The following is a 70,464-nucleotide window of genomic DNA, read 5'->3' on the forward strand; positions in this document are numbered from 1 at the left end:
GCCATTTTGGCACAGGAATTTTTTCCATTTTCCTGGTGCTCAAAAGCTGCCAGCTCCTGGGGGTCAGTGATTGCTGCCTCTGACAGGATCTGGCAGGATCAGTGCCAGGCTGGAGGGAACAGGTTCTTCAAGGAGCCTTGAGCTCCTGAGGTGTTCAGATCAAGTGGGGTGAGACAAAAACCCAATAAAGCAGCAGGTTCCTCCTGTCCCACAGCATTTCCAGCCAGAGCTTCCCACAACCACCACAGGCATCTCCCTCTGCCCAAATCAAATCTGAACTGTCAGGGGCTGGAGATGTGTCCCCAGCCCTCAGGTGTCCCCAGAGGTCCCCAGCACTCAGGAGTGCTCAGCTCTGCTGAGATCTGAGCCCAGCAGAGCCCAACCCTTCCTCCCTCTCTGCTGAGCTCCCCTCCCTGCAGGTGAGCCTGGTGAACGCCACAGCCCTTCCCAGCCCGGGGGAGTGCCATCCTTCCTCTCCAGCACAGACACCCGTGGGCATGGAGCAGCTCATCCATGGATAAGGGACCACAAGATGTGACCACATCCATGGAAAAGGGACACAAGATGTGACCACATCCATGGAAAAGGGACACAAGATGTGACCACATCCATGGATAAGGGACACAAGATGTGACCACATCCATGGAAAAGGGACACAAGATGTGACCACATCCATGGATAAGGGACACAAGATGTGACCACATCCATGGATAAGGGACACAAGATGTGACCACATCCACAGGTAAGGGACACAAGAGCCCCTCAGTGTCCTGTCCTGCCCTGTGCCAGTCACAGCAGTGCTGGGGGTGGGAAGCAGCTGCAGCATCACCAGAGACAAGGCAAGGACAGGTGCCATGGCCATGGCCCAGAGTGTCCCAGCCCTGAGCAGCTGGAAAAGAAGTTTGTTGGGAGGATGCTGAGCTTGGAACATGCAGTGGAGGAAGGGCAGTGGTGCCCTGTGCCACCATCCCCTGCTGCTCTCACACGTGCCTGTTTTAGCTCTGCAGCTGGGGACTGTCTTTAATACAGCCAAGCTTTCCTGCTCCGAGGATGAGAACTCCAGGGCTGCTCCCTGGAGAAGGCACTTCTCTGTTTCCCTGCTTGCCCTCTGCCCTCTTCGTTTTGTTCCAGAGTTATTTTTGGAAGTAAAAGCTTTTTTCCTTGCCCTTCCTCTGGCCCCCATCTCTCTGCCAGCCAAAGTGGCATTTTAAGCCTCCTGCCCACCCAACCAGAAAAATGGTGGCTGAGGCAGGGTAGAGTTAAACCTTTCCATCCTTCTCGAATCATTAGCTGCCCATCAACTCAGCTGCCCAGAGAGGAGCTCTCAAAAGCCTCTGTGGGGACAAGCTGCCCCACCAGGGGTTCATGAGGGCAAGGAGAACCACAACCCCCAAAGTGGGGTCTCACTCCACATCTTCTACCCTCCAGCACTACACAATCCACTTGATTAATTCAGCATTGAAGTACCTACAGCTGCAGTCCCCCATTGAATACAAAATCCCAGCTGGACTCCAAGTCCTGCTCCAAAAAGGTTCCACCCCAAAAAGTGACTCTAACCGGGGACTTTGTGCCACCAAACTCACACAGAGCAGGGGAGGGACCTGCTGGCAGCCAGGGAAGGGATGTCTGAGCCAAAAAGCAGGAGCCCAGTGACCTCCAGGTACCAACTCCCCCAGGCCTCTTTATTCCTTGATTGCTGCTGGAATCCTTTGCAGCTGGAGGGATGGACACAGCAGGAATTGCTGGTTGCTCCCTCAGCATCCCAGAGGAGGCAGGTCCCTGTCACTCACGGGGACCAGGACAGTGGCAGGAGGGTGCTGGGAGCCAGGAGCCAAACCACACTCCAGGGGAATAAAAAAATCCCAGTCCCAACCAGGGATGAGCCTTTTCCTGCACAGGACAAGCACCCCAAAGAGCCATAGACTTCCAAACCTCCCCATTTCCCAGGAAAGCAGGGTGCTGGTCCCTCCTCCCCGTGCTGGAGCACAGGGAAGGAACTGCCTGCAGTTTGAGGAATTTTCAAAGCTTTAATGTTTTATCTCAGCATATGGGAGTGAAAGTGGTCCCCAAAAGACACAAAGCCCATAAAAACCAGCAGGAAGAGGTGAACACCCAGAGAGCTCAGCATCCTCCTCCCACCAGCCAGCATCAGGCACTCAGGCAAGGAAGCAACACATGCACGGAGTTATTCCAGCCTCAGCTGCTGCTGGTCCAGGGACATCTCATCCCCAGTTATCTCCTGGTGTTTACATCCCCTGACAGACAGCCCACTGCCTCCTGAAGGTTTCCAGAGCCTGATGTTGTTGGCTTCCCTGGCATCCCACAGCAGTGAGTTCCCACCGGGTCCCAGAGCATCCGCCAGGTTTGAATCCAATATGTAGGCACAGGATGGGCCAAACTGAGCACCCCAGCAAGGCAGCACCCAGGAAAACCCATCCACAGCCCTGCTGCTCAGGGTGGCTGGAATCTTCAGCCCCGGCACAGATCCTGATTGGCACAAGGAGGGAAAAAAGGGCTTTAGCCTCCTGCAGGACACCGGGGCTTCCTGCCTTAGCCCGAGCTGTGCGGGCGCTTCGGGCAGGAAAGCTGCCCGGGGATGTCTCCCCATGGCAGCCGCCGGGAGCTGAGCGGAAGGGCCCAGCGGGCTCTGCTCTGGTGGCACAGCCCGGCGAGGAGCCGCCACCACAAGGTGTCACCCGCCCCCTTCGCCCCGAGAGCCCCGCGGGGCCGCCGCTCCGGAGGGGCTGGGGCAGCGCCCCGAGGGCTCCCCGGCCGCTTTGGGGGTCCCCGGCCACATCAGTGGGGACCAAATCGCATCCCAGGCTGGCTGTTGTCCCGTCTCCATGGCAACCCCCGGCTGCAGCATCCCGCAGTGACCGGCGCTGGATCGTGGGATGCTCGGCACAGCCCAGCCCTGAACTCCATAATGAACAGGAATTATCCCTCCTTAAATCAAGAGAACTGCAACTCAGACTTTTCAGATAAAACGTAACTTGTTTTCATATTCATAACTTTAAGCTTTCTACCTCAGTAGTGCAATAGAGTCATGGAATGGTTTGGGTTGGAAGGGACCTTAAATGTGTTGTTCCAACCCCTGCCATGGCAGGGACACCTTCCACTATCCCAGGTTTTCCAAGCCCTGTCCAACCTGGCCTTGGACACTGCCAGGGATGGGACAGTAGCAGGTACCTGTACAGGAAAATGTGCAGCTGAATTATCACAGAGGGATTGAGTGGAATTATCACAATTGGCACCAGAACATCCTGGGCTTGCAAGTAAAGAAATCAGAAATTTATTTAAAACACAGACTTGAGATATTTTGCTCCAAAGTAATTCTACTGCTTTAAACAAAAACCTCAAAATCAAAGATAAAAAACAATTCAATGACAAGGTTGCTCCAAAGCAGAGAAATGACAGGACACTTCTGCAAACACCAGAGGTGAACAGCTGGGATTCAAGCAGAAATTTACTCTTCTCCAGCAATATGCTACAGCCTGGAGCTCCCACAGCATACTCAGATTGTCAGATCTCTATTTTTTCCTACTAAAAACACTGATGAAAACTGCAACCCAGCCTCGGTGTTAGCCCACAGTCCTTGGGCATTGTCTAACAACTCCTTTCCCTCCCCCAGCCTTGGCAGGGAGAAAAGGAGCTGCCATCAGGTAAAAGCCTTCAAGTGAAACACTGAAAGCACTGGGGAAGGACAAGCAGACACAGGTCCTCTTCAGATGACACGAAGATGTTCAGCTCAAGTGACAGCAGCTGAGAACCAAGGGCAGCCCCTGCAGAGGAAGGACAGCAGAGGGCTCAGCCAGGCCAAATTTAATGTGAAAAGTAGTGGTTTGTTTGTTTTTCCTGCCCCCCACCAAGTCCATGTCAGTTTTGTCCCAGCCAGGTGATCTCCAAGCCCAGCAGGCTCAGCGGTGCTGGATTTCCACGCTGCTGCCTGAGAGGGGAAGGGCTGGAGCTGAGGGAAGAGTTCCAGTGCTCTGGGTGGCTGTTTCTTGAGAAAACACCAGCAAGCCCAGCAAGTGAGCAAGGCAGGGAGTGCCTGTGCCCTTGCACACAGGGAGGGCAGCTGGGGGTTGTAAAAACCAAGTGCTTAATCTCTTTTTCCTCCCTTTTCCTTGTACCTCCCCTCCCAGCACCAACAGCACCACAGAGAGAAAGTCCCTCACTTGATGTTGGGAGGCAACAGCCCTTCCTTCTCCTTCAGCCCAAAAGAGAAATAATAGATCCCCAAAATTCAGGCTGGCTTTGGCCGAGGCACCTTCCAGAAATGTTGGTGTTCTTGGCTGCCCAGAGCCAGCACGGCCCCACCGTGTCCAGGGAGAGCTGGGGACATTGCCCAGCACACACAGAACATCCTGAGTGCAAAGGGACTATCAAAAGTCATCAAATCCAACCCATGGCCGTGAACAGACACCCCAGCAATCCCACCCTCTTCCTGGGAGTGCTGCCCAAACACTCCTGGAGCCCTGGCAGCCTCGGGGCTGTGCCCATTCCCTGGGAGCCTGGGCAGTGCCCAGGGGGAAGAACCTTCTCCTGATATCCATCTTAAACCTCCCCTGACACACCTCCATCCTTTCTCTAGGTCCTGCCACATCTCCTGGACTGCACACCAAGACCTCAGGAAGAGAAACCTCAGCAAAGATCCCAAAGTCACACACACACACAAGGCTTGGCTCATTATCCGAACCAGCAGCACTTTGGCCAACTCCTACAGCAACAACCAAACCCCGAGGAAAAACCCCAAGCCCGGCCCTTCCCACACTTGACCTTCCCTTCAGCAATACATTAGCCTCCGTGCCCAGGCTGTTTGCTGCTGGAATTCTGCGAGGGATGCAGCTGAGTTTATTGCAGGAGCAGAGGGCTTGGCTCACAGCATCCCCGGGGCTCCATCCCCCGCCGCTCTTTAGCTCTGCTTGCCGTGTTTAATGGACTGGGCTACAAAAAGCTCAGCTGCTGGGAGCCCCCACTGTGGCTTGTAAAAGCCAGCCCCAACAATGAGCTGCAAACTGGGCCGTGTGGCTTCCCTGCTCTGCTTCCCAAACAGGTTATTGCTTGTAAAAGCTCTCGCTGGAAGCGGCAGCGCTCCTAGGGCGAGGCAATGAGGGCTTTGGAGATGTTCAATAAAAAGGCCCCCACACTTGATTCCTTTCCCAAGGAATATTTGATATTTGTTGCTCTGGGGTGCCTAGAAAGGAAGAAAATTACTGGCCCATTAACAACTGCCCCTTGGCCTGTTTTGCCAGATTTAAAACAATGCACTCAAAATTGGCAGTTGAGGCAGCCTTAAACATTTGTTTTGCCTCAGATTATTTGCAACACCCTGTAAACTCAGGGGCTTTTCACTCCCTGGCTGAAGGGATTTCTCCTATGTATTTTTCCACGTGTCTCCAACATATGGAACAATAAAAAAAAAAAGAAAAATCAAACTCATAGTGTCACAAAATATTTTGGGGGTGGGGAGGCCTTGGGGAGGTGGTGTGGGACTTGGATCAGTGTGACCTGGCAGAGACCTGGGCCTGAAGGAAGCTCATGTTTTTATGAGCCAGGAAATTGCAGGCTCAGCTTGGGCTGTGCCAGTTGTCCAGAAGCGTTCAAGTTTCACATCATAACTTGGGTCTCGGTGGAGGTGAGGAGGTGGAGGGAGATGTGGCAGCTGCATGGGAAGGTGGGCACCAAGAGATGCAGGGATGGCTACAAAACATCGAGGTGGTGCTTGGGGAAAACATCTAAGAGCCTGTGAAGGGAGAAAAAATTCATCCAGTTTCCACTCCCACCCACAACTGCCCAAAGGTGATGAGTTGGGAACAAGTTGCTGAGAGTCCCCGTTAGCCAGGGGCACAAAGGAGCCTGGAGCACCTTCCTGGGCCAGCTGGGAGCAGAAACACCCATCCCTTCTCCTCCCCATGCAGCTGCTCCACCCTGTCCAACAGGCACAGGGGGGATTGTTGGGGCTGTCCTGCACAGGGCCAGGAGTTGGACTTAAAGACCCTTGTGGATCCCTTTTAGTTTCTGATGTTCTTGATGAGTTTTGGTGGGTTTTTTTGGTTTTTTTGGTTTGTTTTTTTTTTTTTTTTTTTAAGGGGAGAGAGAGCTGGGAAAGAAGAAAGGGTGTGGGACCAAACTATGGAGAACCAGAGAACCAGGGAAGAGAGGAACATCAACCCACAGAGCAGAGACAGGAGATGCCTGAAGAGCACTGAAACCCCTTCCCTCTGTCCATCAGCAAGAGAAGAGTTCAGCTATGCCCGAGTTTCCAAAAAAAAACATTTTTTCTGCTTCTGTCTGAAGATGTTCCATGCTTAGGGGTTTTTGGAGGGGTCCCTGGCTGCCTTGAGGTGGCCAAAGCCCAGCTGGGCACTGCCCCTGAGCTGTGAAGAGCCAAACACACCGAGGAGTGCAAGACATGCTGGACTTTGGGCAAAGCTGGTGTTCCCCAGAGCACAGCAGTCACACGCTCAGCCACATCTTGTTCTCTAGGAAATCCTGCTGGGAAATTTGGAATAGTATGGAAAACTTTGGGGGGAGGCTCAGTAGCCACAGAAAAGAGTGAAGCACTGCTGAGTTCCAGGTGCTCCCTCTGCTCCTATCCACAGCCTATTCCCTCGGAATTCCAGGGCTGAGAGTTCACTTTTCCAGCAGTGGGTGGGCATCCCACAGTGCAGGCAAGTGGCCAGAAAATCCCAGCTGCTCCCAGCACCCCTGAGCCAGGGGCTGTGAGCAGCCCTTTCACACCAAACACAGCACAACCATCGCTGCAGCACCCCCAGGCATCTGTCAGAGAAACCCTCTGCAGGCCACCACGATCCGAGGGAGGGGGTGTATTTAACCTCCTATTTAAATAAAAGGCAGAAAATTCATCAAGCAACCCAAATTGTGGTGTTTCCCAGCTTTCTTCATTTGTCACTTCAGCGTGCTTTCAGTGCAGCTTTTAGTGGTGACTTGGACAGGCCAGCTGCAGCACCAGGGCTCTTGGCAGGCCCGGCAGGGCAGGGAGGGAATTCCCAGCTCTGGGGTCTCTCAGCTGTCTCCTCTCACCCAGGCTGCCCCAGCACAGTGCCCACAGCAGTTTCATGGAGCCAGGCAAGTCCTTGGGCCCCCAGAGCCAGGTCTCTCCAGGGCAAAACACATCCAGGGGCAGCTTTGGAGCTGGAGCCTCATCCAGAAACTTTCAGCTCAAACCTTCCTGTGTAAGGAAGACATGAGTGGGTTTTCTGCTTGGCTTCACTCCTTGCTCTGGGCACACAGAGGGTGGCAAAACCCCATTGTTCTTTTGGAAAAATCCCCATTTACCATCTCTTACTTCCTTCAGCTGCCCCATTTGTCCCACTGTGCTGCTGCTGGGATCCAGGCACCCATCCCATGGGGACAGCCCAGTTCCAAGGTCCAAACAGACCCTGGGCCATGGCTGTGGGCTCAGGGTGGGCACCACATCCAAACAACCCCACACAGCCAAGGGGAGCACAGCTCTCCCCCCGAGCTCTGGAGTTTGTAATGTCCAGCTGTCATCGCTGGCATTTGTCAAATGAAGTGACCACTCTCGGGACAGGTACTATTTCAAAAGTGGACATCACTTTTAAAAAGTGCTAATGTACAAGGCTGTCAGGTCCCGGCCTCAGGAGCAAATCAGGTCTCTGATGTTTGGGGGAGAGATAAGGCACTGCTCCCCACCCGGGCCTGGGCTCTTTCTGAGAGTCACTCAGCAGAGTGCTCACTGAGCTGGTCCTTCCCAGATGTTTGATCAGCAGCTCAAGGGAGCTCCAGCCTGCTCAGCTGGTCCCCAGCATCTCCAGAGCTTCACCTCCATCTGTGTGCTGGAGCCTGAAAATAGGGGCAGTAAAAGCTCAGTGAGATTCAGCACAGAAAAAACCTTCCAGAGTTAAAACATCCCAGGTTTTAAGGCTCTATCAAATAAATCCTCTAGCACAGATTTTTCCTAAGAAATCTGTGCTAGTGGATTTATTTGATCGAGCAGGCAGTGGCTTCCACTGCTGCTGCTGCCCGAGTGCCCTGCTCCATCCAAAGGGTTTGAGGGCTTTTCCCAGAACCTGTGCAGGTGGGGAGGGAAGGTATAAACCTTCACCGTGGTGTCTGTCACCTCTTGTCCCCAGCAGGGCTCAGGGACACACCAGACTCAGCTGAGCCTCTGGTGACTGAAGGCCACTGGGGCAGAGCCTCGCTCACCCTCTGGAACCTGCTTCTCCACCTTAATTTGGGAGAACAAGGAAACAAATACCCCAAAACTAGAGCTCAGCACATCCACGTTGCCTTCCTGCTTGCAGTTCTGGAGCCAGCCAAGCCCCAAGGCAGAGGCTCTCAGGATTTTTCAGGATTAGCTGCTGGAACAGGAACGTTGGAAAAGCACAAAGCAGCCTGTGCCTGAGGAGGGGACTCAGTGGAATCACTCAACAGGACAGGGAGCGACTTAACTCTGTCCCTTGGTCCAGCCCAGAGCATTTCCTGCAGCCACCCCTCTAAATGCTGCTCCCCAAACACCAGCAGCACCCAGGGCAGGAGATTTCTGCCCCAAAAAATAACACAAGCATGCAAACAACACCTTCCCCACCTTTCTCCATGTGGGAAAGAATTCCACCTACCCCAGGGAATGCTCACCTGGCCAGCACCCACTGCAGCATTCCAGCAGCTCCTGCAGTCCCAGGGCTTTATATAGGATTTAGCACCCCAGGGAGGGAGAGTCCTGCCCTTTCTCTGATTACTGGCAGCTAATTAATCCTCTCTCCTTCCCTCTTGGGTGTTTTACCAGCTGGGCTCATCAGGACATCCCATTCTTTGTTAAAATCAGAGTGGAGATCAACTCCCTTGTGCCTCTCCAGCGTGTGGAGTTCTACGGTTGGTCTGTGGTGCATGTCTGGGAATAAAATGACATTTAAAAAGTATTTTCCCCAAATGATGTCGTATTTACCATGGAAACATGAATAAGTGAAACCCAAAGAACCAAAATAATGCCACAGAAACACGGAGGGTACCTCCCTGATTGTTAATTTTTGGGTGGTTTTTTTCAAATGATCATTTTAGGGAAATCCAGTGGCAGGGGAAATCTATTTAAATCAAAACTTTTTTTTAATGTCAAAATTCCTATTCATGGGTAAGAAAATATACCTATTTATTCCAATTAGAATGACAATTCTTTATACCTTATTCATAAAAGGAGGTCATGATGAGAGGACAGAGTTTTGCATTGAGCTGTAGAAAAAAGTGAATTAATCAAACATCCAAGATAAGCAGCCCGGAAAAGCTCTCCAAGCCCTTGCTCAGGGTGTCAGGCCAGGAAGGTTCTGTGATTCTGCAAGGAAAAAGAAAAAAAAAAATAAAAGAAAATCAAAAGCTGAAGCCCTGCAAATTCCAAGCAAAGCCAAGGCACGCATGTTTAAGTGAGGGTGATTAACGCTGGCACAGCTCTCCATGGGAAGTGATGGATTTGCCAGCTCTGGATGTCTTCAAAGCACATCTGGATGATTCCAGGGCCTGAATGTGACCTTCCCTGGCACTGGAATTGCTACTGTTCACCTTGCAGCTCCACAAAAAATGCTTGGAGAGACCAAATTTCTCCTCCCAGCTCTGCTTCTAACCTGCTCTGGGCTCTTATTGGAGTTGTTTCTTCTCCTTGTGATTTTTGCTATCAGTTCTTCACCCTTGCTGGGAGTGGGATGCCCTGCATGGTGCTCAGCAGGATAAATCAGGCTGATTTTAGGGCTTTACAACATTGGTTACATAGGAATTTTCAAGGGTTAGGTAGTTTTTGGTGAGGATGAGAGGTCTGGGGGGATTTCACTGCCAGCAGGTTCCATGAGCACAGTGACTGTACAAAAATCCTTAAAATTCTTCATGCAAAAACTTTATAAAAACTTCTTTTTATAGGTAGTAAAAATAGGGAATTGAATAAAGAAAAGGATCAGAGGATTTTGCAAAAGAGAATAGATGAGTGAACTCTGTATCAATGTAAACACCTTAAAATACAAATCACCAAAGGTGGAGCATCAATTTCTAAGTTATCCTTTTCTGGAAAAAGGATGAGTTCGTTTAGGGACAAAGAGCCTAAAGGGAGAGATTTCCATTGCTGAGACATCTCCAGGGGATGGAAAATCAGGAATGATCAACCAGAACAGCACCACAGGCATGAAGAAATATAAAGGAGGGAAATATCTGACCAAGCTGGGCTTGAATCAGAAATGTCCTTTATTTCTCAGGGATTTTAAGGAAAATTGTTAATATTAAATGTGGTGTAGAAGCAGAAGTTTTAACCAATTGGGCTGGGAGGCAGGAGATGTCAAAGCAGAGTTGCCAGGCTTTTTTTTTAATGGACCTTTTGTCAACCCAGTGGTCAGGGCACTGCGTGAATTTTGGCTTTGAGTCATGGGAGACAGGGGATGCATCAACCCAGGTGTAATGGACAATCCTATAAGTTAAGGCCATTGAAAGTGTTACTGTTAAATGTGAAGTTTCAATAAGTTAAGTGTGTTAATTATGTTGTTGTTAAAATGTAAAACTTCTAATGTTACTGTTGATTTGAAGTTGTAATAAGCAAAGTTGTTGTTACAAGGTTGAACCTGTTAGTCCCTGCAGTTCACACCCACCCTTGTTACCTCCGTCAAGTGCTGCCTCCACTGCTCTCTAAAATGGCGCCGAGGAAACCTCCCTGGGAAATATGCAAATCAAGAGGAAGTCAAGAGAATCTAACTAAAGACCCTGAAACCAACAAACTAAACTAAAATTTAAGAAACTAAATGAATGGTTCTGCTTGCAAAAGGTACTCTTATTCAATTAGTGAGGTTTTAGAACTCACTGTAATTTCAACAGAACAGAGATGAAGTGAGGACCCTAGACTTCGAGCCAGACAGTTGTCTTCCTGGGCACGCTCGTGAGGACGGAAGCCCCAGTTCTGCTGTGCAGCAAAACTGCGTCACCTCCTCCTCTGCGTCGCTACCGGGAGCAGTGGCGGTGTGCGCGACCCCTCGGGCCCCCACCCAGAGCTGATTCTTTAATAAAGGCACTGAAAAGGAGAAAGATCTCCTGCCCATTTTTATATCAGTTGGGGGCTCGTCCGGGATAGCCACGCCTGAAGAGGACACCAGGAACGGGACGGCCGCCCGCCTGGACCTCCAGGACAGCTGGCTACTCGGACCCAAGAGATCAGCCTGGGACCAGCGACGTCAAGGAGCGCCGAAGGAGTAAGTAATCCCGGCGGCGGGCGTAGGAGGCGTGCGATTGGTGTGTGAGTGAGACGAGGGCCGGCAGCTCGGACCCTCGAAGCGAGTGAGGACCCCCTAGTACCGCGGTTCCGGACTCCCGCGAGGGGGCCGGCCGGGAACGGGGGAAGCGAGAGGTACTGTTGAGTGAGGCGTCTCCTGGGGATAGTGTGGGCCCCCTCCTGGGCGTGCAGGAGATAGCTAGGTGTGAGTGGCACGCATCAGGGCCTGGTCTCCCTTGGTAAGACCATTGCAGTCTAGGTAGGTCCGGGCGTGTGGAGTGCCTAGATATTGAGTGAGTCACACGCATCACAGGGTGCCCCCAGGCACTGCCAGTACCAGGTGCCCACGAGGGTCCTTGCTTCCCAGGACCGGGCCGGACGTACTGTAGGTGGTGTGCTGCCGCGATTTCAGGGAGGAAATCGTGAACCCACGGCCCAAGAGCACTGGGGTGGGGAGTCTTTAGATTAAGGCAAGGACAGGCACCACACATTCTTGCACACATCCCTTTCGCCTAGGCTATTCTGCTGGGGAGGGATAGCCAAGCCGGATGGTGGACGGCAAAGGGGTCGGGCCCCGCTTGGGTTGATCCCAGATTCTGGGAAGGGATACCCCCGGGTAACCCCACGGAGTCTCCTGGAACCTTCCTACCTCCATTCAAAAAGTGAGGAAGGCAGATACAGTATTAGAACAGGACAGTCTAGTCCGGGGTTAGGACTTGAGGTCCAGCTTGGCGGGTGGCTAGACAAGGGAAGGTCCTGGTGCCCAGGGAGGGGATTCTAATACTAGGGACCCTGGCTGCGTCGAAAAGGGTGCTCAAGAGTCTCTAGGGTAGAGGCAAGGCGCGGGGGTACATTTAGGTGGTGTGAATGTAGTTAGTTTACCCGGGTAAAAAGAGAGAGAGAGAGTGAGAGGGAGAGTGATTGAGAAAGGGTATAAGTTATAAAAAGGGGGGGAAGAAAGACTTAAGTTAAAGTTATTTATTCAGTTGAAAAAAGACGAAAAATACTTGATTTACTTGTAGATTTGTGTTGCCCGTCAGTAAATTTCCGTTTGGGTAGGGGCACATTTGGGATCTTAGTTTAGTTATTTAAGGATGGGTCAGTGTGTTAGTAAAACAGGGATCCCTTTCAAAGGAAAAAAGAAGATAAAGAGTATTCCATTAGATAGTCCACTTGGACAGTTATTAGACCATTGGGATTCTCAAGAAGCCACTAAAACCCTTGACCAAGTTAGAATGATTTATTATTGTACAGAGATTTGGCCAAAGCTGAAATTACAAGGAAGGTGGCCATGGTATGGAACTCATGATCCATGGATGTGTTCCCAACTGAACCAGTTTTTGCGAACTCAGGAGAATCCCGATATAGAACAACTAACATATGCCGCCTGTTGGCAAGGTGGGGTTGTGAGTGAAGGGAGCGTGAAGATCTGTAAATTAAGGAAAAAAGAAGAAGATAAGGAGGAAAGTGAAGGGGAACAAAGAGTCACTAAGACCTGGGATCCCCTAGATCACCTACCACCTCCTCCTCCAATTTACCCAGTCCTAAACCCCAATTCTATACCTGCTCCCCCAACAGTAATTCCACTGCCACCTCCTCCTAATGCCCCTATGCAGGACCCCCTACCTGCTCCCCCAACAGTAATTCCACTGCCACCTCCTCCTAATGCCCCTATGCAGGACCCCCTACCTGTTCCTCCAACAGTGATTCCACTGCCACTTCCTCCTAACGCTTCTGGGCCAGATCCCAATCCGGTACCTACTCTTCCAGCAGCAAATCTAGTCCCTCCTACACTCTATCCCTCATCTTCAACCGCTCCTTTAACTTCACCTCCTTCCAACATTCCTACCCCTAGACTTGAGCCCTCATCTTCCCCTATGGTTACTCTTTCATCCTCCCCCAGTCATGATACATGTATGCCACCCTCTGTACATCCTCCATTATTATCCCCAAATATAGCTCCTGACGTTAATACTATGAATTTACCTCCTTCCCCCTCACCCATATCTATTCCTTTACCACCCGCCAATTGGAAACTGAGTTCGTCCCCTTTGTCCAGTAACGAACAAGACTCCGTTTTCCAGGTGACCACCCAAACTGACCATAGTATTGAAGGCCCTTGGTGTAACACTAGGTCAAAGACATCGAAACCTGAAAAAATGATGCCTCTCAGGGAAGTCCCAATGGGTGGGATGATAGGAGGGGTAGGATTTGTAAATGCACCACTCACAGCTTCGGAAGTCCGAGGGTTCAAGAAGGAGTTAGGAAATTTAGTAGAAGACCCAGTGGGCATTTCAAACCAAGTGGACCAGTTCCTTGGACCCAATATTTACACCTGGGGAGAACTCAATTCTATACTCAATATCTTGTTTTGTCCTGAGGAGGTTAGGATGATCCGAGCAGCGGGAATAAGGATTTGGGAAAAGGAGAATAGAGTTGGACCCCCTGGAGACCTTAAGATGCCTTTGGTAGATCCAGGATGGGATCCAAATCGGGAGGAGGGCAGGAGGAATATGAGAGATTACAGGTCTCTGATAATTAAAGGTATAAAGGAGTCTGTCCCTCGTAGTAGTAACACTAAATTGGCATTTGAGGGTACCCAAGAGAAAGATGAGACTCCAGCGAGTTGGCTTACTAGACTGAGGAGGAATTTCCAGCTATACTCTAATATAGATCCCGATAGTCCAGAAGGACAAGTACTTTTAAAAGTGCAGTTCGTTACCAAATCTTGGCCCGACATTAGAAGAAAGTTGGAAAAAATTGAGGATTGGCAAGACAAATGTATAAATGACTTGCTAAAAGAGGCTCTGAAGGTTTACTTAAGAAGGGAAGAGGAGAAGGCCAGGGCAAAAGCTAAAATAATGGTAGCTGTGGCTCGGGAAAGCATCGGGGCGGATAGTAATTCACCGGTACGGTCCCCGGGAATAGACCAAAACAAGCCACCTCCATCGGTGGGACGATATTGGGAAAAGCCAGGATTTAGAAAGGATGGAGAAAGATCAAGGAAGATAGAAGGAGTACCCAGTGATAGGACCTGCTATTATTGCGGGGAGGTTGGACACTTTAGGAGATATTGCAAGAAATTGCGACTAGATGAAGCAATTGTGCAAGAACAGGAAGCATTAGAACGGGTTTTGAGGGGTGATGACTAGGGGTGTCAGGGGCTTTATCTATTAGGGGATCCAATAAGACACCAAGAAGAGCCCCTGGTAAATTTTAATGTGGGTCCCCAAGATGAAGACTTTGAATTCCTTGTGGATACAGGAGCTGATAGATCAAGTATTAATAGACTGCCAATGGGGATGACTCCTGGAAATAAGATCTGTGAAATATTAGGAGCAGAAGGGAAACCGTTTTTAGCACCAGTTGTTGAAAATGTAGAAATAAAAGGAAATTCGAGACAATGTACAGTAGATATTATCTATTTGCCAAAACTAGAAACCAATTTGTTGGGAAGAGATTTACAAGTCCTGTTGGGAGTAGGGATTGTACCAGATAACGGGAAGATGGTCGTTAGACTCATGAGGTTAACTCAAAAGGACTTAGAGGAGATTCACCCCGAGGTGTGGGCTGAAGAGGGAAAATATGGATATTTAAACATTCCACCGATAAAGGTAGAAATGCAAAAAGACATTCCTCCCATACGGGTAAAGCAATACCCCATATCATCAGATGGAAGGAAGGGACTGGCACCAGTGGTTGAACATCTATTAAAGGAAGGCATCCTCGAACCCTGCATGTCCCCCCATAATACCCCCATACTAGCCATTAAAAAGACCGAAGGAAAATACAGGTTAGTCCAAGATCTGAGAGAGGTAAATAAGAAGACTATTGCAAGATACCCCGTAGTGCCTAATCCTTACACGTTGCTAAGTCAAATCCCGAGAGAACATGCTTGGTTTACTATCATAGACCTGAAGGATGCTTTTTGGTCTTGTCCCTTGGCAGAGGATTGCCGGGATTGGTTTGCATTTGAGTGGGAACATCCAGATAGAAACCGGAAAATGCAGTTAAGGTGGACGCGCTTACCACAGGGATTTACTGAGTCCCCTAACCTGTTTGGGCAGGCACTAGAAGAGCTATTAAATCAATTCCATCCTAACGGAGAAATAAAATTGTTGCAATATGTAGATGATCTATTAATCTCTGGGGAACAGAAAAGCGAAGTCCGAACTGCCAGTATACAACTATTAAATTTTCTAGGGGAAAAGGGGCTGAAGGTATCGCGAGATAAGTTGCAATTTGTAGAATCGGAAGTCACCTATTTAGGACATGTGATTGGAAGGGGGTATAAGAAATTAAGTTCTGAAAGAATTACAGGAATTCTTTCCATCCCAGCTCCAAAAACTAAGAGAGATGTAAGAAAACTCCTGGGATTATTTGGGTACTGTAAATTGTGGATAGATAATTACACACAGAGAGTAAAATTCTTGTATAATAAATTGGTAGATCAAGAACCAATCAAATGGACAATAGATGATGACCGGCAATTACAAGACCTAAAGAATAAATTATCTTCAGCCCCTGTACTAAGTTTGCCCGATCTTAGTAAGGAATTTGATCTATTTGTAAGTGCAGAAGAAGGAATCGCCTATGGGGTACTTACCCAAGAATGGGGAGGATCACGAAAACCTGTAGCATTTCTGTCCAAATTACTAGATCCTGTAGCCCGGGGGTGGCCAACTTGCCTGCAAGCGATTGCAGCTGCAGCAGTCTTGATTGAAGAGGCCCAGAAATTAACATTACAAGGAAAAATTAAAGTGCATACACCGCATGATCTCAGAACTGTTCTTAGCCAAAGGGCCCAACAGTGGCTCACGGATTCTAGGATTTTAAAATATGAGATCATCCTGATAGATACTAAGAATCTGGACCTTGCTACCTCTAAGTGCCTTAATCCTGCCCAATTTCTTTTGGGAGAACCCGTGAACAACCTAGAGCATGATTGCCTAGAGTTAATACACATGCAAACAAAGGTGAGAGAAGATCTTGTGGATGTACCCTTACCTTATGGGAGAGTCTTGTTCACAGATGGATCCTCTAGAGTAGTCTCTGGGAAAAGAGCTTCTGGGTATGCGATAATAGATGGTAAAAATATGGAAGTTGTAGAAAAGGGGAAGCTGTCTTCGAATTGGTCAGCACAGTGCTGCGAAGTATTTGCATTAAAAAGGGGACTAGATCTGTTAGAAAAAGATAGCGGCACTATATATACTGACTCGCAATATGCATTTGGCATCGTACACACCTTTGGCAAAATCTGGGAAGAGCGTGGATATTTAAATTCTAAAGGGAAAAATCTAGTACATACAGAACTAATAAAGTTAGTATTAAAATCTTTACAAAAGCCAACAGAAATAGCAATAGTGCACATCAAAGGACACCAGAAAGGAGATAATTTTGAGATAAAAGGAAACAAACTTGCTGACCAAAAGGCTAAGGAGGCAGCCTTAGAAATAGGAGAACCAATTAAGATCTTCAAGCTAGAAAGGAAAGCCAGACAACAAGAAGACGAAGTAAGGCCAATTTTTAGTGAGAAGGAACGAAAAGCGATAGAGGAATTGAAATTACACCAAGGGGAACGTGGTGAATGGTTAACTCAAGATGGGAGGAGGTTTCTAAACCAGGCATTAGCACGGAAGATATTAACAGAAATCCACGAATTAACACATTGGGGAACCCAGGGACTATGCGACCACTTCTTGAGAGAAAACATATGCATTGGAGTGTATGAATTAGCTAGGACAATAACCAAAGGGTGTGTAATCTGTCAAAAAGTTAATCAAAAAGTAATGAGAAGAATAGAACCTGGTGGAAGAGAATTGGCTCTAAGACCATTCCAAAATATACAGATAGATTTCACTGAAATGCCCCTAGCACAGGGATATAAGCATCTATTGGTAATAGTAGATCACCTCACCCATTGGGTGGAAGCTTTCCCCACCAAAAAAGAAACTGCAGAGGTGGTCGCAAAGATAATCCTGGAAGAAATCATTCCCCGGTATGGTTTAGTAAACACGATTGATTCTGATAGAGGGCCTCACTTTGCTGCTCAGGCCTTACAACGAATAATTGAAGCCTTGGGGATGAAATGGAGACTACACACTCCATGGCATCCCCAGAGCTCGGGCAGAGTTGAAAGGATGAATAAAACACTTAAAAATGTGTTGACAAAGTTAATATCTGAGACCAAATTAAATTGGCTAAAGTGCTTGCCCTTAGCCTTATTACGTATTAGAACAAGACCTCGAGCAGACATAGGGGTTTCCCCCTATGAGATGATGTTTGGGCTTCCCTTCTTATTGTCCCCCTACAGTACTGGAAATTATCTAGATGGAGAAGAAGCTACACGGAAGTATTTAGGAGTAATTGGGAAAACGTTGGAGGACCTCAGAAAAAAGGGATATATACCTCAAACCTCTCCTCATGATACAAATGTTCATGATATTCATCCTGGGGATTGGGTACTAATTAAATCATGGAACAATACGCCTCTAATGCCTAAGTTTGAAGGTCCCTTTCAGGTGTTGCTGACCACTCACACGGCGGTATTGACTCAAGAAAAGGGTTGGACACATATTACTAGAGTTAAAGGGCCGGTAACACCTCCCAACGCAGGATCCAACTCCCTTGATCCATCTACCGGACCAGTAGAAGGAACCTCATCTACCAGTTCGCGGGAATGGACTGTAATCCAGAACCCGACAGATCTAAAGATAACTCTTAAGAGAAACCCGAGGACTGACAAAGACTGAAAGTGAAATCAGAGAGTTATGTCTATAAAAGTTCAGAAATTTGTTGTAATGTTGTTAGTGTTCTAAGAGTTAAGAAGTTAAAATTATTCCCTATGGAAAATTAATGAAAATTAAATTCTCCTACTGAGCTTTCCTAAAAAGGGGCAGTGAAAATTAGTAATTAGAGAGTGAAACAGCTAGTGTAAAAGGACTCTTATCAGACCTCTAAGAAGACCTTAGATCCAAGAGGCAAGACCGGAGGGAGCAAACAGGGGAGAAATGGCCCCTACCGGACTCTTGGGGAAACTGGTACTGGTGCTAGTGATGAGTGCTGCTCTTAGCAGAGACGATGACCCTTGCACCAAATGTTATCATCCTATCTATGATGGGGAAGACCTGAGGTCCTTCTTTAGAGTCCATACCAACATAAACCCGAGCTGTTTTAATCACTCTCAGTTAATTACCTGTCGAGAAGATGGGAAAGTATATTGGACTACCAGGAATACAGCCACTTATAGGCAACGCCTGCTTGGGGAGTGCCCAGTAGGAGAATCCTGGTTTTGTTTTGAACATGAAGGATTGAAAGACTTGGTAAAGGAAAAACAGCTGATAAGGGAGAGAGAAATCCCGGATGCTCCCTTAGAGAGAAATTTATTTATAGATCTAGTGGAGAAAATAAGCAAAGAGTTAAACTTAACTGAATGCTGGGTTTGCGGAAGTACTCAAATGACAGAAATTTGGCCATGGGAGGGAATTAGCCTAAGCCCACTAGAAATTCTAAGATGGAAACAAACAAAATTAGATTATGAATCTTTGACATCCCGTGGAAAAGAAAAATGGAATTTAAAATCAAGAGTAGTAGGTGAAGAATGTATACTGAGAATAGGAAAAAGATACAACACCCCTGTAGGAAAAATGGCATGTAAAAGGTATATAATGATAAGGGAACAAGATTCCAAATGGGTCCCAAAGGAACCCAATACATATTGGGCTGTTGGAAAAACTGAGACAGGATGTATATATCATGAAGGATATAAGCTCCATAAATGTACAGGAAAAAGAATAAATCCCTTCTGGGGGATTAGGGAACTATCAAAATTCTGGGAATTGCCAGGTGAAACTGAGGATGAGTTCTGGCAAGCCCCAGAATATTTGTTCTGGATCTGTGGAAACACCGCTTACACCAGGTTACCTGGAGATTGGATGGGGAGTTGCACCATAGGGGTCATTAAACCAGCCTTTTTCCTATTGCCTAAGAAATCAGGAGCACACTTAGGAGTCCCGGTATATGATGACTTACGGAAGGATAATAGAAAGAAAAGAGATGTAATTGACATGGGAGGTACACAAGTATGGAGAAGTAAAGTATGGACTCCAGAAGAAATTATTCAAACATATGGGCCAGCCACATGGGCTCAGGATGGATCCTGGGGCTACCGTACCCCTATCTATATGTTAAATAGGATAATCAGGCTCCAAGCAGTACTGGAAAAAGTTTCAAATCGAACAGCGCTAGCATTCGAACATATAAGTGACCAATTGTCCCAAACGAGAACAGTAATTTATCAAATTAGGTTGGCAGTAGACTACTTATTGGCAGATGAAGGAGGAATATGTGGAAAATTCAACTCGTCTGAGTGCTGCTTGGAGATTGATGATAAAAGTACAGTAATAAAAAATATCTCTAAGGAAATCCGCAAACTGGCCTATGTTGGAAATCAGGAATGGACACCTCTAATAAATAGTAACTGGTGGGATGAGTTCTGGTCCTTTAAAGGAACATGGTGGAAAAAGGCTGCGTTTATAACCATCTGTTCAATAACCGGTTTGGTGTTTTTACCTTGTCTGTTCCCTTGTCTAGTCAAAATACTAACTTCCACAGTACAGGCAAGTATTCGACGTCTTGAAGTAAATACTCAAAAACAGGCAAAAATAATGTTGATGGAAAGCCAGAGGCCAAACCACGAGACGGCAAAAGAGATATATAATAAATATCAAAAACTCAGGAAATTTTATTTCCAAGAGCAAGAAACAGCAAATTGATGCGGGCATCAGCCCGATCAAAGGAATAGAGGGGGGAGTTGTAATGGACAATCCTATAAGTTAAGGCCATTGAAAGTGTTACTGTTAAATGTGAAGTTTCAATAAGTTAAGTGTGTTAATTATGTTGTTGTTAAAATGTAAAACTTCTAATGTTACTGTTGATTTGAAGTTGTAATAAGCAAAGTTGTTGTTACAAGGTTGAACCTGTTAGTCCCTGCAGTTCACACCCACCCTTGTTACCTCCGTCAAGTGCTGCCTCCACTGCTCTCTAAAATGGCGCCGAGGAAACCTCCCTGGGAAATATGCAAATCAAGAGGAAGTCAAGAGAATCTAACTAAAGACCCTGAAACCAACAAACTAAACTAAAATTTAAGAAACTAAATGAATGGTTCTGCTTGCAAAAGGTACTCTTATTCAATTAGTGAGGTTTTAGAACTCACTGTAATTTCAACAGAACAGAGATGAAGTGAGGACCCTAGACTTCGAGCCAGACAGTTGTCTTCCTGGGCACGCTCGTGAGGACAGAAGCCCCAGTTCTGCTGTGCAGCAAAACTGCGTCACCTCCTCCTCTGCGTCGCTACCGGGAGCAGTGGCGGTGTGCGCGACCCCTCGGGCCCCCACCCAGAGCTGATTCTTTAATAAAGGCACTGAAAAGGAGAAAGATCTCCTGCCCATTTTTATATCACAGGGGTTTGTAGGGTGCCAGGGCCGGGGTGGGACAGTGGGAGGAGCAGCAGGGATGTGTCCAGGATCTCCTGAGAGCTCCTTCCAGCTTGAGCCACACAATTTTGTTGCCTTAGTAGCTGCAGAGGAAGGGTGGGGTTTGCAGCAGGCCCATGGAGTGGTTTGGATGGATTAGCAAACACAGAGAGACAAAAATTCAGGTTTTTAAAGGGCATCTTCACGTGGGTGCTGAGAGCTCCCTGAACCATTCCCTTTTGCTGCTTTTTTCCACAATTTGGGCCTTCCTAGGCCTGAATTTCTGAGCTGAGCTGAGCCTAAGGTGCAGGCAAACAATATTTTGGTGTTGCTCCTCTATCCTCTCCTCACAAGGATCATCCCAGTGGCTCGGTGAGCCCTGGGGAGGACGAATCCCAGCACATCCCATCCCTGCTCCCCATCCATCCCCTCAGCAGGCTCTCCCACCACCCCAAACCCCACCTTGATTCTTTTTCTGCTGGCAATGCTGCAGGGAAATATCAGAGGCACCCATGTGGCTCAGAAAGGAGGCACTGGCCGTGGAAGAAACACCCAATTATTTAGCAGCTGTCAAGGTTAAGCTGAATAACCCCGGCATGGGGAAGGCTGGGCTTTGGGACAGGCACAAAAGCATCTTCCCCAGGGGAAGCACAACCCCCGGAGCCAGAGCAGCGCCCGGGGCTCTCCAGGAATGAAAGGAAGCCGGGGATGTCCTGGCAGACGCCGGGGCAGGGCTGGGCAGACGAGCTCTGCCCATCCATCAGCGCCCATCAGGCTCCCCGAGCCGGCCGTGGGATAAATCAAACCGAGAGGGGAAGGGGGGAAAAAAGTGTCCGAGGGGGAGCTGGGGGGGCTGCGAGCAAGGGGGAGAAGAGGGAACGAAAAGGCAGTGCGAGGGAGAGGAAAAGCCAGATCAAAGGCAGAAATTCATCAGAGATAACGGAATTATTTATTTTTCCTGCTGCTAGTGGGGATTTTTTTTTTTTTCCCCCTTTGAGGCCCCCCAGGCCTTCTGGGCTGCTCCGTCTCCAGCCAGTCTGTTATTCTCAGGCGTCCCATCACCCCACCCCAGGCACAAAGCAACATGTTCACTTCATCACACGGCTCTGCTCGGCACAGCGAGACCTTTTGATCTCCGTCTCTGCTGTGTTTATATGTGACAGTGCAAGAAATGTATTTACAGTACACGGGGCTCTGTTAGACACTGCCTGCCTTCATTTGAACATTAATATTGGCAGCAGGGGAGGGCGGGGAGCAGCTCTCCTTTAATTCCCCCCTCATTTATTAAAATGTTTATTTGGAAATCCGCAGGCCCATTTATCTGGTTATTACTCAGAGCAGGATCAAATAATAACTCAGGTTCTCTGTGTCACACAAGACAAACCAAATATACGCCGGATGAGGGCTTTCAATGGCCCTTGGATCCATCCTCATCCTGGCACTGGGCCGGCTGCAGGGCCCTGGGTGGGCTCCCTGGACCTGTGGTGCAGCTTTTCATCCCTGGTTCCACTCAGGATCCAGCCTGAGCCAGTTGCTCCTGCTGGAGGTGCCCCCAAATTCCCCTGACAGCAGGGGGTGCCTCACTGGTCAAGGGGGATTTCAGCAGAGATTCTCCCCAGCTCTGCCTGACTCAGGCTCTGCTTTCCAAACCATCTCGTTCCATCTCCATCACCTTTTCCAGGAGGAGATGAGTAAAGGACCACGTCAGCACCAGCAGCTCACTTGCTGAAAGCAGTCAGAGAGCACAGAGTCACCACAAAGATCCTGTTCCCAGACCCAAACTCTGGGCTCTGGTTGTTCTGCTCTCCTTCCTCTCTGTCCACCCCACCATCTCCTTCCAACATTCACTCCCCATCTCATCTTCTACTTCACTTTGGGTTTGCCAACCATATTTTGAAAAATGCCAATTTCAAGTTCTCAGCAGGTCTAGGCAGCTTTCAGAGGGTGTAAGAACCCCTGGCACATTTCTGGTGAGCAGCTCTTGGTCTTCAGAGGCTCAGAAAACATTGAAGCCACTTCTAGGTAGAGCTTGGTGTGAATTTTTGAGCAGACAGCCTTTGGCATTGAAATGGCAAAGGAAAGGTGACTGTGGCTCATCTCAGGTGATCACAGAGAGCTGGCAGAGCTGGGCAGGAGCTCTCCCCACACAGGTCCAGAAGGGAGGCTGGTGGTGCCAACCTGCACAACACTTGGGAAAACATCAGTGCTTGAGGAAAGGAATCATTCCAGACACTGCCTGGTGCAAGGAATGGCAAATTCAGTAATGAGAGTGGACACGTGGGATCTTTGCATTTCACATCCCTCTCACTCTTGATTGCAGAAGCTGAGCAACCATCAAATCCCAGCTCTTCCCAGCTTCATGAAGGGCTTCCCATCAGCAGCTGCTTGCCAATTTGGGGTTACAAAGTCCTGATTTGTGCTCTGAGAGCTTCTGCATCCCACCCAGCTCCTGAGCCCCAGCTCCACCACAGCTCTGCTGTCTCACAGTCTTTCTGGGGTCTTCAGAGGTGTTAGAGGTGGTTTGTCCCACCCTTGCAAGTGTCCAAGGCCAGGCTGGATGGGGCTTGGAGCAGCCTGGGATAGTGGAAGGTGTTCCTGCCACGGCAGGGGTGGAACGAGATGGTTTTTAAAGTCCCTTTAAATCCAAACAATTCTGTGGTTCTGGGGTTTAACCATGAGGTGACTCTGCCTTCGTGGGTCCCAAGTGCTCCCAGTGCAGGGTGATCCCAGTGGGAGCTCCCAAACACACACACCCATGGCATTCACCCCAAAAGCCTGCAGGGAGCTGGGCTCACCCATCCTGGAGTGGGATATTCTGGAACAGGGCACTGCAAGCTGGCACTGCCCCCCACAGCCTGCCAACCCTGAGCCCTGGGGAATCATCCCTGCTGCTGGAATCCTCCTGCCCCACAGCCATCACTGGAGCTCCTCAGGCTTTACAAATGCTCATTTTTAGTGCCTCCTTTCCCCACACGTGGATTTAAGGTGCCCAGGATGAGGTGTCACAAAAACCTCTGAGAAGCCAGGAAATCCCAATCTGCTGCTCACCCTCTGTCCTGGCATCATTTGGAGACTTGGCTTGGGAAAATCCTGGGATTTTGGGACAGAAGTCACTGGTGGCAGGAGCACAGAGCCACTGTCACCTCCTGGGAGCCTTCAGAGCCCTGGGCTACCCCAGGCTGGGGTATCAGGCCCAGCAAACACAAACTGGTTCCCAGTCGAGCTGTGATCACGCTGATGAAAATGGCATTTTAGGTAAAATCATATGAACTGGGGGGAAAATTTGCTTTAAAAAAAAAAGCATATTCACATTTTCAGTGAATATGAAAATGTTCACTGAAATATCTGGGTTTCAGTTTTACACATCCTTTGCATCTGAGAGTGGATTTACTTTCATTATTTAGATTTATAGTTATATCTTTTTCCATTAGATATGGATTTATTTAGTTATCTATACAGTTATTGCAGGAAGGGAAAAGGCAGTTTCAGTTCCAAGCATTTGCTACATGAGTTTATCTACATTATTCTCAAATAAAATGTTTTGACTATATATTAAATTATTACCATGACTTCCCCTTTCCTGCCTTATCCTTCGTTAAAAAACTTTGAATTTTGGCCTTTCATTTACAATCATTTTATTTCTTCCAACCTCCCCTTTCCAAGGCCAGCCATTCATTTTGTAGCCCTTGCTACTGAAATCTTTTAGTGCTTTTAATCCTTCCTGAGCTCACACACCCAAAACTCCCTGACACAGAGGCTCAAAAATAAAACTCAGTAATTGACCACTTGGAAAACGTTTATTTTTAATTTTTTTATTACCTTTTTTTTTTTTCACTCCTAACTCTGCAAAGAAGGGGTGAGTCACAGCTTTGAAATCTGCACTGGATGCCAGCTGAAAACAGAGGCTTTACACGATCAAATTGACAGATGATTCCAAGGCAGCCCCGCTCCACACAGACCCATCCATATTCCCAGTTAAAAGAAATATTGCATTTTTAAGGGTAAAGAAACATATTTAAGAGATAAAGGAAAAGAAAAGTTTGCTGGTCATCAATTATCATAATAAAACAGAGCAGTGGTGGGGGGGATGAAATTCACTTTAAAGACATGTTAAAGCCCCCTAATCTTCAAAGAGATAAAGGCTGCCCCTGAGAGAGCCACTTTGCCAGGAGGCAGCCACGGGCCTGGCCTCAGGGGAGGCTGATCCAGCTCCAAAATAAACTTGGGACCAACTTGAACCGAGCGTGGCGGGGTCCAGGGGGTGATGGAGAAGGAGGGGAAGGGGCATGGGAGGACATGGAGAGGCCAGGGGGACAGCCTGTGGGGACAGCCTGTGCTTTGTGGCGGCAGCAGGGCACACCGAGGGATCCCTCATGGTGGTGTTGTTGTCCCTCCAAGCCCCGCTGGTGCTGGCAGACAGCCCCAAAGCAGCTGGAAATGGGACAGAAACAGAGAAACAGGTGAGGCCCAGGCGCGGCCGGGCCTGCAGCGCAGAGCTGCCCCTCAGCGCTGCCCCCTGATCCATCCCTCAGGGAATTCCTGCCTGGGGAGGACACGCCAGGCTGAGCCAGCTGAGCTGGGCTGGGACTTGTGCTTCTGGGCACAAAATGGGCGTGCAAAGGCCAGGGTTGTGTCAGAGAACTCTCCTGTCCTCGGGCCTTGCGATGGCTGCTGGCAAAGGCCAAGGCCGAGCCTGGACCCTTCCCCTGTGGTCACTCACAGGGCAGAAAATCCTTCCCCTCACGGTTTGGAAAGCCAGGTGTCTGCTAAGAAAGACAGGAACCTCCCCTGAAATGGAAAATGTAAACCCCCTCCCTATGAATTGTTATAAATTTGAAATTAAGGGGCTCTCAGGCAAAGATATGGGAGCAGGAATAACAGTTCTTTATTAGGGAAGAAAGAAAAAAAATAAGCAATGCAGTAAACCAAAACAACACTGCCAGAGTCAGAACACAACCTGACACCCTGTTCTTCAGGGTGTTGGTAGCATCCAATTGGAATTGTGGCTGCAGCCCTCCTGGAGTGTCAGGTGTGGTTCCAGAAAAACGGGAATTTGCTGCAGCATGCATGGATTAGGGATCATGCATTGGAACTGCATTATTGGATCATTCATGCTAACACAGAAATGCTCCCCATCCATCCATCCATCCATCCATCCATCCATCCATCCATCCATCCATCCATCCATCCATCCATCCATCCATCCATCCGAGCTGTGTCCCACTAACCAGCAGCTCCTCAGGTTTTTCCAGAGTTTCTTCCCCCAGCCAGAAGAAAACTGGCCCAGCTCCACCCAGGAGCCATCCAGAGCCACGCCAGAGCTTGGCAAGATCCCAGCCAGGTTCTCTCCAGCCCCTGCAGCTCTGGCAGAGTCAGAGCACAAAGCTCATTTTACACCCATGAGCTCAAGCAGGGATCTGAGAGCAAAGCTGGAAAGGAACCTGCCAAGGACATGTGAGGGGTGACCTGCCACAGGTGTGGAACAACCCCAAAGCATCCCAGAGAGTTTTGGTACTCAGAGCATGGAAATAGCTGGATTCCTATAGGTTGGGCCAACTCACTTTGCTCCTCCAGCATGGGTCAGCCCTGAGGAGAAGAGTGGCCAAAGCTTTGGAGAGCTTGGATCCTCCAGCAATGAGGGCTCATCATGCCCCAAAACACACCCAGGCCTCTTATCTCAGCCCTAATGGTCACTCAGCTCGTGCTGTGCCAACCTCTCACCCTCATGGGTCTTGGAGGCTTAAAAATGTTGTTTCCATCCTAAGATAGAGGAGAGTTTATGGTAAAGTTCAGTACCAGACTTTTTCTGCAGCTCATAAGCCAAAACTAACACAAACAGCAGGCTCCTCATTCATTATTCTAATTCCACCATAAAACATTCCCAAGCCAGCTCTGACTGAGGGTTTTAGCTGATTTATTGCCTTTTCAACAGGCAGTGTCTATGAACTGGGTGAGCTCGTGGGTCAGATTTACACAGGAGCAGCTGAAAGGAGCTCACCCTCAGAGCAGGCTCTCCACACGCCCAGGGCAGCAGGAACACTGATGGCCTGCTGAAAAATGCCCAAAATGTTCCTGTTTCCCACCACATGGAAGTGGATGCCTCCAAAACTTTTCTCAAAGAGGAAGGGAAAGGAGAGCATGGGGGTTGGAAGACTTATTGGCTTGGGCTCAAGGGTTTTCAAGGTGGGGATTAAGGAGTGTGGCTCATCCCCTGCCAGGAAACATCCAGCAACATCCGAGCCAGGCTGGATGGGGCTCTGAGGCTGAAGATGGCCCTGCCCAGGGCAGGGGACTGGATTTAATGGCTTTTAAAAGTCCCTTCCAACCTAAATCCTTTTATCCAAGCCACCATGCATGGAACAAGAGGCTCTGGCATGTGCCACTCACTGAGGACACCCACACTGTGGTGGGTCCTGGCACCACATCAGGGGGCTTGGGTGGCCAAGGAGGTGTCAGTGACAGCCATTCCTTGTGCTTCTGGCCACTGCAGAGAGCTGGAGCCAACACTCAGCCTGGATGCACTTCCACAAATCCATTGCCTCTCCTGGATCCCCTTTTTCCTCCCTTCTGATGGAGGGAAGCGTTCCCAGCTTCAGCTTTGACAGGTGTCACTCATTGCCCTGAGAAGTTTCACCTGACCAAGTGACTCCAAGATGTGCTTTATCAAAAAGATTCCCAGGCAGCTCTGCTTCCAGTGGCTCCAAAATCGCCTTGCAAGGTCTGTTCCAATGACTGGGGCAGCAGTGCCATGTGTGTCCCACAGCACAGCCTGCTCTGCCTCCAGCTGTCCCCACCAGAGCCCCCTGAGGAATGGTGCTGCCTCTGGATGCTTCTTAATCCAAATAAAATAGAAATCCTTTGCCATTCTCCCATTTTTCTGTATCAGGTGAAAAACCAGATTCCCAGGGAAGCTGGTGCATGGAAAGAGGAGCTCAGTTAAGCATTAACCCTTTGGAGTTTGGCATCCCACAGCAGGTATTCTGGAGTTCTTTCAGGAATCCTTTTTATCCTTGAGATGTTGCAATTTTAACCATGGCCAAGCTCCCAGGTAAAGCTCCTGAGCATCATTTTCGCAGCAACATCAGCAATGAATCCAGCAGCATTCCAAGGATGTGGAGATCTCTTGGGAGCAAACAGGGGGTCTCAGATCCAGCAGATCCCAGTTCAAGGCACAGTGCAGTGATGCCTCATTGCTCCCTCAGCCACAACCAGCTCCGACACCAGCCAGATGCTTTTCCTTCCTCGAGCTGATCCAGCTGAGTGAGCCACATCCCTGGGGACCTTGAGAATTGGATAAACCCCTGCTCAAGCTGCAGGGGATGAAGCCACTCAAGCCTTGCTGCTAACAGGGCAACGATGCAGCTCCCACCCAGAGCATCCCTCAAAGGCTTCCCAGCCACGCTGTGCACCCCAGCCTGCCCCCCTCCAGCTCCCCAGGCCCTGGCTGTGCTGGAGACAGCTAGCAGGGCTTGTGGCTGCCTGGGTGTCCCCTGGAGTGCTGCAGATGTGTGGAGGGGAGGCAACCTGGCTTTCACATCAGGGCTGCGTGATGAGGGAATTTTGGTGTTTCAGCTCGCTTTGGCACAGGGGAAAATGTATTTCCCCTCCTTCTGTGGGTTGGACTCTTTAACAGCACAGCCACTTCCATGTTTTGGACAGGATTTTTCTTATTCCTGCTGCATGGAACAAAACCAGTCTAACACTAAGAGCAGGAATTTGGGTCCTTCTTGACTCTCTGGAGTGCTGGAAGGTGCAACTTTCTCCAGTCATCTCCAGGCTGCTTGGGAGGAGGTGCAAAGAAGAGAAGGAAAACAAGGCTTTATCTAAGTGCCAACGTTGTTCAGGCTTGGCTAAAATCAGATATAAACCCAGCTCAAGGATTGGAGTGAGGAGCTCCTGTGGATTTACCTGTTGAAGTCAGCCACACTGTCAGCCTTGTTGCTGGGACCACGTGTCTGCATGGTGACTCTTCAGTTGCCCAAGCCATTTTCACATCAGCCAAGAGCAGGAAAAAAGCTTGGGAAGCCTTTTCTCCCATCCTACAGCCAGCCAGAAAACCACCATTGACTTGGAAATCAGCACTCCCAAATCCTCCTCTGGCATCAAGCAGCTTTAGGTACCTTGCCTTGCTTATCTCCCCAGATAGCCACAAACAATGGGGTGTGTTAGAGCAGGATTTGTATTTTTCTGTGGGTTAAGGGCAAGGACACACCTCTCTGCCAGGAAGGGACCGTTCTGCATGGCTTGTACACAGAAATCCAGCTCCCCCAGCGTGAGACAGGCCCTGGGTTTTCTCTGCCTTCTCCCTTATCAGAGGTGAGAGTTGCCAGCAGCTCAGCACGGTGCTCCCCCAGGAGCTCGGGGAGAGCTGCAAGCCCTGACTCCAGCCATGCCCCCAGCTCCACCAGCTCTGTGCTAGACCAGTCACAGCAGAGCAATCAGCTCCTCCAGCCTCTCCATCCCTGCCTGCTGCTGTCCCTGCAGGGGAAGGGGAGCACGGTTCTCGTTAACCAGGTGACATTCGAATCCAGCAGCCTCCCCCACCTCCCCCTAGGCACAGCCCCTGCAATTTAAATTACATCCAGGGGTAGGATTTAGAGGGCTGCTGGGAGCAGACTTGGCGCCCAGATTGCCATATCTGGAAGAGCTCTGTCCTTTGTGAATTGTGTTATGAGACAAAGGCGGAAGAAAACACCTGGAACACTGAGGCCGGGGCGGGGGCGAGAGATGTGGCTGCTTGCAAGATTTGGGCCAGATTTGTAGAGGTCCTTGGAGATCAGCAATCTCTGCCAGAGGGACCTGTGAAGCACAGCTCAGAGAGGTAACTGCACAGAGATGTGGGTCAGGGCTTGCTCTGGATGGCCAGAAATCCTGGCCCATCCTCCCTGAGCATACCCAGAGCAGCTCTGCTGCATCCCGGCGGCACCGACCTGCTCCAGATGTCAGGCAGAGCCAATCTCTGCCTGAGTGTGTGTTGGATTTGCTGCACACACTCAGGCAGGACCACCTCCTTCCCCATGTGCTGACAGGGCTGTACTCAAGCACCTAAAGATATAAAAATGTGCCTGGTGGGACGGAGCGCGAGGCCGAGCCGACTCCTCCTGAACTCACAGCTTGCACCTTCCAGAGCTGCTCCCTGCTCCTCTCAGCCCCTGCTTCATCCTCCCAAAAACCGTGGCACCCTTTTTTGGAACTCTAGCAATGAGCTCTAACAAACTTCAGCTCTTCTCTACATGAGGACACTGTCAAAGAGGTTTTACAGTGACTTCTGTGAGCCAGAGAGGAGTTTGAAGAGAGGATCCATGTTTGCCCCTGAAAGAATTTTCTACAAAATTCGTTGACATAGAAACCAAGAAAGAAAGGATAAAGAAGAGAAACCTGCAACTGCCTATTCCAATAAGCACTTTGCATGTCTTTAGTGACCAATGGGTGAAGTGTAAATTTAGGAGTTTTGTAAGAATGTATAAAAAACATGCATGCTATAATAAAACCAGATTTGAAGCCTTCTGAAAATGGAGAGTTGCTTTGTGTTGTGGCCTTCTCAACTAACGACAGGACACTGCACAAACCTTTTGCAGCCAAGAGAGGGATGTAACAGCCCAGGGCGGGGAGGAAAGGCAGATAAAGCCTCTCCCTCAGCTTTTCAGGGGAATCCTCCTCGCAGGTGCAAAGAGAGCCGTGAGAGCTTTGCAGGACGATGATAACGATCTCCACACCCTCCCTTCAGAGTCTGCAGCATCGCAGATGGTGAAGGAGAAAGCTGGAGGTGTGGAGACACCAAGAGCCACCGCAGTGTCCCCACTGTCCCCCTGCATCCCCGACAGTGTCACTGCCCCGCACCCCGGTTTGGGAGCTCCAGAGAACGAGCTGCAGAGCTCAGGCTTCGCTGTGCGAGACACAGCCCCTCCCTGCCTAGCGGGAGGAAGGGAAAGCCCCATAAATAAATGGCAATAGCAAAGAGATTGCAGGTCCTGCAGCAGCGCCTGGAAGCCGCCTCGCCTGGGGGGAGGAAGGGAGCCTGACTGACAGCCTGATTTAAGACCTGCCTGAAAAGCAAACAAAAGCAATTGAAAACTGCATCATCTAGGAAAACTTAGTAGGTTGTATTTTCACAAGTGAGGACTGATGGTAAGACCAGCTTAATCCCCCGGTGGACTTTCCACACCTCGGCAGGGGCCAGCTGGTTTGTCTTGCAGCTGATTGCTGAAATAAGAGCGGTGGGCTGGGGGCTGGAACAGGATGGGCTGCAGGGAGCAACGCACAGCAGAGGCCTGGGAAGAAGTGGGCTTGTTTTCCAAAGCCTCCTGCTCCCTGTCAGAGGCCGTGGCACCTCCTGGGCTTTGCAGCAGGGAGCGAGGATGCTCCAGCCTGGCAGAGTCTGCTTGCAGCAACTGGAGAAGAGTCCCTGGAGAATCTTCCTCCCCATTTCCAGTTAATTTGGGGGGAGCAGGGAGCATAGCCAAGAGGTAAAGACATAACTTAAGGCCTTATCTTTCCTTCCCAGGGACTGAGCTGGGGCCACACCGGGCTCACCGAGGGCAGATACGGTGCCTGACACAGACAAGTGTTAAAAGATGACATCATGTGCAGGCAGACAAAAAACCCCAACCCACAGCATTCTGAAGCCTTCTATAGATAATATTTCCATTTAGGTTTGGCTTGAACAAAACTGCAGTTTCCTTCTGCAGAATCCAAATGAAGTCCAGGAAAAGAGAGAAAAATGCCCCTTTGCCCAAGCCAGGTGATGTTCTGAGCCCTGACTCCCTTCTATTCCCTCCCTGGAATGATGAACCAGGATGACATTTCCTTTCCCAACATCAGCCTTGTTAACAGGGCAGAAAACCACAGGTTTAAGTGGCCCAACATAGCCCTGAACAGATCAGACATGCAGGCAGCAGATGTACGAGCCCCCCGTGCTGAGCGTGAGCCTTTTTGTCAGCTTGTGGTTTCCAGCACAGACCTGATGGCTGGAGAACAAAAGGCAAAGCAAACGCTCCTCAATCCTTTCCTTTCCAAGCCATCTATTTTCCCCTACAAGCTGGGAGACTGGATCTATCTGTAGGAGTGGAGATAGATAATTAAATGAAGATGGGAGGTGCCTCACCTGGGATATTGGAACATTTAGGGCTGACAGCCTAACAAGTTCCTGCAGGGGAATAAACCCAAGCCTGGCATCTGGGAGCTCAGGGCATGTCCAGATGATTAAAAGCAGCTGAGGTAGATTTGGTAGCTGGGTCTTTAATGACCGTGGTGTGAAGTTGTCTCCTTCAGCTTTTGGTCAGAGAAAGAATTTAAGTAACACTTCATGTTTGCAATGGGTTGTATCCACTCAGTGATGGGTGGTAACTCAGCAGGAGATGGAGCAGGATGCTCCAGAGGATGGAGCAGCTCTGGGGTCCCCAGGCATGTGCTGCTGTTGTCAGGAGGGCCCAGAGCTCTCCAGATCCAAGGGCTCTGCTGAGACTCAGCATCCCAGGAACTGCCACACATCTGGAATCCAGACCAGGCAGGGAATTTGCTCCTTTCCTTGCCTGAAGGAGAAGATGAATGAAGCTGCCTGGCTGACCTGGGGCTGCTCAAAGGGACAGGTGATACATCAAGGTCTCTCCCTCTGCCAGCACCTATGCAGGGATATGGACCTGGTCTCAAGGCCATCAGTCCCCTGCTCTGTCCCCTTTCCTGTCATCACTGTGGCATTTCCCCCCCTCATTATTTGGGCTGAATGACTGTGCTTGCTGACCCAAGTAGCCATTTAAGACCTGACATTTTGGTTCAGACAGTTTTTGCTTTGTGAAAACATGACATTACAGCCCAGACCACTGGACATTCTGATCTTTTCAAAGCAGAAAGCTTTTTGAAATCCCAGTTTCTTGGGATGTTTGATCTCTTAAATTCACCTCCATCTTTGCAAAGATGTAGTTTGGCCCTTCCTGATTAAGCCAGTGCCATCTCTTCCTCCCATGCTCAGGCCTCTGTGCAGCCAGCAGTGGAAAGGGTTGGGCAGTTTTGATTTTTTGGGGGATTAAGTGAGGAACAAGGCAAGCAAGGTCCCAAACCACCAAGGACAAGTGACAAAGAGGATCTAAAGATCAGAGGTTTGGTCTCAAAGCTGGGTCACCCTCAAATCCCAGATCCAGACTCCTGGCTAGGTCTGCTCCCAGATACAGCCAGCCCTGCTGAATCCATCAAGCCTGACCCATCAATTTTCTGCTCTCCTGGTACCAAACCCCTCGTGCTGCTCCCTCACTTTGGTGGTTTTCCCTGAGCAGAGCTGGATTTAACTCTCTTTTCAGCCTTTCCTCATCTCTGATGAAGCTCAGAAGCCAAACCCTCCTCTCCTTCACCCTGAGCCTGCAAACCTCCACACCCTGCTCTGGGAACTGCTGGTCAGGACCAGCTCCCAGGCTAAAGCACCTCCTTTGGGATGCAAACAGCTCGAATGTGTGACCCTGGAAACCTTCCCAGCTCCATCCCCAGCTTCCCTGTGGGTGGGGGACAGGGAGCAGGACAGGGAGCAGCACAAAGCCCCGGGGTCACAGGCTGTGCTGCACTTCAGCTGAAAGCAGAGGGACCAGCAAAGCAGCAATTGCTCCCACAGCCCTCACCTTAGACACCTGCCTGGAAAATGGAAAAGACGAGGGGAAGAGAGGAGGGAAAACAGGGGAAAAGCCAACCTGAAGGCCCCCTCCCATCAAATTGATTTCCTGCTGGAGATGGCTGCATTCTCACTGGCCTTTACTGAGCACTGCAGCGTTCCTGCTCCCGGGGGCTCCTGCCTGGCTGCCCCTCCCAGCCTGCAGGGAAGGGGATGGATGGCTCCAGCCACTTCCATTTGTACCCCCAGCCCTGCCGCCCATGGATGAGTGCGTTCTGCCTTTCCCTGCAGCTCCCACGTGGCCCTGCCCCGCACCAAACCAGGCAGATTTCCCCCTAAGAGTGCTGGCTTTCCCTGAGCTCTGGCACTGAGCCATTGGAAACTGAAAACCTCTCATCCAGAAGCATAAAAGTGCATTCATTTTCAAATTAATTATTAATTTTCAGCTTTCCAATTAAAGGAAAAAAGCAGATTTTTTTTTTGTGTGTGATGGACATCACAGAAAGGGATTTTTTTTCTCCTACCACAGCTGTAACTGCAACACATTTATCCAGGTTTTCCTGGTGTTGTTAGTACCCCAAAGCTGTTATTTTGTCCAGGTTTTCCCAGTGTTACGAGTGTCCTGAAGCTGTTATTTCATCCCGATTTTCCTGCTGTTGTGAGTGCCCCAAAGCTGTTATTTCATCCAGGTTTTCCTGGTGTTGTTAGTACCCCAAAGCTGTTACTTTGTCCAGGTTTTCCCAGTGTTGTGAGTGCCCCAAAGCTGTTACTTTGTCCAGGTTTTCCCAGTGTTGTGAGTGCCCCAAAGCTGTTATTTGCTGTTCCTTGTCCCCAGTGCTACCAAGGGGACAGCAAGAGCCACCAGGTCCCCAGGAGCAGCACCTCTGACCTGGCCTTTTGAGCAAGGAAATCTCCCCAGAGCCATTAACTCTCCCATTTTCTTCCAGCAAGCATCCTGCCTCCCAGATCCATGCTAGTAATTCCTAGACAAGGATTTATGCTAGAGCATGACTTTTAGGCTAGGATGCTCCTAGGGAGGACACCATTCCATGAAAAGGTGGGATTTGGGCTGAAGTTATCCTGTGTCAGCTCCTGAAGTCATCCAGCTACACCTGAAGCTCCATGGCAGAGCAGTGCAATGAGCACACTCTCTGTGATCCATGAAGGAGGAATTGTTTTTCCTCCCAATCCCTTTCCCAGGGCAGCTATAAACTGTTCCAGCACGCAAAAAACTCCAAGAAAATTCCCTGCAACCATTGCAATCAGCCTGCTCAATCCATTTTCACACCCTGGGGGCTGTTTTGTGTGTCTCGTCCTCACCTCCAGAGCACCAGCAATTCCCCTGGCATCCCAGGAAATGGATTTCCTGATCATGTCCCAGCGCTGGAATCTGGAATCCTGCCACGAGTAACCATCCCTGCAAATGGTTCCCTTTGTTTGGGCACCTCTCCCTTGGAGCAGACTGGGCAAGAGCCACTGCAGCACTTCAAAAGGAGAGTTCACGCATGGGTAAAGGTCATTTACAATGGGATTAAAAATGCACATTTTTGTCCCGCATTTTTTTTTGATGTTTCTAATCAAACCTATCCTGAGACAGAGAGGAGGGCAGGCTGAACTTGCTGTTTCTCAGTGATAAGGCACGGGGAGGTTTTGGTGGGTATTTCTAATCAGCTTTTTTTTTTTTTTATTTCTAAAAATAAAACCCCTCTGAAGCACTTATCTGAACTCCAAAAGTTGCCATTGAAAATGTAGAGTTTTCAATTAAAAAAAAATTAAAGCCAGATATATCCAGCATTTTCTCCACAACATTTCACTTGCTACATTTTCACCAGCCTGGCTACACCAACAATTTTCTGTTCCCACCAAATCCTAACCAAAACCAAGCCAGGTTTAACACTCCAAAATCCTATTTTAGATCTGGCCATGATGCCCAAAACCTCAAGGGGCTCCTCTGTGCCTTTGTGCCCTGTGGAAGTGGATCCTTGGGTTGCTCTGCCTGCTGAAATGTCATTTCCAGCGGGGCAAAGCCCTTCTTCCAGCCTGCCAGCCCAGGGGATTTGTGCTCAGCAGCAGGTAAATGGCCTTTGATCCCACGGGGCAGCAGGGCTGGTGGCTAAGACCCCAGGGAGACAGACTCCCCAGCCATCCCTGCTTCCCTAATTCCCTTCTGAAGTGCTGGAGCCACTGTCAGCTCTCATTAAAAGAAGGGAATGCCCTTGTTTTAATTCCCAACCAGAGCCAAGTGGATAATGATATTAACCCCGGCAGGGGGTGGCAGGAGAAGGCACCTCCTCGCTTCAAATGTTTGGACAAAAAATTTGCTCTCATTAGGGCACAAGCCCAGGAGATGTCCCTTTGTAGGGAGGGGGACAGGGCTTTGTTGGGTTTGAATTTCCCCTCTGGGAGAGCCCCAGGCTGTAATTGGGGCTGGGCCACGCTGGGGGAAGAGAAGGAGAGACAAAAAAGGGAAAGGAAAGCATCAGATCTCCTCTGCAATTCCATGTTCTGCTGCAAAATGTGCTCCTGGAACAGGGTCCCTGAAATCAGGAGCAAGGGTTTGACCATCGGGCCATGGATGGCCTTGGGAAAGGTCAGATCCTGCCCCGTGCAGGATGGTCCCACTGCTCTGGGAGAAGGGCTGAGAACGGCCAGTCCTGAGGGCAAAGAGATTAATTCAGCTTAAAATATCAGGGCTGGAAGGGGAAATCCATGGCAGGGACCCAGAGGGGTCCTTTCTACCAAGAAATAGGGAGGGAAAACCAGCCCCTAACTGAGCACAGCATTCCTGTTTCTCCTCAGGCACAGAAACATGATTCCCATCATTTTCAGGAGCTTCCACATATTTGCAGGTGGCAGAGATGCTGCAAACCAGGGAGGAACAGGACTGGGGAATTCCCAGTGCCAGGAACACCTAAAGTTGAGGAAAAAGCTCATTTTCCCACAACAGCAGATATTTTTCTGTAGCTGGACACTTCACCTGGGAAAAGGAGGTTCACTCACAATTCACCTGCTCTTAGGGATCCCAGCACCTCTCTGAAGTCACTCCAGACCTGGAGTATCCAAAGCTGCAAGCAGGGATGTGATGGGAAACTCCTCAATCCATGATCCAGCCCGTGGTCTGCAGGTGCTGCCCAGGATGAGACACCAAGGAACTGAACTGACTGAGAGAGGCTGTGGCTGCCCCACCCCTGCAAGTGGCCAAGGCCAGCTTGGATCAGGTTTGGAGCAACCTGGGATAGTGAAAACCAGCAGGGGGTTGGAACAAAACAAGCTCTGAGGTCCCCTCCTGTCACTGTCGTATTTTCTGGAAAAATCCCTTCACCAGGATTTCTGTCCTGGGAAGCTGAGAAGCCTCAGAGAAAAATGAAAACAATAATTATCTGATTTGCTTCTCCTGTGTTTTGCTGCTTTGGAATGTGGTGGGAGATTGTTTCATTGGTTGCATGTGATTTGTTTTTACTTATTGGCCAATTACAGGCCAGCTGTGTCAGACCCTCTGAGAAGAGTCAAGAGTTTTTCATTAGTGTCCTTCCAGCTTTCTGTCTGTGTCCTTTCTCTATTCCTTAGTATAGTTTAGTAATATAATATAATATAATATAATATAATATAATATAATATAATATAATATAATATAATATAATATAATATAATATAATATAATATAATATAATATAATATAATATAATATAATATAATATAAAATATTTAGCAGTCTGAGAACATGGAGTCAGATTCACCATTCCTCCTTTGTCCTGGGGACCCCAAAAATACCACACCTCCTCACCCAAATTCCATCCTGGAATTCTGGGATTGACTAAATATTGCACTCCCTGCTGCCATTGACATCTTTTCCACAGACATTGTCCCAGATTTTCCTCTCAGCTCACCATGCTCAGGAAAAGAGACGAACTGGTGGGAAAAGAGGAAAAAGAACTGGGAAAAATCCACCCAAATCGAGCAGAAAATTATGGAAACCCCAACCAAGAGGGGAAAATTGCCACCGTGCCCCTTTCCTGCAGTGGGAAGCACGTTGTCCAAGGGATCTGAGTTTGGCTCAGTCCTGGGCAAGGAGGGGGGAAATGAAAAGCAAGTGTCCAATTAATTCCTCATTTGTGGCCGAGGAGCCCATTTATTGCTTCCCTCATTCCAGCTCAGCACTGTCAGGACCTTTGGAAACAGGCTGGAAATGAGGGCTGTCCCTGCCACAGGACATCAGGGATCTCTCTGGAGGTCACTTTTGCAGGGCTTTGCTGGAATTCCAGCTGGGTGGAACCTCAGAGCTGCCCTGGTTATTGTCTGCCATGTCTGGCAGCTGTCAAGTCAATCCTTCTAAAGACAGCTGGGATGGTGAAGATTTGGGAAGGGACAGATCCCACTCGTCAGTGGAATGGGAACACAACTGCAGCTGCACATCCAGAATGGTGCTTGGAAAAGGACAAAAAAATGCAGAAACATTTGAATTCACCTGACCTTGTGGAGACTTCCTCCTGTTGGCTTCTCCAAGGAGAGGAACAGACCCTGGGATCCAGAAGGTGGGACCTTATCCTGCTCCAGGATCTTAATTCCAGCTCATTTCAAACTTGGGTCAAAGGGCCTCATGCAGCAAGGGCAAAGCTGCTGTGATTAACTGAGATTTGGAAATCAAATATAATTTATTTATTGTATTTATTGTTACCAATTTCAAGCTAAAGCTGGTTCATTAGAGACATTTAGCATGCACAGAACTCGCACATCAATATCTTGGGTTATTAAAACTTGTTACCATGAAAACAAACCCTGATGGATGCCAATTCATAAATTTATTTGTTTTCAATAGGAATTTGGGAAAAAAAATAAATTAATCATGTTCCTAATGTTCCCTTTCAGCCAAACCAGCTTTTAAGACTTTAATATTAAAAAAAAACAAACCCAGTTTATTCAATCACTCTTGAGTCTTCCCAAGGACTCCAGAGAACTCCTCCAGGGGAAACCAGGCACTTTCAAAATAAAAAAGAAACAGGTTTTAACTCTCAAATCTGGTTGCAGATCTGTTGAGGGTGACTTGATGGGACACAGCCTGACTGTGATGGGACAAACGACACTTGTCATGTTGTTTTCAGGAAGCTTCTCCTAAAATCAGGATCAAGGAGAGCCTGAGGAAACAGGACACAACCTTCATTCAACCCTGAGCAGCGCGGCCTCGCTTCCAGTTTGCAGCAAATAAACAGAAAATTGGGGAATATTCAGGGAATTCTTGGTGGGGGCAGCCCCTTGCCAAGGAGGTTAGACCGGGAAGTGGCAAAAATCCAACTGGGAAATGGCAAAATCAAACTAGGAAGTGGCAAAACTCAACTGGGAAATGGCAAAAATTCAGTCAGAAAATGGCAAAAATCAAACTGGGAAATGGCAAAATTCAATCTGGAAATGGCAAAATCAAACTAGGAAGTGGCAAAAATTCAGTTGGGAAATTGCAAAAATTCAACTGGGAAATGGCAAAAATTCAGTCGGGAAATGGCAATAAGTTGAAGTAACAAGCCTGGCTGCAATGAGTAAAAATCCCAGTTTATTTGGGATACAGCACAGCAAACCCCCCAAAAGTGGATTTACCAGGGAGGTTGATTGCCACAGTCCTCCCACAAGCCCTAATCCAGAACATTCCTCCTTTGCCTTGGAGGAACATCCATGTTGTGGGAAGCACCGAGCTGGCTACTAAACCTTGGCCTTCCCTCCTGCTCTCCCTAAAACTTGGCTTCCTGGGCAGTAAAATGAGGATAATGACCAATTCTGCCTTTCCTTCTGGAGGGATGAGATAATTTGATTTAAGGAAATGACAAAAAAAGCATATTTTGGAGTTCCAAGTGCAACTAGAGAGCCATGGATCCAAAGCAGTTGATCAAAGAGTTCCTGGAAGTGAAGTTCTCGCTCCTTCCAAACCCAGACTTGGATCAAAGTCAGAATATTTTGCAAGAACTTCTCAATTTCTCTGAAATTTTTGAAGAGGGACAAAGCTTTTCCTCAGTTTTCCGGAGGCACTGCTGGAATATTGCATTTCACTTCAGGCATTATTTCACTGGACCATTTTGTTTAAAAGAATATTAAAACATATAATGACAGATTATTATATATTAAATGTCATAATGCATTTTGATGCTGGTAAATGCCAACTATGTATATAAAAATCCAAACAAAACATTTTCTCCTAGTAAAATGGCAGATTTTTATTGAAACAAATTATTAAGGAAAAAAAATGCCCAGAGTCAGGAAGCATTATAGACTTCCTCCACACTTAACTGCTTTTCTTCCATTTTCCTGCATGAAAAATGCTGGTTTCTAATTGCTTTGCAGAAGGGGAAAATTTCATTTTGTTATTTTTAAACTAAACGGCTGCAGTTTTCAGTCAGCTCTCAAGGCACTGGCATTCCTCAGCTTGTAATTTTCCCACAGAGGGGAAAAAAGGAAGAAAAGACCATCATTTCCACCAAGATTTTTGAGTTGTCTCTTAAACAAAAACTTGATAGAAAAGACTCTGCTCCTGTCAAGCCAAGGTGACAAAGATTTTGTATGAAAAACCCCAAATTTGCAAACAGACCTAGATCCTGTGGAGCATCAAAGCCATTTTACCTTTCTGGGATGGCATTTGCCACATCTTGGTCCTCCCTCATTTCTTGGCAAATCCTGTTGATGTGAGAAGGGAAAAAAAGAAGTTTTCTTTGTTGGGTGTTTGTCTTAAGGTTGGGGAAAAGAAAAGGAGGAAAAAGAGGAAAGAAATAAACTTGTGCTGTAATTTCCCAGCAGCTTCCTCTGTTTCTGCTGGGAGAAGAACAGGAGCAGGTGAGTTGGAATTCTCTGCACAGCCACAGAAATTATTGTTGATATCACTTCTGTCCTCCCACAAAACTCCGTCTGCAGGATCAATCCCTTATTTAGTGCTGAGAAAAGAGAAAAAACCCCATGGAACAACCAGTGCCTGGTACTGGTGGGAGTGGTTTCCTCATGGATGAGATTTCATGGAAAAGAGAGGCAACTTGTGCTCCTAAACACCCCAAAAAGGCACCAAAGTCCTGTGGAGCCACAGAAACACCAGCTCAGAAGATCCTTGGGGGGCTTCCAGTCCAACCTGACCCACTGAGTTCAAAGTGGGTCACTCCTGGCTGTGTCCAAAAGGCAGGACAGTCACATCCCTGTGCTTCCACGCAGCTCCCTGAGTTCTTCTTCCTGGGTTTCTCTGGGAAGAAAAGTTTCTTGCTCCCTGGAAAAGGAGTAGATGGAGGTGTGGAGGCCAGGAGAAGGAGAACCAAGGAAAAGCCAGGTGCTCTCAGCCTCTCCATTCTGAGATTCCACATCTCTCAGGCTCCAGTTCCTGGAGCCCTGTTAGTGAAGGAGAGATTATCATCCCAAACAATTCACAAGATGAATGCAGGGAATAAATGCAGGGAATAAAAGAGGAGTCAGAGAATATCCTGAGCTGGAAGGGACCCAACTGGACCATCAAAACCCAGCTCACTCAACAGGGTTGAAGCTTTTACTGAATGGGTTTGGAGTGCAAACCTCTCCAATAGTTCCCAGGACTTGAAAATCCCCCTGGGGAGCTGGGGGTGAGCAGAGTGTTGGGAACCCCTCACCCCAAGGAAAAGCTGCTTTTCCCAGGATGCTGGAGGCAGAAACGGCAGCATCCAGGGCCTGGGGTGGGAGAGTGGGCACTGACACTGGATCGAAATGATCCCCACAGTCTGGGGCTGGAGGATTGATTCCCTGACAGTCCTGCCCTACCTATGGCTGGAGTTCTTGACTGTTTTCATTATTTTTTCATTTGTAATTTTATTTCAGAATGGTAACAAGACACCCCTGGGCAATGTGTTTCCAGGGGATTATTGCCTCCAGCTCTTTGCTTTATGACACATGCCATAATCACCAAGAAATGTACAGCCTGCCACAGCTCATTACTTAAGCCTGGCTTATACAGCCACGTATTAGGCGTGATGGAGAGACCAGAGCCATAAAATTATATGGACATTTGGTGGCAAAAGTGAGTTTGTCCTGAGAATGGCTTGCAGCTGGGCCAGCTGTGCTTGGAGCCATCCTCAGCTTCAGAGCTCTCACCAGTTGGTTTTGCTCTCACTCTGCCCACAGAAGGTGCCTGAACTAATTCCATGGTTTCTCACTCCTCTGCTGCCCCTCTTAGCCTGGCAAGGCTCACCCACCTGCAGCCACCAGCAAGAAACCCCTTCCAGGCAAGCTGAGCCTCACAAAACCCCCCTGAGGCCTTGCAAAAGCAAATCCCAAGTCAGGCTCCTTCTCCCTTTCAGTGCCCAGAAATCACCATCACCAGATTTCCTGGAGAGCAGCGAGGCAGAGGAGGGAAAAGAGAGCACAGAACGTGGGGCATGAGCTGCTTTCTTCCAGGGAATGGTGTCAGCCTGGGTTTGTTTCACAGTTTCAGGCAGTCTGGGCAGCTGGCACAGGAAGCCAAATGTCTGAAAGCAAGGGGCAAAGGTTTTTGGGGGCAAGGGGAATTTGGGCAGCAGCCAAGGGCCAGGAGAGCAGCAGGGAGTTGGTGACCCCCAGGGAATGTCCTTGGCCAGCAGGGCTGGGGAGATGGGCAGGACCCAGGTGCAGAGCAGCCCCACAGAGGCCCCCCAGCACTCCAGGGTGTTTAACCAGAGCTGTTCCACCACTGCCAGGACAGCTGGTGCTTCCAAGGTTTTCCCTGGAGCCCCCAGGGGTTCAGACAGGAGGCCTTTCATGGGATCCCATCACTCCCAGTTGCTGGGCTGGCTCTGGCTCCCAGAGCTGTGGCACTCATGGGGCTGAGCATGGACAGGCTGGGATTCCTTCCCTCCACAGAGCCCAGGGCTGAGGTTACAGCTGCAGGACGTCAGCACTGGGCCAGGCAGGCAATGAGGCTGAAGAAGAGCACTTTTGTACAGCTCCAACACACAAACGCTCTTCAGAACAGAGGTTCCTGAGCCACCACCTTGAAGAACCACCAGGATGAAGCTGGAGACAATGAAGAACCAGCAGGATGAAGGTGAGGACAATGGAGAACCACCAGGAAGAAGCTGGAGACTATGGAGAACCAGCAGGATGAAGCTGAGGACAATGGAGAGGCAGCAGGACAGAGGGGTTGTGCATTGTGAGAGGCTGTCATGGTGTGACACTGGCCAAAGGCCAGGCACCCTCAGGAGTTGTTCTTTCACCCTTTCCTGCTGTAGTTGGGCAAAGGAGAGGGAAAAAAAATTAATGAAGGGCTCATGAGTCGAGATCAAGACTGGGAGAAAAAACAGTCTAAGAGCAAAACAGGTTCAAATTTAAAGGAATAAAGCCTAAGCAAGCAGGAGAATCCCTTCACAGAGATTGTCAGAGGAGTTCCAAGATGCTGTAGGAAAGCTCCTCAGCCTTCCTGGGAACGCTCACAATGAGGCTCTGAGAGCTGGACCACCAGGACAGGCATTCCCCAGAGGGCAGCTGAGATCCAGGGCTTGCCTGGCAGCTCCGGGCTCTCAAAGCCAGGTCTGTGCTAGCCTGGCCAGCACACAGCACCACCCTCCTGGCCGCGTCCCAGCCCCACAGCAGGCTCAGGCCCTGCTCAGTCAGGCCAGGGTGGAGATGGATTTTGTTCTTTGGCTGGGGACAGCCTGCCCTTAACCACAAGGCCTGAAAGAAGCCACGGCCCAGCCCTGTGCAGGGAATAAATTCACAGCAAGGCCTTTCATCCCCAGGGAAGTTCACCTTACCTGAGTCCTGGGACAATGCCACAGGAACAGAGCCTTCCTTTCTCCAGGGAGAGGCTTTTCCATGTTCTAAGCCTTTAACTCTACTTCTGCCCCTCCTTCCTAACAGCCACCTTTTTGTTCTCCAGCTCTGCAGCTCAGATACATGCACCACCCCGCCTTTCCCTGAGATTTTTGGGGTTTTTCATCCTTCTTGCTGTTCTCCATGATCTAAAGTTAAAGATATTCAGGTTAAAAATTCATGGCTGAGGTGATTTTTTCCAGACCCCCTCAGGAACCAAAGGTTGAGCAGGATCAGCCTCCCACAGGTGACAAAGGTGATTTAGGAGGACAAACTGCAGTTGTGCACAGTGAATTCTCCTCTTGGCTATATGGAGACAAATCCCCTTTGCCCACATCCCTTCTGCCATACCTGCTCCCACTCAAGATTCCCTTTATTCCTGAGAGCAGCTTAACGTAAATCCCGGCCATCCCTGGAGCTTCTAAAGGCTTTTTTCTCCCTGCCAAGTTTCCTCCAGCTCTTGGAGGGCAAACAGCAGCCACACAGCCCCTTTTGTGCTGCAGACCTTGGCTCCTGGTCCCCCTGGGCTGGTGGGCAGGAGAGGTGCCCTGAGCCACGCTCGGAGGGCTGGCACAGCATCACAGCAGGCTTTGAGCAGCAGCTGCTGCTGCCTGGCCATGCAAAGGGCACCTCACCCAGCCCGGGAGGGCCGAGGAGGAGGGATCTGCAGGGCAGAGCCTTGGGCAGCACAGGGGAGCTGGGGCTGGGGGCTGGAAGCCTCCAGGGAGGATGGTGCTGCTCAGGGAATAAGAGCTCAGCCTGGGAGCAGGGAGCTGGGAGCTGGGTTATCCAGATTTCAGTTTGGAAGGGACAAAATACAGCACCCAGTGTCACTGGGTCACTGAGGGACAAAAATCAGAGCCTGCAGCTTCAGAAATGAGACCTCCTCACCTCTGATCTCCCTGGGAGACAAAAATCCCAATGCAGGCACAGGGTTCAGCTCATCAGTATCTCCTCATTCCCTCCCCTCTGCCTGTGGGAAGGGACACAAGAGATTCCTGCATGGCAAAATCAGCTTTAAGGGATGTTCCTGTGCTCTTGTCCTGCTCTGAAGGGGCAGCAGCTTCCAGGGGAGGAATGGAAACACCACCCAGGACCCTGCAACAACACCTGAGCAGCTCAGCTCTGCCCTGCAGCCTGGAGAGCCACGAGAGCCCGTGCTGGTGTGGCTTGGGGACAGCTGGGGCTGCTGGAGCACTGGCTGAGTGGTGATCTCCACTGGGGCCTGTCCTGAGCCATAAAACCCTTGAGGGGTCACACAGTGAGTTAATGAAACCCTACAGTCACCCAGGGAGAGATTCAGGTAATGGAGACATAAAATCCTCCAGGTGAGAACAATAAACCCTCTGCAAGGGCTTCACTTCCTTTTGCTTTCTCCCAACTATTTCCTCTTCCCCATTATTGCTCTGGGGATGTTTTTTTTCCCCCCACATGGTCTTCTGACTTTCTATATCACTTTCTCAGTCTCTCCTTTTGTTTCTTTCCCCCTGCCCTTGTGTTTTTCTGTGCAATCCACAGCTGACATTTGATTTAGCCCTCACTGGCACCTGTGGTGCAGTTTGTGCACAGTGTCACAGTGTGGGCTGTGGTTTGCATGCATTGGTGATGTGCTCCCATACCTTCTCTACCCTTGTTTCTTGGAGAAAAAAATATTATCTATGATTTGCCTTAGTGGCAGCTTTATATAAAAACTTTCACACACTTTAAAGTCTCACATAATTCCTTCTCCCTTTTCCATGTCAGGCGTGGGACACGCCAGGGTCATGATCCCAGTGCTACCCATCCCTGTCCCATATAAACCAGGGCTGGAGGAAGAGCCCAAAATCTCAAACCTCTCCAGAAGCACTGCAGAGGATGGGATGACACCACATTTCACCCTCTCCTGCAGCACCTTCTCCCCTTGCCCAGCCCTTTGGGACCACCCCAGGGAGGAAACGTTCCTGTAGCCTTCCCTCATGTCTCCAGCCCTGCCAGGACTGTATTTATTTATAAATGAGAAACGAGGCTGTGATCTCATGTCTGGGGTGAAGCAGGTCCTGACAAGTCACGCAAAGGGTTCCTGTTACGGCAGGGACCAGAATAGCAACGTCCAGCTCCACGAGAGGAGGGATTCGTTCAGAACAACACTTTGGGAACAGAACTCTGGCAAGAGCAGGATATTTTTGCTCTCCAAAAAGTACTTAGCTATTAAGATAAAGGGGGAGGGTGAATATGGGCAAAATGTGCCGTGCATGGCTCTTCCAGCACTCCTGAAAATCCACAGTGATTCTCCAGCCTCTCCCTCCCTGCATTCACACGGCTTTCCATCAGTCCCAGGAGTTACACAAAGTCCATTCCCCCTACAAACTTCCCTCCTTCCCTGAGTTTACCTGTCCTTTTCCTCTGTTTCTGGTGGTGGGAGACTCTGCTGGATCCCATGTGGGAACTGGGGATCCCTCTTGGCCACTCTGTCAAGAGCAGCAGCCACTTTCTTATCTCAAAAATAAAATATCATTCCCTTCTCCCAACTAACAACCATCAGGAGGAGAGGAAACAGCCCCAGGTTGCACCAGGGGAGGTTCAGGTTGGATATTAAGGAAAATTTCTTCACCAGAAGGATTATCAAGCACTGGAAGCTGTGGAGTCACCATCGTTGGAGCTTCTGGTGACCTGGGCAGTGCTGGGGGAAGGGTTGGGCTCAATAATCCTAAAGGGTTTTTCCAGCCTTAATAATTCTGTGATTCTACAAACATACATTTCCAGTAAAGCTGGGGAGAACTCCAAACTGAATTCCCCATTCCTCCAAAACCTCACCTCTGAGATTCCCTGCATGGGGGAACCGCCCCAAAGGGCGGGATGGGGGCACAAGGGCCGTGCTGGGGCTGCAGCCAGGTGTGCTGCACATCTCACCCGGGACACGCTGCAGCCAGGTGTGCTGCACACCTCACCCGGGACACGCTGCAGCCAGGTGTGCTGCACATCTATCCCTGGGACACACTGCAGCCAGGTGTGCTGCACATCTAACACGGGACACGCTGCAGCCAGGTGTGCTGCACATCTAACACGGGACACGCTGCAGCCAGGTGTGCTGCACATCTAACCCCGGGGCACGCTGCAGCCAGGTGTGCTGCACGCCTCACCTGGGACACGCCCGGAGCCTGAGGGTGGCTGTGCTGGCACAGCCCGGGGGACAGCGACAGGGTGCCCTGACCTGGCACAGCCCGGGGAACAGGGACCGGGGTGTGTCCCCTGGCACAGCCCAGGGGACACGCAGGGGACAGAGACCGGGCACAGCCTGGGGGACAGGGTGCTCTGCTCCTGGCACAGCCCAGGGGATGCGCAGGGGACAGGGACCGGTGTGTGTCACTGGCACAGCCCAGGGGACGTGCAAGAGACAGGGAGCCCTGCTCCTGGCACAGCCCAGGGGACAGGGACCAGGTGTGTGCTGCTGTCACAGCCCAGGGGACATGGACTGGGTGCCCTGACCTGGCACAGCCCAGGGGACAAGGACCGGGTGTATGCTCCAGGCACAGCCCAGGGGACATGGAGCAGCTGTGTCACTGTCACAGCCCATGGGACACGCAGGGGACAGGGACTGGGTGCCGTGTCGCTGTCACAGCCCAGGGGACACGGAGCGGGTGCTGCTGAGCCAGCCATGGTCCCGGCTGGGGGACAGGGGGTGGCAGCGGGACCCCGCAGCCCTCCCCAAGGGACAGGGAGCGCCCCTTGCCCGGGCCGGGGGCCACTAGAGGGCAATCGTGGAGTGTCCCACGGCCGGAGCGGGCCAAGGGCTGCTCCGCAGGACACGGCAGGGCACCTGTCTGTCCTAAAGGTAAAAAACCCGAGTATTTTCTAACTGTGCTCGGTTTAAGCGCTCTAGGTGGATAAGGGGCTGGATGTACCTCTAGGATTCATGCAGACACTCACAGGTTGCTGCGGCCCAGCCCCGACACAAAGCAGAGGGTAGAGCCCAGCTGAGCTGTGTTTTATTCCCAGCTAATTAAGCTGATTTAGGGAAAATCTGTTCCTAAGGCAGGCAGGTGCCATAGTTGGTTTCCTTGATAGAAATATTGGAGCCGCCCACTATGGGGAGGTTGGACTCTTCCCCCAACAGGGGACAAGAGGAAACATCCTCAGGTTGCACCAGGGGAGGTTTAGATTGGATAAAAGGGAAAATTTCTTCACCGAAGGGTGTCGAGCCCAGGCAGTGGTGACGGAGTCCCCATCCCCAGAGGGGTTTAAAAGCCCTGTGGATGTGGCACTTGGGGACACGGTTTCATGGTGGCTTTGGCAGTGCTGGCATAGCTTGATGATCCCACATAAATTATCTGTGATTTCAGAGCATACCTCTAATTCCCCCAGGGATGCATTTCCTTGCCCCCACACCCCCTCACAAGATGTTCCCTCTGCCCCAGGCCTGGACGCTGCTGTTCCCAAATTGCCCAGAGGGATCCTTTGGGAAAGGCTCTGCTCTGTTCCTTCTCTCCACCACATCCTCGGTGACACAAGGGGCTCCCTGGAAGAGTCCCCAGCCCTGCTGGCTTTGCTTGGCCGGTCCCCAGCTCCATCCCCTGCTCGGGGCGCTTCCCCCGGGTGCCAGCAGCCCCTCCTTTTATCAGCCTGGGGCGGTGGGAGATAGGCAGCGAGGCTGATAAGCCCTCAAGTGGCAGCGTGCTGTAAACATTCCCACTGGTGCTGTTAGATTAGAGCGCTGGGAAAATGCCTCCAGCCCCCGGGCCACCAGCGCAGCCGGCTGGGGCTGGGGGCTGCCGAGAAGCGCCGAGGGAGGAGCTGTGCAGGGGCTGGAGTGCTCCAGGGCAGGCTGGATGCTGCTGCCAGGCAAGCAGGGCTGGCAGGGGCTGCCCAGGATGCCTAGGAGGGCTCATTTGGCACCCGAGCCTGCGCTCAGTTCCGTCTGCATCCATGGGCGTCGCTGCCTTTTTTGTCCAGATGGAAGGAAAAACTCACTGCTCCCTCCATCCCCCAGGCTTACGGTATTCAGAGGGCTCAGTTGGAAGTTCTGACTGGGGGTTTTCACATCTGCCTGGAGGATGGCACAGAGCTAAAGGCTGTGCTCCTCCTTCCAGAGTAACCTAAACCCGTTTTCCACCAGTAAAACCAACCCATCCCAAGAAGCTCCAGAAGATCACTTCCTCCAATTTGGAGTGGGCTGAGGAGGGCAAACCCTTCAAGCCACTTGTCCTCGAGGCCAAGGGCTCTTTCCCTGCAGGAGCCCCTGTGCACGGGCTCAGCTGGAGGTGGAGCCATGCCCTCCACCTGAAGTTTGAAGTTTTCCCCCCATCAGTTTGGAAATGCTGACGGCTGTCAGGGCTCCTCGGCCTGGCTCTGCGAAGGGAGCTTTGCCAGCGCCACCAGCAGCGGTGACAGCGTGCCCTGTGGTCACTGTGGGTGCAGGAGCAGTCCCCCCGGAGGAGGGGACGTGGTTCCAGCATTCCCACCAGAGCTGGGCAGGGCAGGAGGCAGCAATCCCCCCTCAATCCCCATTCCTGCGTGTCCCTGCTCAGCATCAGCGTCACCCTGCCCTCCAGCTCCAAGGGCTGGACACCCTGGCTGATGAAAGCTCTCCATCCTCCTTTTCCCGTTACCCGAGAGGGAAATTCTCCATTTCTCGGGAATATCCAGGCTCCGGGAGCTCGGGCTCGGCAGAGCGGCCGCAGCTGCCTTGCAGAGCCGCTCGGAGGCAACCTTCCGTCCTCTCGCATTGCCAGCAGCTTCCAGAGCTCGCAGCCAGGCAGCGCCGAGCCTGGGAACCTCCCACTCCCACTTTCTCCCTAATATTTCCACAGTGAGTAAATCTCCATCCTTTTAGGGCTCTCAAATCTATTATTTTTACATTTGCAGTGGATTCCCTGGCCCTGTTATTAATGAAAACCTCCAGGAAAGCTCCTCAAATACAGCTTTGACTTTCTGCCCAGGACCTGTGGACAAGGGAAAAAAAAAAAAAAAATCAGGCAACATTAATAAAGCAGGAGGTTTCTATTAAGTCTGAGGGACTGGACTCTCTGGCTTTCTTGGATGCTGAAATCCTCTAGTGCAGGATAAATCTTATACACTTCATTTTCCCAATCTCTCCTTCAATATATTTTAAGGGAACGCTGCAATATCGGGGTAAATGATGTCCCAACTGCAGCGTGGGGTCTGCAGAGCGGCCCGGGGTCAGCCTGTGGGCCGGGGCATCCTCCACTGTGGCTGCTTGTGTTCTCTCCCTAATCAGGGGGCTGAGCTCGGGGAGCCTTTAATTAGCTGTGAAAACAAATAACGAGCAATCCCTGCGAGGCCGGGGAAGGAAGTGGGTGAGTGGATGTGCATGAAGTCACTAAATATGCAAATCTCTGCAGCCAGCACCTCCTTGGTGGGAGCAAACCTCCCCCAGGCCTCTTCCCTGGGAGCAGGACTGGTTTCCCATCTGCCTGCGAGAGAGTTTTCCATTTGTGGGCTCTGCTGCTGCCTTTGCACGGCACCTGCTCCTCCTAGAGCTGCTGCATGTTCATGGAAAAAGCTGTTACCTGGAACGTGCACGCCAGCCTGCGCTGCAGCAGGAAAAGGAGCAATTCCACGGGGTGCTGCGAGCCCCGGGTCAGCCTGGGAGATGATTTCCCTCTGCTTTTATCCCTCCCAGAGCCTTGCAGAACGCCCTGAACATGAGTTAATGCAGCATCTCCAGCACGGGCAGGGCAGGGGCTGCCCTTGGGGCTGCTTTGGCACCCAGAGCTCGCACGCAGCCCCTGGCTGGGATGGAGCTGGGAGCAGGGGATTTTGTTTGGATCCTGGCACCTCCTTCCCCTTGGATTGCCGGGGATGGGGCTGCTGTGTGGCAGAATGCACAGGGAGAGGCTGGTGCTTCAGGCCACTTCGGGGCATAGATACAAAGGAAAACTTTCTCCTTCCTTAGAGCAGGAGCCTGAGCGTTCAGAGCTGCTTGTGACTCCTGGGGGTTGTTGCAATGACGGTGCCAGGGCAGCAAAACAATATTTTTCCTGCCTGAAAAAAAAATAAAAAAGCCAGGCTAATCCTAATATGCAGAGGCAGCAGAGTTCAGCCAGCACAAGGCAGGGCCCTGAGCTGCCAGCAGCCTGGTGCTGACACACCCACCTCCATCAGGGGGATTGAGAGCAGGGGGTGGCACAGGCTCAAATCAGTCAGGTCCAGCGCAGCTCACAAGGCAGTCCTGGGGCTTGGGAAGCCAAGGGTGAAGGGCTGTGACCCAGAGCTGGGAATGTAGGGCTGGAAAGCACTATCTGGGTTATAGGATATCCTGAGTTGGCAGGGACCCACAGGGATCACTGATCCTGATCCTGTCTCCTGCATCTCACAGTCCCACCCTGCTCCTGGGAGCAGTGTCCAAATGCCTCTGGATCTTTGGCAGCCTCAGGGCAGTGCCCAGCAGCCTCTGGGGGTGGAACCTTTCCCTGATATCCATCCCCAAACTGCCCTGGCACAGCTGCAGCCATTCCTTCGTGTGCTGTCACTGGTCCCCAGAGAGCAAAGATCAGTGCCTGGGTGACAGGCCCCAATCCACTGGCTCTGTTTTCATCCAACCTGGAAATCTGAATTTATCCTCCCATCAATGAAGTGCATCTTCAGAATGCTCTTCCTCTTTGCCCTGCACCTTTCTGGATCATCACAGGGCAAACTCAGCCCTGCCTGGGGAAATCCACGTCCTGCTCCTGTGGGAGATGTGGCTCTGAGACGATGACAGGCTGACAGCTGGGCTGGAGAGGAGCAGGTTGAGTGGAGACCTCAGAACAGCCTGCCAGCATCTGAAGGGGCTGCAGGGAAACCAGGGAGGGATTGTTCATCAGGAACTGGAGAGACAGGACAAGGGGAATGGCTTCAAACTGACAGAGAATAGGTGTAGATGGGAGATTGGGAAGGAATTGTTCCCCTGTAAGGGTGATGAGGCCCTGGCACAGGTGCCCAGAGCAGCTGGGGCTGCCCCTGGATCCCTGGCAGTGCCCAAGGCCAGGCTGGACAGGGCTTGAAGCAGCCTGGGACAATGGAAGGTGTCCCTGCCACGGCAGGGGTGGCTTTAAGGTCCCTCCCAAGCCATTTTGGGATGCTGGGAGCAGCTCCCATCCGTGGCAGATGAGGCATGGAATGAGTCCCTGAACAGAGGACAGGACTTGAGGTGTTTCCCCTCTGCAGGCTGTGCTCTGGAAGCTCTGCAAGGAGCTGGGGACCAGATCCCTCTGCCTGCAGCCCCTCTCTGGGGTTTTACAGGTCCTGGCAGCCCTCAGGGCAAACTCACTCCAGTGAATTTAGGAGAGGGGGCAGAGAGGAAGCTCCCTGAATGGCCAAGTGTAATAAACAGAGTCACCAGGCACTGGTCAGGATACACACAAAATAATGTGTGGGAGTTATAATTTTACCAGCCTGGTGGGATGTTGGCAAGTAAATCAAATTTCCCTACCCTGACCCAAATAAATGTCCTGGAGTGGAAATAACAGACTGCCTTTGCCTGAAATCACCATGTGTTCATTCCAGGGGGATATCAGTGAGCAATCCTCACTTCTCTGGAGCACTTACAGCTTCCCCCTCTTCTCCCTGAGTTCTGTGAGGACCCACTCCCATTGGGCCTCATCCAGATTCCATCAAAGTTGAGGGTAAATCTCCATCTGGTTCACAAGTTTTCAACAATTCCTCAGCCATTAAAATGCTGAAAAGGATGGGGTGGGCAGAGTCCACACTTCTCTGATCCTCCTCAGAAAGGTCCTTGCCCAGATTCCAGCCCCAGTTCCTGAAATGCCCCTCCATTAGGAAGTCACAGAGGAGCAATCCCCAGGAAAGGAATTCTCACCCCACACATCAACCCCCAGCCTCTTCCTCTTCCTCCCATGGCAGGATACCTTTAAGGCCATGTTCTTATTAGGATTTTTCCTCCTACTCCTTTCCATGTTGTCTGGAGCCATCAAACCACAAAGCTGCAGCAGAATCTTTTCTCATCCTGTCCTGCTTGTCCAACCAAGCTCCTCCCTGGTGCTTCTGGAGGGGACATCTCATTTCTGTCCAGGATATGGGTTTAGTAGGATGACCAATGTCAATTAAAAAAGCATAATTGAGGCCCCAGTTGCCTCCTGTTGATACCTCAGGCATCCTTTGAAATCTCCAGGATCCCTGCAGGTTTCAGGGCCCTCGGTGTGGTCAGAGGCCAAGGATTGAAGAACTGGTTTCCTGTGTGCTGTGGGCAGACCTCAGATGGTTCAGGTGGGGCTGGTGTCCCCTGGCACTGCAGGGGCTGCTGAGGGGTCATTGTCTCAGTTCAGGCTCCGTGCCTCTGACACCAGGAACAGCTGTCAGCCCCTCTCGTGCCCTTGATCAATAACGCCCAATCTCGGCGTTCGATGGCATCAATTATTTATCTCTAATTGGATTGGATTCTTCCTCGGTCCTGGTGAATCAATTAATGAGGATTTGCCACCAGAGCTCCTGGTGCCCTCCAGAGAGGCTTGTCAGAGCAGCACCAGTGGAAACTGGGGCGGGAAGGTTGGGAGGAGCAGAAAGGAAATCTCCTGGGGCTCCTTTCCTTGCAGGATGGGCTGAGCAGCCGTGGCAGCTGGGCTGGGAGAGGGGCTGCACAAAACCTTTGTTCTCATTGCAAGACCTTTCCTCAAAAACTAAAGCTCCTTGAGGCCCATGTGGAATGGGGAGAAGTCCTCAGCCACGCAATCCCAGAGTGATTTGGCATGGGAGGGATCTTAAAGCTCATCTCGTCTCATCCCATCCCTGCCATGGCAGGGACACTTCCAGTGTTCCAGGCTGCTCCAAGCCCTGTCCAACCTGGCCTTGGGCACTGCCAGGGATCCAGGGGCAGCCCAGCTTCTCTGTGCCAGGGCCTGCCCACCCTGCCAGGGAACAATTCCTTCCCAATCTCCCATCTAACCTTGCCCTCTGGCATTTTGAAGCCATTCCCTGTGTCCTGTCCCTCCAGGCTCTTGTAAAAATTCCCTCCCCATCTTTTCTTTGTACACTGTCTTCCTGTCCTGGAAGTCAGCATTGTCCACTCTGCATTTCCACCACTTTCCTTTCTGCCTGTGAGCAGTTCCCCACCCCTGCTGTTGTAACCTCCAGTCCCTTTTCCAGGGCAGTAGCCTTCGTTCCTATAACCGCAGGATCCCTGCCAGGATCCTCTCCCATGGATGCACAGTTGGGCAGCAGGGATCCCCTGCACGCCAGCAGCTGCCTTTGATAATGAAGGAACTTTGGGAACTTAAACGTTCTCCTTCTGAGCTCTGACAATATTTAAGCATGTGTTAACAGTTTAAAGAAGCAACCCACTAGAGGAAGTCTCATTTGTCAGGAGCAGTTGCTCGAAATTTCATCATAACTGAATTAAGGCAGCCCAGAATGGAGCGGGTTAGAGCGAAGACAGGAGCACTGATGGATGGTTCACACCAGCTGCTGAAACGGTCCTTTGAAAGCTCCTCGAGCTGAGGTTCTGCAGATCAGCGGCCCTGGCTCCTGAGGGAAGGCTGGATGGGATTTCTGAACCCTCGTGCAGAGCCACACATCAGCACAATGCCTGCCAGCAATGCTCCTCGTCCTCCACACCATCCCTGGGAAATCAGAGTGCCTGCCATGGATTGCAGTGCATGGGGAGGCTCAGAAATCACCTTCAGACTTTGGATAGCAGAAAATCCACCATGGCAGGTCCAGGACACCCTCACAGTTCAGAACCTGTTCTGCATTTTTAGCCACAAGGCCATGAAATACCTTTGGAGCCCCAATGTTCCTGGTCCCTTGTTCTCTGGGTGACTGAAGTTGCTTGGCAAAGCCAAGGAGTGGTCCTAAGGAATGGTTTAAATCTTGCTGCAACTGCTGAACCTCAGAATCAGCAAATTCTGCTGCAAGGGGTTTTCCTCCAGCCTATAAACCAGGAGGACCCTGGAGTTTGGCTGCTCAACAGGCCAGGCAGGAAACAAAATCAGAAAGTCCCTCCTGAAGTTATCCACGAGTTTAGTTCACCTGTCAGAGGAATATGGGAGAGCTGAGGGCTTTTTGGGGCAGCTAGGGCAGGGCAGGTCTCTGTGCAAGGCAGGACAAATGGCAGAAAGTTCCTTTATCACTCTGGATTTGTTATGAACCAAAGTTTTCTTGTATTGACTGCGTTGAGACCGAGAACCTCAAAATGCAGGAAATGGGATCTTCATCCCACGGTGTGACAGTGAAGTGGTGACATGGATTAAACCATGCAAAGAGCTGTGCCAGGATGGAAGAGACCACTTGGAACAGGCAGAGGAGAAGGAAGAGCCTCAGCCAAGCCCCCATGGGTGGGCAGGCTGGCACCTGCTGCTCTCAGTGTCCCCTGTCCCCAGCAGCTCAGCCCAAGGCTGCCCCACGTGTTTGTGGCTCATCAGCACCGAGCCGCCCCAGCAGGGGAGGGACATTATTCTCCCTTTTGGGGGAGTATTCTCTCTGTGCCATCCTGAAGCTTTTTAGCACCCTCAGCAGCCTTCCCCACGCTGATTTCCAGCAGATGTGGTGCTAATGAATAACACTGTAATCTCAGTGCCTTAATATAGTGCTGGGGGGTGATAAGTCAGAAATTGCTGTCATCGTCGGGGCGAGGACGATCTGGTCATTGTTCAGAACTGTCCTCCTCTGATGATTACATCAAGGGCAATGCATTTTCTCCCATCTACTCCCACTCTGCTTCCAAATTTAAAGCTATTCAGGCATCAGACACTTCTATTTTTCTAAGGGCTTAATAAGAGGCCAGGATGCAGATGTTCAGATAAAGCCCTGACAAATTGCAAGTGAAGGAGCCACATTAAACTTGACCAATTACGGGATGCAGGGCAGGGAAGGGCCCCAGCAGCTCTGCTAAACCAGCTGCCACCTCCATGGTGGAGAGGGCAGAGATGGCTCAGAGCCCAAGCGAATATTGCCACTCAAAGCTGAGAGCTGGAGATTAAATACAGGACTTGGAGGGAGCTGATGGGTGAGGGGATGTCCTGGCTCCTACATCTGGGAGAGAAACACACTGAGATCACAGGATTTCATCAGCAGAGTCCAGCCAGAGGAGACAAGGCCCAGGAGAAGCTCCCTGGTTGGGCAGGGTGGGAATCACAACGGGGCTGTGGAGCTCCCACCTCTGGAAAGGTTGGGAAGGGATGCTCCAGGCAGTTCTCACTGTCAGCACTGCCAAGGTGGGCCTGGGGACACCACAAAGCCCAGCTGAGGATGGTAAACTCCATTCTGCTTTTAAAGGGTCTGAGGAACATTCCACATGCCCAAGAATCAGGGATTTTTGTGATCCTAAAACCCTTGGAGATCATCATATCCAACCATCCCCCAGCACTAAGACCACCACTAATCCTTGTCCCCAAGTGCCACATCCACAGAGCTTTTAAATCCCTCCCTGGTGACCCCACGACTGCCCTGGGCAGTGCCTGACCACCCTTTCAGGGAAGAAATATTTCCTAATATCCAACCTGAGTGTGCTCAGGAAGGGAACAGTGCAACTGAAATAGGACAAGGAATGACAGCCCAAGCATGGGGAGGGGAGAAGGGGTGAGACACAAGAGGAAGCTTTTCCTAGGAGAGAGGATAAGGGGTGGGAAGGCAGCCTGGGAGCAACAAAACTTCCCAGAGTTCTGCAGAGTGGACGAGTTGGGGGCAGAGCAGGAGACAGGGCAGGGGTAAAGTGCCAGGTGTGAAATCATTCAAGCACAAGGAAACATCCCAACACCAATCTTGGTGACTGCAGGCAGCTGCATCTCCAAGGACATTTAATTCCAGCATTTGGAGAGGCACGTAGGCTGGGAGGGACCTCTGGAGATCTCCAGTCCAACACCTGGCAGCTTGTCCTGCTTCCAACATCCCCATTTCATCCTCCCAGAAAGCCTCAGGAGGAGGAATCCACCTGCAGGGAGCTCAAAGGGATATCTCCTCTCTTCTGCATCTTCATTTCTACATCACCACACCAAGTCCCGAGCCCAGATTGATCCTCTTGCCATTTCTACATCCCCACAGCAAGTTCTGAGCCCAGACTGATCCTCTGGCCAAGCCCCAGAGTGATTCTGGAAGCCAGCTATTGAAGTGTCCCTGTGCAGGCCGCCCAGGGAGTGGTCCCAGCCCCACATCTGCAAGTGCTGGGACAGCACTCTCAGGGACATGATAGGACTGTGGGGTTGGCCTGCGCAGAGCCAGGAGATGGATTTCAGAGATCCTCGTGGGTCCCTTTCCATTTAGGACATTCCATGATTCCATGCTGGCAAAGCTGATAAAAGCAGGATGATGGAGGAGCCAGCAAACACAGCTTAAAAATGCCTCTGTTACCTGGGGACAAGAGAAAAGTGGAGATCCAGCTAACTCCCCCAGTCCTGGGGAAATGCTGGCTGTGCTCCTTTCCCTGGGCTCTGCAGGACAGCTAAATCCCACCCTAAGCTGATGAAATATCGCCTGCTCTTTATGCCAGGATCTGCTGCATTTGCTGACGGCCAGAGCCGGCATCTCCGTGGCTCCTCTTCCCAACCCCGTGGTCTTTGGAGCTGAAAAAGCCCTGCTGAAACAGCTGGAAATGCAGGGCTAAATCAATCTCGCTTGCCTGGTGTCAAATGTAATAAAAAGGGGGCCCAGAGCCCAAGCCTGAGGCTGTAAATTTTCCACCAGCACCGAGCCTGCCGTCCTGCTCAGGCATTTCTGCTGCTCTGCCTGCTCCCACCGCTGGGACTGTGCTGTCACTGAGCCTTGCTGAGCCAGGCCTTTCAAAGGAGCTGATTTAACCAGCCTCAGTTGCACAGATAGCCTGGCAAGGGCGAGATGGCTGAAGGGAAAGGCAGGGGAAATAGGACAGTCTTTGCTTTTGCCTGAGAAAAAGGGAGGGAGGGATGTTTGATACACAGAGAGGAGGCAGAGCCTGGCAGGGTTCCCTTGGAACAGCATGGGAAACACCACCAGAAGCAGCTAATTATTATATCTTAATGAATGGCTTCATTACATACCAGGGAATAAAGAGGCAGAGGTGTCACACACTGTCCCAGCCTCTGTCTCGCTCCCAGGGCTGCTGTTCCCCAGGTTGTGAAGGCAGGGATGTGAAGGCAGGGATGTGAATTCCAAGCCTTACCTGCTCCCAAGCTCTTCCCTTGCTGTCCATTTTCACCTCCCTTGTGCAGGAACAAATCCATCCCAGCTCAGGTCACACCTTGTGCTCAGAAGGTGAATTCCACACTGGCCAGCAGGGAGGGAGCTCTGGGTGCTGAGCCAGGCTTTGGGATATCCCAGCTCAGCTCTCTGGGCTCTGCTGCAGGCTGGGAGGGCCAGGCCTGCTCCAGCAGCTCCAGGAGGGGGATGGCACCCATGGGGTGACACCCCAGCCCCATGGCTGGAGGCTCAGAGCCATCTCAGCATCCAGGATGGATAAAAAGGCTCCTTCCTTGGGAATAGAGGCTGCACCTCCAGATGAGATGCAGCTTTTGCAGCAAACTCTCCCAAAATGGGTTGTTGCAGCAAAGATTTTAATCTTCAAGTAAAGAAATAAATAATTTTGTGGAAAGCCTGATGATTTTATCTAGAACAGATATTTTTTGGTTGTTTGAAGTTTTCCTGGCAGACCCTGGCATCCCCCCCAGGGAAGGGGGATGAGGATGACACTGCCCAGTTCAGTCACCCCAGTTACACAGCAGAGCAGTTCAGGGCTGGGGGAGCCTGGATGGATAAAGGGGGCAGAGACAGATACTCCAGAGCTCCAGAAATCCCACAGGCAGAGCTTCCCAGGCAGCCCCCTCTCCCAGGGACCCCATCCTGCACCCCTGGGAGCCAGAACCAACCCCAGCCTTCCAGAGGAGGGGGACACTTCTCCCTCCTGTGCTGCCTCCAGAGCTCAGACTCCTGCCTTGGCTTACCCAAATCCTGCACATCCCTGGCTGCCAGTGGTGCTCAGAGCCAGGAGCTGCCCCATCTCCAGCCCAGGAAGGGGAGGAAACACAGCCCTCCTCCTCCTCCTCCTCCTCAGCTCCCTCTCCCCCATCTGAGCTCTCCTGCAGCCGTGGCAGAGCTCCAGGGCTGGGATGCTCCACACGTGCCTCTGGCATCCTCCCATCATTATCCTCCCTGTAATTAGGGAGGGAGCAGGGAGATTGGATGTCCCAAATCACATCATCTCTATTGCTTTGTGTTAAAACATCCCATGACACGCTGCAATAAATAGACAGACAAATAGCTGGGTTAAAATGTGATCCTGCTTTGGGCAGGAATTATCTCAGCAGAGTTCTTGATACTCACCCCTCCCTCTGCTTGCCTGGAAAAAAAAGGAAAAGCCCTGAGCCAGCAGCTCCTGATTCATGGTGCTTGTGACAGAGTTATTGGGGGAGCTGCTTTGAAACCCTTCCTTAATAGAGACACAGATGGCAACGTGGGCTCAGCCCCAGATCTGACCTCCAGCTCCAGGAAAATGATATTCCAGGGTCCAGCATCTTCCTCCAGAGCCTAAATACCTGTCAGCACCTGGACATGCACAGGTTGCCTATGGAATGGGATAAAGAGGCACATTCCAGCCCCAGCATCTGCTGCAGGAAAACTTGCAATCCCAAAAATAAACACCTGTGCTGCCTCCACGAGGTTTCTCTGGTCCAAGTACTGGCACAGCTTTGAATTCCTAAAAGCAGGAGTTTGGCTTCCAAAGGGCTGCTAAAACTGGAGTTTGACTTCCACGGGTTTGGGAAAACAGGAGCTTGATTTGATCTCTGCTGTTCCTCAGTCAAATCCTCGAGTGTCAATCAACCAGTTTAAATATTCCTGAAATATTTACAGCTTCCTGTTGTAATGTCAGAAGTGCTTTTGTAGCCAAAAATGGAACTGAACATATATCCAAAATATAAAAACTGGAGATATTTTCCTCACCATCTTTCTTATTCTTCCCACCAGGGAGAAACTCTTCTCTAGAATTAAAACCCTGCCCTGCTGTGTTGGTGATGAGTGAGTATTCTCTCTTGATGCTAATCTTCAGGACTTTAATTTAATGGCATTCCATTTTATTTTCAGAGCATTTTTGGAGTTTTCAGTTGGCCTTATGGCTTCAGAATGAAAACCATGAGCTCACCCTGAGCCACTCTGTGCCCTCCAGTGCAAACTTTAATAACCATCCTGTGGAGGAAGCTGCCCTGAAGTTCTCATCCCACTCCAAGTCGCCCATCTCTTCCAAGGTATTTTCCCACACCTATACACAGGAATTTACAGGGTATGGGGAAAATAACATTCTACAAAATCATTCTTCAAACCCCCCTTATTCCTCATCACACCCTTTTCCTGCTGCTGTGCAGGCAGGGCCTTTCCACAGCACCTGTTTCAGCTTCTGACTGCACATGGTCCAAATACTTTTGTGGGGTTTTCTTGATTTTTTTTGTTTTGTTTTTTGTTTGTTAGGTGGGGTTTTTTGTTTTGTTTTGGGTTTTTTGTTTGTTTTGGTTTTTGGGGTTTGTTTTGGTTTTTGGTTTTGGGCAGTTTTTTTGCTTTATTTTTGGGTTTGAGTTGTTGCTTTTTTTTTGTTTAGTGGGGTTTTTTTTGTTTTGGTTTAGTTTTTTGTGTGGTTTTGTTTGTTTTGTTTTGGTTTTTTTTAATAGAAATGGAAATTAGACATTCCTCCCACTCCTTTCTTTTAAAACACTTCCCACTAAAATCTCCCTGAGTGCTGACACCCTGTGCCACAATACCCACCAGCAGGAGCAACATTTGGGACTCCCTCCATGGCTAGCAGCCACTCCCAGCTCCTGAAGAGCCAGCCCTGGGTGCAGAGCAGCTCCGAGCCGGCCTCTGGAAGCTCATTACAGTTTTATGGAGGTCACCCTCACCTAATTATGCCACTGTTCCTCCCAGCCCCGCCTGACCCTCCGTGATCCCCAGGAGGATTAACATGTCCTGGTGTCCTGGGCACCGAGTGCAGCCCTGGGGCCGTGGGCCAGCAGGCCCTGGCTGCTGCAGCCCTGGGGAATTCTGACCTCGGTTGTTTTTTTTTCTTTTTCTTTTAATGGAAATGAATGGAAATTAAGATATTCCCCCCTACTTCTTTCTTTCAAAATGCTTCCCACTTCAAAATTGCCTTTTCCCCTTCAAAATTGCCCTGAGTGCTGACACGATGCCCATCAGCAAACCAACATTTGGGAATCCCTCCATGGCTGGCAGCCACTGGCAGCTCCCACAGAGCCAGCAGTGGGGCAGAGCACCTCGGGCAGCTCCAAGCCGGCCACTGGAAGCCCATTACAGTTTTATGGAGGTCACCCTCACCTAATTATGCCACTGTTCCTCCCAGCCCCGCCTGACCCCCTGTGATCCCCAGGAGGATTAACATGTCCTGGTGTCCTGGGCACCGAGTGCAGCCCTGGGGCTGTGGGCCAGCAGGCCCTGGCTGCTGCAGCCCTTGGGGAATTCTGACCTCGGTTGTTTTTTTCTTTTTATGGAAATTAAGACATTTCCCCCACTCCTTTCTTTCAAAATGCTTCCCACTTCAAAATTGCCTTTTCCCCTTCAAAATTGCCCTGAGTGCTGACACGATGCCCATCAGCAGGAGTAACATTTGGGACTCCCTCCATGGCTAGCAGCCACTGGCAGCTCCCACAGAGCCAGCAGTGGGTGCAGAGCAGCTCCGAGCCGGCCTCTGGAAGCCCATTACAGTTTTATGGAGGTCACCCTCACCTAATTATGCCACTGTTCCTCCCAGCCCCGCCTGACCCTGTGAGGATTAACATGTCCGTGGCTCTGGGGCCGTGGGCCAGCAGGCCCGGGCTGCTGCAGCCCTGGGGAATTCTGACCTCGGTTGTTTTTCTCCGTGGCCAGCCCTTGGAGGAGCTGTTGAATGGGGCTTTCATTTGGCTGACCCCCGGGGTCAGCTGTTTTCGGAGCATGAAATATGGCAGTGGCTGGGCAGGAGGGAAGAGATAAACGCGGCTGAGGAGCCTTAACAGGCCAATGAGCCGTGACTAATGATGATTGGGGTTTGTCTTTCCAGGCCCTAATTTATTGGGCTGCTGACCACTTAGTGCACTCCTCGGGGAATTAACTCCTTCAGGGGCAGCAGGGATGGAGATCCCGCTGTCCCTTTGGGGTTTGTCTGCTCCTGGCTTGATGCCTTGTGAGTGCCTGGATGTTCCTCTGCTCTGCTCCAGGGGTTTCCACACGCCTTCTGTGCCCAAGAGTCACCAGAAACTGATGCCTTGGGAAGGCTGACCTAGAACAGGGGCTAGACAGGGTTAAAGAATAAAGTAGGGATTTATTTAAAGCCTCAATGGATCCACCTTGGGCAGCACAAGAGCCCAGCCAGGGCTACACCCAGGGTGACCCCAAAATGGTCACAAAATGGATGGCTGGTCACAGAGACTCTCACTTTTTAAAGTTCTGGTCCATTTACATATTGGAGTTCAATTATAGCTTTAGGTTATGAAGTTCCATCCTTCTTGTTTTTGTCTCTTCAGCCCACATTGTTTGTGCTCTTAGGCCTGAGATTTGGATCATTTGTCCTTGGTCCCAAGGTAGAGAAGGAATTGTTTTGTCTCCCTATTTTGTGAAGAGAGCTCACCATCCCCTAATATGAAGCCCAGACACACACACTAAAGCAGCACAGAATCTGAAAATATAAAAGCTAAAACCCGAGGCATGACACTCATCCTTCCCCACTTTTTCAGGGTAAGCAAACATTTCTCCCTGCATCCTTCCGCGCTGTTACACACCCTGTTTGTTTTCTGATCTTCTTACCCCATGACCTCCCCCCCAAAAAAATGCTTTCTCAAGCTTTTCTCTGGGCAGATTTCCTATTGGCCCAGCTTTTTTTTTGTAGGCAGAGAAAGTGCCACGAGTCCCCGTGACCCTTTTGGGCAGGAGCGTGGTGGCTCCTGCGTGGCAGGCGGGTGGCACGAGCCACCAGTGCCCCAACAAAAGAGCTGGCGTGTCAAACAGGCTCTTACATCTTCATCAGGGGCTCCTAAAGCCTCCAGCTTTCTCCTGGGAGGACAGCCCCAGCCTGAGAGCACGTTCCCAGCAGCACCATCATCCATCTCTGTCACTGCTGGGCAGATGGAGATGGACAGGGATTCTCTGCCATGGCTGCTGTGGCAACAGTCCCTCCTCAGCAAAATGCAGGCTCAGCACTCTGAGATCCAATTTTGACTTTTTGTCTCCTTAACTTTCAAATTTTTAAGGGTTTAATTGCCAAAATTTGGATTTCTTGTTTAGCTGGCGGAAATGTTGACAGCACAAGGAACTCCTTGGCAATGTTATTTCATTTTGTGGAGGGACCCGTGTCTTCTCCAGCATCCTAAAAACTGGATGATAGAAATCAGAGTTATTTTAATGGCTAAGTTCTGCCATGGGTGTGATTAAGGAGGCTCATTTTGTTTACAAGTGCCTCAGTTTCCCCACCTGAAAATAAGATTTGGGGAGAGGGAGGAGGCTGCCACTGACATTCCATGGGTGTGTTTGGGGATCAGCAGGGGGGAAAAGATCCAGCAGGGGCTGGGTGAGGGATTTGGAGCAGGGAATGCTTCTCACCTTTCCTTGTCACCCCACACATGCCTGGGTGCTGTGTTTTGGGGTGCTCAGAGCCATCAGTGGTGGAGCAGTGCAGAGGAGAAATCACAGCTTTGGGGAGAGCCCTGAAAGAGCCATTTTCAAACCAGCCACAAACTGAATCAATTAATTGAATTATCAGTCAAGCCCTGTTTAAACACTGATCCCATAAATTGAGAGTGGCCTCCTTTGGATAATTCCCTTAAAAGCACAGAAAAAAAATATACCAGCATTCCTAGGGGGAGATGGGATCCCCAGAGGCTTGCATGGGCCCAAATCTATTTCTGCCTTTAAAAAGCTGTAATTATTCCCCCATTAAGAGCCATTCTGGCAGAGCAATTCCACAGGAGCTATTCCTGAAGGAGAAATTCCCAGCAGTAGGGTCCTCCAGGACAGAGGGACTCCAGCAGGGCCAAGGGTGACAGAGCAGAAGCCACAGGATGTCCCCAAGAGCTCCCTGGCAGGTGCAGCTGGCAGGGAGCTGGGGTGAGACACAGCCACAGGTGCCTCTGCATCCCTCAGCCAAGCTTGCCTGCCCTTCAGGGATGTTTTAGGGCTGGTTTTGTGCTGATTTACAAGGCCAAGCCATAAACCCGAGCTCTGGAATGGCAGAGGGAGCAGGGGCACAGCCCCTCGGTGACCTGGCACCCTGCAGCCTCAATCACCCTGTAACTCATTAATGCAAATTAAACCGGAGCCCCTGGTCCTGCAGGGCTCGCTGAGCGTTCCTGGGCAGGCACCGGAGCTCTGCAGCTCCTCCAGCTGCACCTGGGACAAGATCCCACTGCAGAGCCAGGGCTGCTTTACCAAAGCAGCTGAAGTGAGCTCAGGTGAGGGGCTTGTGCTGGGCTTTGCAGCAGCTGAAGCCAATTCTGTAAATAAATGTGTTTGGCAGAAGGATTCTGAGGAAGGTGAGGGTTTTACATTATTATTTGTGGGGAAAACGAATAATTAAAAGAAATTGCAGGCAGAGCCTGGGAGCTTCTGTGTGTTCATACCTCCACATTTCCAGACTTCTAACTACTTCTCAGTAACTTAAAAAATAGCAGGGTTATTTATCACTCTGCTTTTTGGAGGGCAGAATGAATAGATTTTTGGAAAGAAAGGAAGCAATTAAAAATAAAAAATAATTATATATTGCTTAAAATATTGCTTTAAAAATAGCGGGGTTATTTATTACTCTGCTTTTTGGGGGGCAGAATTAATAGATTTTTGGAAAGAAGCAATTAATTTTTTTTTAAGTGCCTAAAAATATTGCTTCAATATATTGCTAAAAAAATAGCAGAGTTATTTATTTCTCTGTTTTTGAGTGGCAGAATGGATGGATGGAAGGAAGATGAAAGGAAAAAGGAAAGGAAAGGAAAAAGGAAAGGAAAGGAAAGGAAAGGAAAGGAAAGGAAAGGAAAGGAAAGGAAAGGAAAGGAAAGGAAAGGAAAGGAAAGGAAAGGAAAGGAAAGGAAAGGAAAGGAAAGGAAGAATTGCCTCTTTCCCTGCCCAGGCAACACACTGGCACCTCCTGGGCATCATCCAAGCCACCATTCCACGTCCTGTTGGATGTCCCCTGGCCACTGTCCCTGTTAGCAGTGCCTGGTGCCCGGGCAGGAGGGCTCCCTGCTGCCCCAGGTGAGGACCACACACGAGCAGAGCTGTCCTGCCCAGGGGATGGACAGGAAGGATGCAGGGATGGTGAGGGATGGCAGCCGGTAACGATGTGAGAAACGTGAGGCTGAGTCAGCAGAGAGGAGGGGAGGGAAAATGCACAAAGAAGAACTAAAAAAAAAAAAAAAAAAAAAAGGGAAGGCAGGCTGAGAAAGTGAGCTGCTGCATGGCAGGCCAGGCTGGGTGCAGCCCCTCAGGGCTCTGGTGATTAGCCAAGACATGATCCAGCCTTGGCCGGCCCGTGCAGGGTAAGAGGTCAGAGCAGTTTGATAACACAGAGCATCCCCAGCTCCTCGGGGCTGAGCGGCTCAGACTGCACTGCTCGGGTCTCTGGGCAAGCAGCCCCTAAAAAATACCAACACCAGCGGCCACTGGGCTCAGCGCTGCTAGGAGCCCCAAAATGGGCCCGTTTGGGGAAAGATGAGTCTTGCAAAGACACGGGGCAGCTGCTTCTGCCTGCGCTGTCAGAGCTGGGGAGGGGAGGTGGGAACGGGGCCTTTTGAAGTGACCCCGGTACCTGCTGTCACAGCGCCCTAATGGATGGGAGATGGCTCCTGAAATCCCCCAGCCCAGCCTTGTAAAAGAGGAGCTGAACCTAAAAGAGAGGGGGAGATGTTTAACAGAGACAAGACCTGGAGATCAAGAGGAGAGAGGAACATCCCAGCACATCGGCTTAACCCTTCCAGTACCAATTTCTGTGCCTCTGCAAAGAAATCCCAGCGTGGAGTAGAGCAGGAAGAAAATCCTTTTCACAAACATCCCAGCTTGGGGTTTGGGAGGGGAAATGCAGTTTCTCCTGCCCTGAAGCCTCTGCTTTCCTCTCCCATGCTCTGGGCAGCAGCTCCCAGCCCACAGCAGGGTGTGAGTGGCTGGGAAATCATTAAGTCAGCTACAGATGCTTTGGTGAGTTCGGATAAACAGCCTGCTGTTGTTCTGCACATGGGAGTTACTGTAGGAGCTGCTGAAAGGCCCGGGATTTATAGCCTTGGAAAATGATTTATTTTGCTAAGGCCACAGCTGATACAGCTGGGGAAATACCAGTGTGGGATCTCCCTGCGCTGCTGCTCCCTCGAGTGTGCATCAGAGCCACCAGAATCCTGCAAGGAAGGGGAAAATGCTGGGACAAAAAAGACAAAAAAAAAAAAAAAAAAAAAAAAAAAGCCACAAGATCTGCTGCTCACCATGGCTTGGAGCCCCTGGATGGTGGAAGGTGTCCCTGCCATGGCAGGGCTGGGGCTGGGTGAGCTCTAAGGTCCCTTCCCACCCAAAGCATTCCCTGACTCTGGGATTCATTTGGGACAGACCCAGGCAGCCCCTCCTGTTCCCAGGATGAACAGGAGCAGGCAGGCCATCCACAGGCTTTTATCCCAAAAGCACATCCTCAGCACAGCACCAGCAGCCACCTCTGCCTCTCAGAGCTGCCCCAGGTCTGCTGGGATCACTCCTTTGGTCCTTTTTTCTGGGCAAAGTGATATTTTGGGGTGTATCTACCTCTCCCCTCCCTGCTGCACCCTGGGGTCCTCCAGTACCTTCACACCCTCCCCAGCCCACCAGGAAATCCTTCTCCAGTTCTGCCAAGGCGGAGTTTGTGGTGCCACCCTCCCAGCGGACAGCAGCACCTCTCAAGGCTGTTACTTATTCATCCACAGCATAATTTTGGGGTCAGGAACCATTGGAACTAAGGCTCAGCCTCCCCTAAAATCCAGCCCTACCTAGAGATGCTTTTGCCACGGGATTTCTCCAGCTTTACCTCACTGGAGGTCACAGCCATGCAAAATCCCAATTAACACCAAATTGTGCCACCTGCAGCATTTCTGCTGTGCCCCCGGGAGTTCAGGGAGGTGTCAGCAATTAGTGCCAATCATTTTGCACCCCCCAGGGCTCAGCACTGCCATTCAGGTGCTGCTGCTGCCTCTGGAATGATCTCTGGCTCTGTCACTGGTGGGATGGGCTGCACTAAATCAGCTCGGACAGAGAGGAACCCTTCCTAGAGAAAGCATCTACTCCCTCCACCCTTTTTTATTAATTCAGGATCCTGCAGAGTTAAAAAGTGAAGAATTTCTGACTGTGAAGTCCTTGAAGGAGGAATTCACACTCAGCAATGCTCCGGGGTGCTCAGTCCAGCCCCAGCTGTGCCCCCAGGACAGACACCCTGGGATGGGCTGGGAGGTGCAAAATCCTCCCTGCCTGCCTCAGGCCAGGCATGGGGGCAGCTGATGTCCCCTGTCCCTGCTGTGGCTGAGTCTGACCCTGCCTGCAGCACTCTGAACCAGGTTATTCCCATTTTGAAACTGCAGAGGAGCTCAGGTCTGAGAAGCAACATGGGATTCTCAGGTGGAGCAGGAAATTTGCAAAAGGGGAGCAGGGCATGGACCTGTTCACTCTCCCTGGTGTCCCAGCCAGCCCTGATGGGAAATAATTGCAAATTTCTTCATTGAGCACCCATCCATCACCCCCCAGTCTCACCCACCATCAGAGGGGTCACCTCAAGAGCAGATTCACCTCTTTGGGCCCAGCTGAGGTGAAAAGTGGCAGAACAGCTGTGGGACTCACACATGAATAATCAGAGGTTGCCAAAGCCCTCATTAAGCAAAGCAGGCTTGGCTTTGCAAAGGATGGGATGAAAGGCAAATGTCTCCTGTTACAAGTGCAGTGTCCAGCAAAAGAAAAATCCCTGCCTGGTCTAGATAAGGGCAAGGGTAGGTATGCCTGAAATATTTCTATTACTTCAAAGTTCATAAATCTATTGGTTTAAAACTGTCAACAAGAAAGAGGAAATACGAGCTACAGACATGGTTATCACCAGGAAAGGAATTTCCTCCAAAGGGAGAGCAAGACAGTAAGGCCAGGAAAGAGGGACAGATAGGGAAACAGTTCTATGAGATGTCAGGAATCTGGATGAGCCTGGCCTAGGGATATCTTTTCATTGACTCCAGCAGACTCTGTCTGTGCCCAGCCCAAAATGATGCTCAGGGAAGACTTGTTTGACACTAACCAGCTGAAAAAAAAAAAAACAGGTAGTAGAAAGTGTGTGGGTTTGTTGGTATGATTTTGTTGGGTTGTTTGGATTTTTTTTAAAAGCTGTTGAAATATTTCAGGATTTTGTCAAAAAATCCCTGATCCTGCTTTTTATGCACTGAACTGGTGTTCCCAGGGAGAAGAGTCGTGTGGCAAAGAGGTTCAGTGGTCTGGGAATGAGGTTCCAAGGATCTTTGGGCCACAGACAGAGAGGGCTGCAGTGCAAAACGGAAGAGGAAGGAGAGGAAGCAAGGACTGAAGAAATGGACCCTGGTGTCTGCGCTGGACACTGTTTGCACAGGGGAAAATTGATTTTAAGCCCCAGCAGCAGCTTTTCCACCCAGAAACATCCAAACCATGAGGGATGCTCAGTTCTCCTGCAAACACAGCCCCTGCCCTGTTCATGCCCTGCCAGTCAGTGCATGCCCCTGGGGCATTGCTGCTGCACCAGAGGGGCCTGAGGGCTGAGAGCTGCCCAAAAAGGGGTGGAAAAGGGCAGAGCTGATAGCAGGAGGTGCCAGTGGGAGCTGCACATGGAGCCAGCACTGTCCCTGCTCCAGAGGTGATGGAATAGCCTCTGGAACCAAACCAGGAAAATAGGTGTTTCCCTACAGGTGCACCAACTAATCCCCCAGAGGATTAATCACGTTAATCAGGATTAATCATCCCTTAATCAGAGCTGTGCTCCCTCCCAGTGCTGCAGAGTGGGCATTTGGGGTGTCACCTTTACTGTCCCCAGCAGGGCTGGATGGGCACAGCCTGGAGCTGGGAATCCTCCAAGGAGTCCTGTTCCCAGAGCTGTCAGGGCAGCCCTAACCCCAAACCCCAGCAGGACCAGACAAACACAGCAGATAAAGCTCAGAGTTCACTCTCACCTCCTCCTACCTGAGAGCAGCCCCATCGCTCCCCGCCTGAATTTCACCATTTCATTTCAATTTCAAACCAAATTTAAAATTAAAACAAAATTCCAGACATTTTAGATGCCTGAAAGTGAATCTTTAATAAACCCCATCCTTCTCCTGCTTGTTCCCTCCTCTTCTCTAACTCTCCCTGAAGTCAGCATCGTGTCTCAGGGCCAGGTTCCCAGTGCTCCCCTCTCCCTCGATAACCCAGCCCCTGCTCTGCTCCCTGCCTAAGCAGTAACTTGCTCCTAGAAGAGTGTTTACATTTGAAAATAAGTCCAATTACACCAGCCCATCTAATAGTCCTCTCTGTATATGTTACTGAGTACTTAGGGCCATTTTTCTCAAAGCCATTATGCTCATGTGATTTTCCTCAAAGCCTTTCGAGGGGATTTTGTTTTGACAGCAGGGCATTAAGGGGGTGAAACTGATAGCATAAGTACCACTTACAGACTTTGATCAGCTTGCCTCATAATTCTCTTGGAGAAAGTCTTGTATATATTAGAGAAGGAAATTAATTTTATTGCCGCTGTGGCTTTTTATTTTTTTTCCCTGCCAGTAACATCCAAGCACTTGTGCTCAGATTTTTTTGGATTTTTTTTTTTTTCCTTGGCAAGCCCCTCATGTTCAGAGCTGGAGTACAAACTGGGCTGTCCTCCTCCCAGGAGAGGGCTTGGGCTCTCATCCTCACCAGGATGTTCCTTCTGATATAATCCCAACAAGGTAAAGAGAGATTTTCAAACCTCTTCCGTCCCATGCACTGCATTTCAATGTTGTACAGATAGATTGCAGTGAAAATGTAGACATTTTGGTCTGTAAATGCCAAAAAATAAGCAGATAACTGGACTCCTACCTTCATTCCATGTAATAAAATCATAGAGTGATTTGGGTTGGAAGGCACCTTAAAGATGATCTCACTCCAGCCCTGCCATGGGGCACCTCCCACTACCCCAGGCTGCTCCAAGCCCTGTCCAGCCTGGCCTTGGGCACTGCCAGGGATCCAGGGGCAGCCCCAGATTCTGTGTGCCAGGGTCTCCCACCCTGCCAGGGAACAATTCCATCCCAGCATCCCATCCAAGCCAGCTCTGGCAGTCTGAAGCCATTCCCTGTGTCCTCCAGGCCTTTGTAAACAGGTCGCTGTCCAAACAGCGATCCAGGAACTGCACCATAAATAAGAAAACCCCCCAAAAATCTGTAAGGAAGATCTGTAACCCAGCAGAACAACCCACGTGAGGCCTAACCAGGCCCTGAGTCAGGATCAGCAGCTCCCAGCCCAAATTCAGCTCCCAGGTGAGAATTTCTTACAAGGGAATTTTCAATCCCTGCCCAGCTCAGCCAGGCAGGCAAAGAGAGGGAATTTGGGGCTGGGATCTCCCTGGAATCAGGATGTTTCAGGGATCTTGGGGCCTTTGACAGGGTGATACATCACTGACAGGGCAAGAGCCCCTCTTCATCCTTACCCTGCTCCCTGCCAAATCCGGATTGGAATCGAGAGCGGAAATGTTTGTGTGTAGCAAGTAAAGCTGGTTGGAAAATTTTTTGTCAAAACAGATTTCCATCACAAAGTGACACCCTGTTGGCTTTGGCAAATTTTTGTTCAGGAACAAAGTGGAGAGAGAAAAAAAATGTAAATGTCAGCGTGCCCTTTTGACATTTTCCCCAACGCAAAGGATGGGCTTTCTTGCTTGGAAGTGACTTTTCCTTGACATTCATTTTCTACATTCAGCTCAAAACAAATCAGCCTTGCTACCAAAGTGGAATTTGTTGACTACTCTAAGAGGCTTTTTCCTTTTGGAATTGAATGTGCAGAATTTCATGGGATGGTTTTGGTTGGAAGAGACCTTACAGATCATCTCGTGGGACACCTTCCACTGGACCAAGCTGCTCCAATCCCCATCCAATCCAGGATATTGGCTTTTCCCAATTCAGGAAATGAATAAAACAACCTTTCTTTTTTTTATCTCTTGAGTTAAAGATTCATTCTTCCTCCCAGCCAGGCCCCTGCCATCCTCACACCCAAATTTCCTTTCTTGCTCATCCTGGAGTGACTGTTCCCTGCATTTTCAGCTCCAGCACTATCTTTATTCCAGGTTTTCTTCTCCCAGTCCTGAGTTAACATCAGACCTCTCAGAAAAATCCCAAAACAAACCAAAACCAACTTGGGTACCACATGTGCAGCTGGAATCCAGCAGATGGGAAGAGTTTACCTTGGAGATCACTGCTTATTCCCAGCATTTCTCCCAGGGCCCAGCCATGGCACTCTGCAGCAGGAATTCTGAGTGCCAGCCGTAAGTGGCAATCTTCTGCCATCCTGCCTCCACCCACACTCCCTCT

The 70,464-nt window shown here is 50.3% G+C and overlaps 3 long non-coding RNA genes across 7 annotated transcripts; 1 reads left to right on the plus strand and 2 right to left on the minus strand.

Moving 5' to 3' along the window:
• Positions 1–2,859: 2,859 nt before the first annotated feature.
• Positions 2,860–5,390, plus strand: LOC135282660 (uncharacterized). Of its 2 annotated transcripts, none has more exons than XR_010348732.1 (3): positions 2,860–2,988; positions 3,632–4,031; positions 4,595–5,390. It is a non-coding gene; the product is annotated as an uncharacterized LOC135282660 (long non-coding RNA). The 2 variants fall into 2 exon arrangements; XR_010348731.1 differs by having other exon boundaries at positions 3,632–3,834.
• Positions 5,391–6,317: 927 nt separating this feature from the next.
• On the minus strand, positions 6,318–36,809 carry LOC135282659 (uncharacterized). 4 transcript variants are annotated; one of them, XR_010348728.1, is made up of 3 exons: positions 36,294–36,809; positions 9,165–9,313; positions 6,318–7,830 (listed from the first exon to the last, which is right to left on the minus strand). It is a non-coding gene; the product is annotated as an uncharacterized LOC135282659 (long non-coding RNA). The 4 variants fall into 4 exon arrangements; XR_010348729.1 differs by lacking the exon at positions 36,294–36,809 and adding an exon at positions 21,154–21,235; XR_010348726.1 differs by lacking the exons at positions 9,165–9,313; positions 36,294–36,809 and adding an exon at positions 8,623–9,133.
• Positions 36,810–41,995: 5,186 nt separating this feature from the next.
• LOC135282582 (uncharacterized) lies at positions 41,996–44,118 on the minus strand. Its single transcript, XR_010348668.1, has 3 exons — positions 43,949–44,118; positions 43,000–43,206; positions 41,996–42,471 (listed from the first exon to the last, which is right to left on the minus strand). It is a non-coding gene; the product is annotated as an uncharacterized LOC135282582 (long non-coding RNA).
• Positions 44,119–70,464: the final 26,346 nt, after the last annotated feature.

Source organism: Passer domesticus, chromosome 17 (genome assembly GCF_036417665.1).
Source record: "Passer domesticus isolate bPasDom1 chromosome 17, bPasDom1.hap1, whole genome shotgun sequence".
NCBI classification, from domain to species: Eukaryota; Metazoa; Chordata; class Aves; order Passeriformes; family Passeridae; genus Passer; species Passer domesticus.